At 36.5% G+C, this 72,089-nt stretch overlaps 2 protein-coding genes across 2 annotated transcripts; both read left to right on the top strand.

Annotated features, from left to right (window-relative positions):
* The first annotated feature begins 16,938 nt into the window (after positions 1-16,938).
* LOC140750127 (flexible cuticle protein 12-like) lies at positions 16,939-18,088 on the top strand. Its single transcript, XM_073083510.1, has 3 exons — positions 16,939-17,005; positions 17,281-17,399; positions 17,764-18,088. Exons 1-3 carry the CDS (start codon positions 16,997-16,999, stop codon positions 17,948-17,950), a joined length of 315 nt encoding a protein of 104 aa, XP_072939611.1. The 5' UTR covers positions 16,939-16,996; the 3' UTR covers positions 17,951-18,088.
* Positions 18,089-40,697: 22,609 nt separating this feature from the next.
* LOC140750218 (flexible cuticle protein 12-like) lies at positions 40,698-43,047 on the top strand. The gene is made up of 3 exons (XM_073083636.1): positions 40,698-40,778; positions 42,206-42,321; positions 42,728-43,047. Exons 1-3 carry the CDS (start codon positions 40,770-40,772, stop codon positions 42,915-42,917), a joined length of 315 nt encoding a protein of 104 aa, XP_072939737.1. The 5' UTR covers positions 40,698-40,769; the 3' UTR covers positions 42,918-43,047.
* Positions 43,048-72,089: the final 29,042 nt, after the last annotated feature.

Raw genomic sequence — 72,089 nt, 5'->3', positions numbered from 1 at the left:
TAATCGGTAAAGTGTCGCCCGATTTTAATAATTTCGTAAGACTATTCTGTAGTGATGTCACCACCCTATTGTATACTCGGTTTCCGTATCTTTGTGAAGACTTAGAGGTTAAACTTTTCAGATTATTAAATTTCTGATTAAGTTTGTCGTGGTACTTACGGGACATCCTGTATATACCATACCATCAATTCCTCTTGCATAATATATTATTGTATGACTTTATAGTTTATACGTTGTTTATAAGTTGTTATTATTAAAACATACAGAATAAAAGAGTGCAATATTGTGGCTAAACTTATCTATGCATAATTTTAGTAAGGTTGTATAGGTATACATTGTACAAGTAGGTACTTGAACTGTATTTTTGTATATCTTCGTAAACGTTGTATTTAATCTTTAATACATCTTTATATATTAGAATTTCGAGAGATGTCGTCACAAACCTGTTTATGTCGTTCATTATTCTATGATAGTCGAAATCGATTAATTGATTAAAAATTATAATCGGTAAAGTGTCACACGATTTTAATTATTCACTAATGATGTCACCACCCTATTGTATAATCGGTTTCCGCACCTTTGTGACGAGCTAGAGGTTAACCTTTTCAGATTAATATATTCTAGGATTTCGAGAGATGTCGCCATAAACCTGTTTATCACATGCGTTATTTTATGATCGTAAGTCATGATATTATCATCATTAGTTTTAAATAGATGATGTGCTTGGAAGTAAAGTAAGGCTTAAAAAGTAAAGTAAAGTTAGTTTGGAAATAAAGTAAGTAAGTAAGTAAAGTAAGGCTTGATAAAAGTAAGAGCTTATGTAGTAAAAGGTTCGCGATGATTCCATTTTTATGCTGGTAGGTACCGATGCGCTTAGCTGTTTAACATCAGTATGAAGCGCTGTCTTTTTTTACCAACACCCTTCGGTAAAAGAAAAATACTTAGACGAGATATTGAAAACTAATTTCCAGGGGTAGCATTTATATGACCCTGTAGCTCCGGGACTAGAATAGGGCTACGGTATCCCCTGCCTGTCGTAAGAGGCGACTAATTGGGGGCTCCCGGGTTACGGGCGGCGAGAGTGGGAGATCGAACCGTCTAGCAAGCGAACCCTGGAAGGACGGCAGTATGTGTGATAGCGTCGTAAACACCAGACGGTGTGGCGAGCCCTGAAGCTCACCTGGGCGGAGTCCGAAGGGGCAATGAGTTCAGAGGACTCCAGTTGCGTTCCGTAGGAGATCTCGGAGTCCTCTTAGTAACGCTGAGGACGGCCACCGGGGGGGGGTTTTAGTGCGGTAAGAATCCCACATAACCCTTTGCCGCTCCCACGGCACCGGGTACATTTTGAAGGTTTCCCCCTCGTCAACAAAAAAAAAGGGTTAGCATTTATAACTATATATATGTAATGTTTAAGCGAAGTTTATTATAGAAGGCAGTAAGGTCTTCAGGTGGACTGTATGTACGTTTGTTCCTTTAAAAACATACATACAATAAAAAAGATGCAACCCACATTCCATCCAAATATCATCCTCTCAAATTTATCTACTATAAAATACAGTTGATTAAGACAAGTCTTGGCATATGCCATTGGTTCACCTAGGTAGAACGCATTAATAGAATGTTTTCCGGGTCTCAAATCTAGAAAATTAGACCTTTCCATAAAGATATTAGATGTTGATATTACGTTTATTTTAATCAAATCATTAGGGTGTGATCACACTCAGGTAAGGGAGGAGAACGTGAAAACTCCGTAACGAATACCATACAATGAAGACCTTACGACGCCATTACGTATTAACCTTCCACGATTACACTTTTTCCAGATATAGGGACTCTTGTAGGTGTTTTCTATTTGTTGTAACTACATATTATGATCAATCAACTAATAACCGACCGTGAAAGACCGAATACCCCGAAATACATGCTTAACTGCCTTCTCTTGACATTCATAGGAGCTGATACGATACCAGTTCATTTGACAGCTAAAACTAATTTCACAGTTGTTTTATCGGAAAGTTAAGTAAAACACTCGGACGGATCCCAAACTCCGATGCCGCAAGTCCGGAGTATTCGCGTGTATCACATTGGTGTGCTTAAAGCTTTATATTATCGCGAATAACGTTTAACCAATAAATAATTCTTTTGTAACAAACACCTAACCGAACAATATAATTAAGTTTTATAGCAATTATCGATGATCGGAACTGGGTTGGACGCATTCACGAGAGGTCAATGGTTTCGTCAGGTCAGTCGCAAAAAGTTTGAATAACGTTTTTGTAAGCTTGTGTTTGGAACATATAAAACATTACATTACATATATTTCACATAAAAGTCACATACTTGTTCTTATGTCTTAGACACTTATACGTTTTCTACACTCACAGCAGTAATAGCCTCACACTAGGATTTCCTTAGTGATGGACATCTCAGTACTCAGTACTCAGACCCAGAAACGATATTCAAATTCATCATTCACATGTCTGTACGGTCGGGGATCGAATCCGAAACCATTTGCGCGTCAGACCGGTATGCTGACTACTCCGCCATGCGACCTTCTATTGGTATACTCGTATTTATTCCATGACTGCCTGTGGGCTACTATCGGTTTATGGACTGGTAAATTTAGTGATTGACGCCGTTTTCAATAATCTATGTATCCAATATTTTGCCAACAAAAATCCACATTGACAAATTCTGCTTATTAGAAATTTCTAGAAAGCAGACAAAAACAGGAAGAAGAAAAACGCTCCGTGCGTCCACACTCATACTCATACTACAAAATATCCCGTAAAGCGGTTTCTAAATTTAAAAGATTTCAAGAGGGTCAAAGTGCAGTTGTCAAATTTGACATTTGGTATAAGCATCGCGTGCGGTCTAAGGTAAGCGTTGCAACTATCTTGCATGGGTGTTGGCTCACGACCCACTGTACTTCCAACTAAAGCCGGGCCACACAAAACGCGTATTCTTACGCGCTAGGGAGTTAGCACTAGAAGCAAGTCCTGACGCCGCTGAGTTCTATTATAAAGTCCGCGCCAAACTGCTAGTCCGCTCTGAAGTTGTTGCGAGCAGGTGTAGTCATACAATATGCTATGGCGACGCGATTCATTTCTATATTCAGAGCGGACTAAGTTATAATTAAGCGGTCATACAGAGCGAGTACTCGTACGTGCGTATTCGTGCGCGGGAGTATTTTTTCCCTTATAATGACACTAGTACGCAAATCTGTAAAATACAACGGTGACAAGAACGCCTAGCGACGCAACAGCCGTACGTGCACGCGCTCTGTGTAACCGCTAAGTAGTAACTCAGCGCTTTGACCAGGAGACTACGTTTTGTATTGAAGATGCGTAATTGATTTAATCTTAAAGAGCGTAATGTATGAGGATGTTGCCTTAAACGGCGTGTACACAATGTGTATGGTATTAATTTAATGTTGCATTGCTTTTAACTTAATTCATTTTACGCAATGAATGTGTCAGGTGTACAGTCCACCTGGTGGTAAGTGGTCACTGACGTTTGTTATTAAATTATATGGTGTTCAACGCCCTTAATATCAGTGTTAAGGGCTGCTGTGTTTCGCTTTGAAGAGCAAGGAAGGAGACGCGCTTATTCGAGGCGTTCCACTTAGTTCGTAGGGATAGTAAACGCATCTGTGATCAACCTCGGGTAGGAATGTTATCTTATCTGGGGTCAATTACATATGTCCAGGTGCGGCAGTAGCCACGATCGGACTGTATGCTCATTGGCTGTTTCAAATTGGTAAAAAGTACAAGTTTTATAAGATTTAAGTAACAAGCACGCGGTAGGAAGTGGATCTTATAGGGCGCGGAAGTTTAAAACCAACTCCATGTAAAATAGGTTCTTACAGACACTGATCTCGTTGAGTCACCGCTTCTAAGGACAAGATAGTCGCCTCATATGTAAGTTACTCATATTAACGCTTTCTACACTCACAGCTCCACACTAGGATTCCCTGTATCGATGATGCTATGGACACACACAGAGACAAATACACAAACAGAAACCTAAATTCATCATTTAGATATCTGTCTGGCCGGCGATCGAATCCGGGACCCTCTGCACGTCAGACCGGTACAGTGATCGCTACGCTACGCGCAAAGTTGGTAGAACCCTTTTTGGTTTTACCACCTTTATTTCTACCTAACTACCTATCTGTATTTCTACCTAATAACAGCAGTGTTAGGCGCTGCTGTGTTCCGTTTTGAAGGGTGCGGTAAGGGAGACAGACTTTTCCGAGGCGTTCCAGCTTAGTCCTCAGGGGTAGCGGCGCATCTGTGGCCGACTTCAGGTAGGAATATCTAATCTTATCTGGGGTTGATTACAGATGTCCATGGGCGGTAGTAGCCACTTACCATCAGGTGGACTGCACGCTCGTTTGCTACTCCTATATTATAAAAAAAAATCGCAGTTCGTTGCGGGGCATTTGTATCTGAGATGCTACTAATTTATAGACAAGCCGTATTAATATGTAACTACTCACTCCCAACATTTTCCATTAAGATATCAGGAGTTTAAACGCGGTATTTTCCTTTAAGGTACGAGTATAATGCAGGTGTTCAAAGACAGAAGATTAGTGTCTATTTAATTCAAAGTAGATGTAAGTGTGTAGTATACATTTATATTCCATATTAAATTTTGTGTTTTATTGCGCTAATGCTTATATATACTTAGGCAACGGTATTTATTAAACTTTACATAGGAAGATATTTCTATATTATTATTAAAGAATTTTCGAGGCAAAGGTAGAATTAAAGTCATTTCTACAAATAAAAACTTGCATATCAAAATTATCTTATACAAGTAGTGTTTTTCACTAGTATAAAAAGTTTCATTCATGTGAAGTATTTTGAAAGAAACTTTTCTTTTTTATAGTATAATCGAACGACGGACTACCTGATAGAAAGTAATCACTGATTAATGTATCGCTGGATTTGAAGAAGAGCTATTTTGAAACACTTCTCGGAGAGCCTCATGTTACAGTGCTATGGGAACACCTTAGGAGGAAATCAACCATATAAATGGCAAATACGAGTATATGCGGCCTAATATTCGACCTTTGTATCTAAGATTTAATCTATGGTAATTATCTTAAAGAATAGATTGAATCGATTTTTATGGAGTAGAAGCTGGCCTTTAAATTATATGTACCTTTTATAAATATCTGTTTTAAGTGGTTGCTAGGAATTATATAAAATGTGCGAGAAAAAAAAATGGAATAACAATTTACACGTTAATTTGCACACATTTTTTTTTATGTATTTTCATTAAAATCCTGTTAACATGTGTTACAAAATCGAATGATATTTTTAGAGGCATTTGTTCAGCCGTCATAAAGGCTGCCCACCACTACCGTGGTATTAACTCGCTTAGATTACGTGTACCCTATGCCAGTATGTATCAGGGTTATCAAATGAAATCATTTTTTTTTATTCAAAATAGGTTCTTTACAGAGCACTTTTTGAATGTCAATACAACTACCACTACTTCACGAGGTGTTTCGTTATGGAGAAGAAGCGGCGAAAGAAACTCCATAACACTCATCTTTTGAAAAAAATATCTTTACAATGTTAAACTTAACCTAATGGTACATGTGGAGCTGGAACTGCTTCATTAGTTAATGTAAGTAGATAACATTAAAGAGAATAGTGGTAGACTGAAAACTAATTTATTTATTACAACACGACACACGCATACGACGAAGCTTTCACCTTAACTTCAATTCAAATTTGTTAAGTCTGGCTTTTTGACTGTAAATATAACATTAGAAGTTAATTAATTATAATCATTATTTATATGTTTACTACAGAGGCAAGTTCCGCTAGTAAAATAATATATAATTACGGTCGAACTTACAGTATGTTTGACTATTAAATTCACAAAGACAAAAAATTAACAATAAATCGCATGTAAAATGATACATTTTTATGCTTTATTTACCTTTACAGAAATATTTCTTTTCTTTTTTGTACAAGCTATTTTGATTTTTGTAATTTGTAGCAATAGCATAGTATAAAGTAGCGCATATACCTTATAGCATAGCGCGTATCGTAAGCGTTAGGGAGTTCGGTGGAGCACATGTCTTAAGTTCAAGTAGAGGTCACAGCCTAGGAGCGTGATATTTAAATATGTTAATTCCGCGGCATACCTACAGTTTTATGATATTTAGAATGAAGTTATTACTGATTACGCGTACGAGAATTTGTGTAAATTCATATTAGTTGTAAACACATTAAGGTCAAGTTAGTCTGCGTATTAATGAGCCTTGTGACTTGTCAATAAGCATAAAATATAAAATTTGGGATGATGATTTTAGGCCAAAAATAAAAAGATCCCAAAAATATTATTCAAAGTAATAGTGGTTGGGTCATCGTCTTGAATCCTAGGGAAGCTGATTTTTCACAGTTATATGAGAATTAGAAAATAATTTTCACTATTTTTAACTTGGAAATAATGCATCGTGATTAATACGTGCTAGAGGATATCTATAAACAGAGCTTTTGAATGTGTGTGAAATGTACCAATTCGTATTGATTGTACTGTAAACCTGTTCGACATGTTTTATGAAAAATATCCTTTGACTGTTCCTATTTAAATATCTTTTTATATACCTGGATGTCGAATAATTTTGTTTTTAACTTCAACACTGATTTAAATTCAAATAAATAAGGGTATCTCTTTCTCTTTTATAATTTTCAAGATTTTTTGTAAAATCAAGTATTAAAGTCAATATCTATTACGATCATAATTTATAGAGCTGCAGATATTTTGAAACGTGGTCGACCTTCAGTTCGTAAAGGTTTTACAAAAACTTATAAAAGGTGTTATGCAAAACTGACTCACGTTTATGTGTATAATATATGAATCAGTAGCGGGTGTGGAAACGCCATCTTAGATCACAATGCGGCGTGATTGCATACGTGGGTGTTAAACGAAATGACAATATGTTGCATAATGCTGTCCCATCTCAACCGACAGGGTTTTCCTTGTGTCAACATATTTTTTGAATGTCGATACAAGGAAATGTTAAAAGATTTTTTTTACATAAAATAGGAGTAGCAGACGAGCATACAGTCCACCTGAAGGTACGTGGCTACTGCCATCAATGGGCATTTGTAATCAACCCCAGATAGACTCCCAGAGGACTAGGCTGGAACGCCTCGGAAAAGTCTGTCTCCCTTACCACACCATTCAAACCGAAACACAGCAGCGCCTAACACTGCTGTTATTAGGCAGAAATAGGTGTGGCGGTGGTGCCGCCGGAGTCGACCCACAAAGGGTTCTACCACCTTCAAGATGCGCAACTACACCTGTGGACTAGGTGCGTGCTTCGGGTTTGAACCTCGGACCTCCCCATTGAGACGCCGAGCTTCAAGCACTAGGCAATCATTCTTATTTTAATGCATAATTTTAATAAATGGAACTCAAGTCATAAAAGTTTACGTTAAATATAATAAGCATAACAAAAGAAAAAGTCTTAATATTAGCAGGTGTTAATTTATAGCTTCTATCTACCCGTGACATTAGGTGTGTATTTCCATTAAATTTGATTTCAACGAAAATTGTAGAAACTGGTTTTACAACCTATGACATTTTGCGGCGTCGTCAAACCATTGTCCAAAAATGGCTATTGGTCTAAGATCCCAGTATGGAAACGTTTTTTTATTTTTTTTATATCAGATCAGATACATTTCCAAAAATTTATTGCAAATGGGTTGATTAAAGAATGTCTGAATATGAATAAAAAAAATTCGTTAAAATTTCACTGGTTTGGTTAATAGACAAATTATATATCAATCGAAAGTATGAATCCTATAGATTAGAATATGCAAACGTTAAATTGACTATTTTTTCCCGTCACATTAATAGGCACTATATTAGGTCGTTCAATAAGTCCCGGGACTAACCCAGAGATGGCATGATTCATATCAAATCAACCTTATTTTTTAAAAGTACTAACCTTCAAGTGACATGTGTCAAAATTTCATGTCAATCGAACCATAAACAACAAAGCTACTGTCGTGAGAGTGACGCTCCTTTTGAATTTGTTCAAAAAATGGAAAAAAACGAATATCGTGTGTTAATAAAACATTGCTATTTAATGGGAAAAAATACCGTGCAAGCTCAGCAATGGCTTGAAAAGTGTTATCCAGGCTCTGCTCCATCGAAAACAACGATTTGTCGGTGGTATGCTGATTTCAAACGCGGTCGAACTGATACAAGTGATGCAGAACGCTCGGGGAGGCCAAATGAAGCAGTAACTCCGGGAAATATTAAGCAAGTTTTGAAAATAGTTATGGATGACCGCAAAACGAAAGTTTCTGAGATTGCTGAGATCGTGAACATATCGACTGGAAGTGCGTTTACGATTTTACATGAAAAATTGGGCATGAAAAAGGTATTTTCCAAGTGGGTGCCGCGCTTGCTCACAGTTGAACAAAAGCAACAACGAATAGATTTTTCAGAGACCTGTTTGGCACGGTTTACTCGCAATAAACAGGATTTCTTGCATCGGTATGTGACTATGGACGAAACATGGATCCACCATTACACTCCAGAGTCGAATCGGCAGTCAGCTGAGTGGCGTGCAGCCGGTGAGAGTCGTCCAAGCGTCCGAAAACGCAACAGGCAGCTGGCAAAGTCATGGCGTCCGTTTTTTGGGACGCGAACGGTATAATTTTTATCGACTACGTTGAAAAGGGAAGAACCATCAATAGCGACTATTACATTGAGTTATTGGTGCGTTTGAAGGACGAAATCGTGAAAAAAAGACCCCACATGAAGAAGAAAAAAATCATCTTTCATCAAGACAATGCACCGTGCCACAAATCAATGAAAACAATGGCCAAATTGAACGAGTTGGGCTTCGATTTGCTTCCCCACCCACCGTACTCTCCAGATCTGGCCCCCAGCGACTACTGGCTCTTTGCTGCTCTCAAAAGGATGCTCCAGGGAAGAAGATTTGGCTCGAATGAGGAAGTAATAGCTGAGACTGAAGCTTATTTTGAAGCCAAGGAGAAATCCTTCTACAAGCATGGTATCGAAAAGTTAGAAAAGCGTTGGGATGATTGTATCGCACTTGAAGGTGATTATGTTGATGAATAAAAAAGAATTTTTCGAAAAAAACGTGTATTTCCTAGTTAGTCCCGGGACTTATTGAACGATGTGTTATTTATGAATTTGACATAAAAAAACGTTTTATCCATTAACTAGCTCGGTGAAGGCCATCCTATACTGGGATCCTCTACTATATTGATGATATTAAAGAATTAAAGGCATATAAATTAAACCATATGCGTTTCATAAGAGCGAAGGTTGCCGAATGGTAATGTGACTACCCATATTGTTATTCCCACTGTTGTTTCTTTTATGTAGTATTAATTTACTTTATTATGTCTTCTCGGGTAGATATCTAATCTTGTCTGGGATTGATTACAGATATAGATGGGCAGCTTTAGCCACTTACCGTCAGATTGGTTTTTTTAGATATAGCATATGTGAAACCCCCAAATTAAGACGAATCCAACAAAATCCGTTAAGCCGTTTGGGCTGCAGGGCTTGCAAAAGAATAAGACATACATCTAACTACATTACCCTCTGCAGTCGGTTAAAAAAAGGACTGTAGAACACGTTTACCCGCAGATAGTAATTGCCAAAAAATGTAACACCTACATAATGTCAGAATTTCAGATAGCGTATTTATTGCTTGTTTATTCACGCATGTTATTTATGAGCCGACATTGAACTTGTTAGGAAATACACGAAAAATGCATATTTAAACCTTTTAATCTTCAATGCAAAGCTCACAAAACAGGTTACAAGTAAATAAAACTAAATCGGTATAAATAAGTACCTTGATATGTATGAATAAGGCTTAGTTTCATCTGAAGATTATTTTAATGATGCTACGATTAAGGTGAAGTGTGTACGTGGGATTGGTTTATGCCTTTTGACCCAAAATAAGCAAGTATATTTATTATACATGCTTGTTTTCGTTTTATTGGAAATCGGTTACGCTACCGATATTTGGTTTTTATATCGATACGGAAAACTGTTTTCGTATATCGATGTCAGAAGTGCTTGTAAAGAAAAGTACTCGTATAATATAAGAATAGTAGTTTCAGTTGCAAACGCATTTTTATACATTATAATTGATATCGTGTCTTTAATGCCGCGACAACTGTTGTAAGTCGGCACGAGATGTACTCGTAGTTTATAAAGGATTACAAATGGTTTAAATTTTTGTTAATTTATTTTTGAACGTTAATCGATTAATTGTATTTGTTCTGTTAATTATGTTTAGTGTATCAATATTGCGCGATATATGAATGAAAACCGTGTCTAGTAAATATATGCTACATTGGAATCATGCATATTATTAATACGTCAGTAATGCATTGAGTTTTTATTCGTGTACTCGTAGAGATGTTTGTATCTCAATTAGCGATATCGGTGTCGCTTTGTCACCGAATATTTATTACGTGTTTACCTTAGTAATCACCTACTGGAATTGGTAATTGAATTTACAAGTCTTATGTGTTATGTAATAGGAAGCAGACGGTCATGCAGTTTAACTGATGCAAAAGGGCATTCCTGCCATGAATATTTTTCGAGACGATCGAAGAGGAGTTCTTCCTGTAGTTGTCAATGTGCATTACTAACCTTCAAGGTATTTGCTGATGAAGATCTACAATGTTCATTTTAACAACATTTTTTATAAGGTTGAAGTTTCAAACGAGCATACAGTCCACCTGAATGTAGTAACCATTACTGGACGGACTAGTAGACTACATGCTTAATATCATACAGATATGTAATATTAAGCATGTACATATAAGCAGTCCACCAGATTATTAGATATCTGTAACCGACTCCAAATAGAAAGATTCTACCTTTTTATAATATAGGCGAAGCAGTAACGAGCATGTCCATCTGATGGTAAGTGGCTACTGACGCCCATGAATATCTGTAATTGACCCCAGATAGGATTAAATATTCCTACCTGAGGTCGGCCACACAGCCGCCACTAACCCTGAGGACTAAGCTGGAATGCCTCTGATAAGTATGTCTTCCTTACCACACCCTTCAAACCAGAACACAGCAGCTTAACACTGCTGTTAAGAGGTAGAAATATAATTCTACCTAAAGGGGATCAAATGCGTTGCCATCCTTAAGGACTAATATGGACGCCTTATGTATTAGCCAACTTATTTATTGTACTTGCCTATATCCTTGCATACCATGGAGTTCAGGGTGTACTTAGAACTGAAATAATTGCGTGTCAATGTCACGTGTACAACATTCAACGATGTCTCAGCTCTGTCTAAATGTTATATGAGTAAGCGGTGAAATCATTCCTATACCATAATTTGTTGCATCATGTTAACTGAAGAATACAATTATTATACCGTTATTTAAATTGTGCATGTTTTGTCCACCTGATGGTAAGTGGCTACTGCTACCCATGGATATCTGTGATCAACCCCAGATAAACAAGAGTCTTAGTCCACACCTGAGGACAAGCATAGAGGCGTTGCTACCCATGGGGACTAAGTTCGAACGCCTCTGAGAAATGTCTCCGTTACCCTTTATATCGGAACAGTATCGCTTTACTCTGCTATTATTAAGCTAAAATAGGTGTAGCGGTGGTGCTTCCGGAGTTCAAACACAGAGGCTTCTATCACCTTTGATCTTTCATTTTTTTTGTTATCGAAGCGAAAACCTTCAAAAGGTACTCGGTGCCGTGGGAGTGACAGGCTTACCCTGTGGCTGTCCTGGAGGTTGCGTAGACGTCTCCAGGATCTCTAAAGGAATGCAACTGGAAGCCTCATAGCGTGTTGCCCGGTCGAGCTCCGTCCAGGTGAGCATGACACTCACCATACCGTCTGGGGAGCACGACGGTATGCGACCACACATACCGACGTCCTTCTCGGGGTCGCTGGCAGGGCGGTTCGAGCTCCCACAGGCAGGGGATAACGTATCCCTATTCTGGTCTAACTACAGGAACAATGGAATTTGATCTGTACATAACATTGCAAGTGGTAATGTCGCTCTGAAGGACACAGGTGTGGTTTGATGAGATGGTGTGGCATATAGTACATATGTAAAGGGTCATAGCTTTTACGAGATTTCGTATTACTACGACCGGTAATTAAGGTGTCAAAACCTCGGGCCGCGTTTCGATTTAATCACGTTTATTAGAGATGAGCTGAGATTGCATAGACGCTGTTTAACGAAAGAAAGAAAGAAAAGAACGAAGAAAAAATGAATACGTGTAATAATAGTATTATAATAAAGTGCGAATATAAAAATAAATAAATAATTAAAAACAATAGAAAAGTATATGATTTTTTTTTATAAAAATAAATAAAAAGGAACAAAATTAAAAAAGAACTAAATTAAAATTAACAAGTAATAAATAATTAATGACACAAAAAATATTAAGTTATTTTTTTTATTCACACGGAAACATGTTTAAGGGTGGCTGCCTTCATTTTTTTATCCCAAATATCTACTTGCTTTCAAAATTAGCCTAAAAAAATACCAGATTATACAATTAATGTCTAGTATCGAATAGGTGCATAATAATATGAACTAAGGAAATCGGTGTTTTGAAATTACAGACAAATAATTATTATTTTATTTATATAATCGAGTGTTGAATGGCCTAATGACCTCCGTTCCACATTCATGTGACCCGGGTCCGACGAATGACATTAGCGCCGCTTATTAATAATCAATCTATCCAAGTTTTATCTATGAAAGATCGGAATGTGACAATATTGAGGAGGCAGAAATTGACAATTCTTTTCATATTTTTTGTTTATGTTTTTTTCCATCAATAAAGCGAGTAATCTGAAAATTAAGCAGCTTTTCTTCATCACATAGGTTGTATCGGCAATATCACATAACCTATGTATCGGCTTACTGAGTAAGTAGATTTGAAGGTGGTACGAGGGTGCGTTTTTAAGTTCGCGGAATGAGGGACAAGGAGGGAAAATAAAATGTCAAAATTATTTTTCTTTTTCTACATATTCTCCTGCAAGACGAATACATTTTTAAGATCTTTGTATTAACTTATTTAAACCCTCATAAAAAATGTTTCGTCCTTGTCGGAAAAATTGCGTCCTTAACTTCTTCGTCTGTAGAAAATTTATTTCCACGAAGCTCTTTTTTCATTTTTGGCAAGAGATAATAATCGCTGGGAGCCAGGTCTGGCCTATAGGGTGGGTGATTTAAAATATCAAAGCTCACCTTATGCAGGGCAGCCAGTGCAATACGGCTTTTGTGTACGGGCGCATTGTCGTGCAACAGCAGGACACCTCTGGTTGATTTTCCCCGCCTTTTTTCTTTGATGGCTTCTTTTAACCGCTCCAGGATAGTTGCGTAATATTCTCCGGTTATAGAGACACCTTTATCTTTATAATCTATTAACAAAATTCCTTCTGAATCCCAAAAGACTGTCGCCATGAATTATCCGGCCGATTGTGACACCTTAAACCTTTTAGGAGGTGCTGTACCCTTTTTATGCCACTGCATGAAGTCTTGTTTAGACTCAGGTTCATAATGGTGAACCCAAGTTTCATCTCAAGTAACAATTCGATTCAATACAATATCTTTATCTTCTCCACAGAGGTCCAAAAACGCACGGGAACATTCAACGCGCTGTTGTTTTTGAGGCGGCGTGAGCATTCTCGGCACCCACCGCGCGCTGACCTTAGTCATGCCAAGATGGTCATGCAGAATTTTAAAAATGCTTGTATCCGATACTCCAACCATTTCTGCAAGCTGTTCCTCCTTTAGCCGAGCATCTTCCAGTACTAATTTTTCGACTTTCGCCATCGTTTCCGGAGTGGTCACCTCAACAGACCGTCTGGGTCGTGGGTCGTCTTCAAGTGAATCCCTGCCTAGCTTAAAAAGGTTGTTCCACTTGTAAACCATCGTTTTTCCAGGGCAAGAGTCCCCGTAAACCGATGACATCTCTTCCATTATGATTTGCACAGACTTTCCTTGCTTGGTAAGGAACTTTATAACGGCGCGATGCTCGATTTTCTCCATACTTTAATTTTTTTTCCGGATTGAGTTGTTTAATTGTCGATAGTTTTAAAACTAATGATGCAATTGTGATAAAACTTTATATTTATACTATTTATGAGTCACTTAACACGTACCGCCCTTAACAAGCCCGCTATCATCCCTCCAACCCCGCCATTCCGCGGACTTAAAAACGCGCCCTCGTAGAACCCATTGTGGTTCGACTCCGGCGGCACCACCGCCACACCTATTTCTACCTAATAACAGCAGTGTTAGGCGCTGCTGTGTTCCGGTTTGAAGGGTGTGGTAAGGGAGACATACTTTTCCGAGGCTTTCCAGCTTAGTCCTCAGGGGTAGCAGCGCATCTGTGGCTGACCTCAGGTAGGAATATCTAATCCTATCTGGAGTTGATTACAGATGTCCATGGGCGGCAGTAGCCACTTACCATCAGGTGGACTGCATGCTCGTCTGCTACTCCTATAATATAAAAAAAAAAAAAAAAAAAAAAATAGATTTTAGGTAAATAGAGTAATTTTTTTGCTAGTTTCGCCACAGATGCTTTGCTCTTTAAGTTTCGCTTATCCTTTAAATCTGAACACAGCAGCGCTTAACACTGCTGTGAGACAAAAAAAGGTGTGGCGGTGATGCCGCCGGAGTCGAACCGCATGGGGTTGTGGTGGCACCACCGCCACATCTATTTCTGCTTCATAACAGTGTTAAGCGCTGCTGTGTTCTGGGTTCGGGCTTGAAGAGTGTGGTAATGGAGACATACTTTTTCGAGGTGATCCAGCTTAGTTCTCAGGGATAGCGGCACATCTGTAGCCGATCTCAGGTAGGAATATCTTTTTTTTTTTTTTTATATAATATAAGAGTAGCAGACGAGCATGCAGTCCACCTGATGGTAAGTGGCTACTGCCGCCCATGGACATCTGTAATCAACCCCAGATAGGATTAGATATTCCTACCTGAGGTCGGCCACAGATGCGCCGCTACCCCTGAGGACTAAGCTGGAACGCCTCGGAAAAGTCTGTCTCCCTTACCACACCCTTCAAACCGGAACACAGCAGCGCTTAACACTGCTGTTATTAGGTAGAAATAGGTGTGGCGGTGGTGTCGCCGGAGTCGAACCACAAAGGGTTCTACCACCTTCTATCTAAAAAAAATCTATCTGGGGTTAATTACAGATATGCATGCGTGGCAGAAGCCATTTACTATCAGATGGACTGCATGCTCGTCTGCTTCTCCTATCTAAAAAATCTCAGAAGTGTGTGAACTAATAATTAGCACTTAAAACTTAAAATGGTTACATATCATCTCAACTTCAAATTCCTGCTTAAATTTTACAGGAAACAAAGTATTGATAGGTATTTCCTTGTCCTTACCCTCTTAGATATTTATAATGATATAACGATGTATTTTTAATTCCTTATTAACTATAAAGTCGTTATTATGACGCACTGATTAACATAATTACGTATCGTGTTTTGATGTTAAAGACTTAGCAATCTAGTCTCAATGAATTTTAAATTAAATTATTCAAACATGTTTCAAATTTCTTACTTATTACCCGACTGTAGGGTGTTTTTCGAGCCTATGTATGTATGTTTTTTTCTGAGGGGAAAAATACCCGTTGTTGGGATGTTTTGGACCCCGTATGTCGGACTTGGCCTGGTATTGACCTGTACCGACTAAACAACCGCCTCTCTCGTCTGCCTTCGTTGTTCCCCGTGGGATCACCGTTAAGCATTTCTTCACGGGGGAAGGTCTTAGTTGTATGTATGTATGTACGTACATGTTTCTTTAGCATGCCCTTCAACTCGCTGGACTCGATTTTAACATGAGGTGTCGTTGGATTCGCGTAAAATGTGGGGGTGACAAATGTAATAGTGTAAATGTACAAATGTAATGAAGAAATATATATATTTTTTTATCTATCGGGTTTTTGCTTTTAAAATAATTCTCTAGTTTTACTCACATAACTTGTCAATACAATACATATTTTACGTAAATGGTGTACTTAATAATACTAAATTAATATATTATTGGTTTTACAGATATTTCTTCATCCCTTATAAATATTCCCACTACTGGACACGGGTTTCCAAAAAATCCACAAATTAAAAAAATATCTTAAAGAACACAACTTACTTTCCTCACAATGTTTTCCTTTACCTTTATAACGAGTGATCATTTCTCATACGGATTAACTTCGAAAAGTCAGAGGTGTGGTGCTGGTATTCAAACATGGACCCTCCAGACTGAGCTATAAGAGCTGAGCTGCTAGACTAGCTTGAAAAATAGGCTATCACAGCTTGCTTGCTTTTGAAGGTGATCGAACCCTTTGTGTTAGTCTAGTGACTGAAATTTGACCTCTCAATCGACGTGTCCGAGGTTCGAATCTCAGGCACGCACCTGTTTTTTAAAGTCATATACGTATTAGTAATTATTTATCACTTGCTTTTTTCGCTCGGCAGTTTTCCTGCTATAGACGAATAAAGAAATCACCTTTTCATCTATTCAAACTAAATTTCACGTTAGCAGCCACGTAAAGTTCAAACTAAGTTGCACACGAGCTTCCTAAATTGAAAACGTGTTTATGGAATTTTTGTCTCACGAATAATAAACACCGAATACCTAAGAATAGTAAAAGTGAACATCCAACGTTTTCCTTGCCTTTGTATTGGTCTCGGAACGTACCTTCGAAAGTACTTCCGAAGTAATTAATGACCCAATCGGTGTTAATAAACGATAGTCCTTCGGTAATCAACGCAACCGGACATATCAGAGCCTTTAGTAAGATCGGCTAAAGATCTATGTAAGTTCAAATGTCACAATACGGCCTTGCGCCTCACGACCCGAGGTATAAATAGCCGGCGCATCCAAGGAGGAGCATCAGTCGCTGAATTGTCTTGCAATCGCAAACACAAAAACCAACCTTTCAAAAATGAAATCGGTAGGTATTGGGAAATCGTGTTATTACGCTCGTTATTAATAATCAATCTATTCACTGTTTAAATTTAGTTTGAAGTTTAATTCTAAAATTTTTGTTTACATTTTTGGTTAGCGGTGTCGGTATCACACAAGGCGCATTAACTATAATTTCAGGAGTGCATTACATATTGTAGTTGCTTTAAAGTGCAATTTTATTTCATTGAATAATAACTGATGCCCCGTTATTTGCTAGCATTATATAATGAAATTTGTTATAAAATTGTATTTTTTCCACAGTTCATCGTATTCGCTGTATGCGTGGCTGTAGCCATCGCCGCCCCCGCATCTCCTGATGCCGATGCTCAGATTCTCCGCTACGACAATGACAACATTGGCGTGGACGGTTTCAACTACGCGTAAGAAACTGTTTCAACAATAAATAAACATGTGAAATCCAATAGCTTACGGCATAGTCTTTCCTATGACAAATTCGAAAGATCATGACAATCGACCCTCATACATATCAGTTTCGTATAAATCGAATATTTTAAAATAAGAAGATTCTTTGCGGAAAACACTACTTGGTCTAATATGTTTAACATAATTATTACTTAATTTTACCTGTTTGCCCGAAGTATTTAATTAACAATTTTAGAAACACTCCAAAAATATATTCAATTTGAAAGGAAATAAACGAGCAAGGTGTCAACGGTCTAAATGTTATCAACATATGTATTAGCACATATTCGATTGTATATTTTAAAAAATGTCTTCCCACAGCGTGGAAACCAGCAACGGCATCGCCGCGTCCGAACAAGGCCAGCTGGTGAACCCTGGTACCGATAATGAGGCCGTCGTTGTCCGCGGCGAGTACTCCTACACCGGCCCCGACGGTGTCCTATACAGAGTGACCTACATCGCCGACGAGAAGGGTTTCCAGCCCCAGGGAGCTCACATTCCCGCGTAAATCAATATAATTTAACCCTGTATCTAGTCCAAAAATACTCATCCTTTACCCTCTCTACTCCTTTGTTAAGAATTGTCTAAGCGATTCTGTGATACGATCCTGATTTGTACATTGTTAATAAAACATTATGTTAAATTACTTCATATTTTAATTCATTATTTCCCAATCAATCGTATATTTACGTGATATATATTCGAAATTTGACTTTTAGTGATGACGAACCTATACCAAAAACATAAATTACATAAGCAACTTAATAAATCTTGTAAAAGATCATACTCTCTTATAGAAATAAATTTTCAGTTAAGTTATCATAATAACAGTAAAGTTGTTCACCAAACGTAAGTCTTAAAGGAGACGAGCAATTACAATATTTATTTATTAAATAATCACAAGATGACTATTCAAACAATGATATCTTTACAACCAAACAACATATTTTATGAGTGTAACCAATAAATAGGAAATTATAACCAACTCAAAAAGTGGTAATAAAATAATAATCATTGCTAAATTGGTCATTAATTGAATATTAAAATATTTAAAGATTTCCACAAGCAAAGTGGAATACTAAGATATGTGTCATACTACAAAAGATGAAAGAACGGCTCGATTAGAAAAATATGATTCACACGTCTTGTGGAAAATTAATAAAATTAAGAAGGAATTAGAAGAACAAAAATAATTAGTCGATTTTTAAGGTAGTAAAGGGCACTTTATAAGTAAAAGTGGCTGAAGTGAAGATTAGAATAACTTTATCTTTTGACAGAGGAATAATTGACAAAAGAAATATGATTCTGTTAAGAGAACAAAACATTAAACAAATAAGTCACGGAAAAGATACAGAGAGAAAGATAAAGATAGGAGGATGCTTGCACTGAACACAGAAAAATCCTGTCGCAAAATTTGAAGGTACATCCCTTGTGTTTTGAGTCTGTAGGCACTACAATTACACTTATTTCTGCTTGATAATAAGTGCTTGATTATTATTGCTTGATAATTGATAAATTAGACATACTTATCCGAAGCGTTCTAACTTAGTCCTCAGGGGTCGCAACGCATCTGAGGCCAATCTCAGGTAGGAAAATGATCGCATCTGGGGTTGATTATAGATGTCCACGGGTGTCCGTAGCCACTTGCCATCAGATGGGCTGCATGCTCGTTTGTTACTTCTATATTTAAAAAAAAATAAAAAAGGAGACAATTACAAAACTTCAAAGCTCGCTAAAAACTCCGCCAGTTTTAGATCCCTAAAAGATGATCGTTAACCTCTTAAGGTGTGCCAAGTAGTGGCAGGTGAGTATGGTAATCGCGACCTTCCTAGTGGGTGCGACGCGGGTCGATCAGCAATCTCATTATAATTTTTATGTTTTTATCCTTGAATTCTATATTTTGTCACTCGCCTATTAGAGAAGTCTCATCTATTTGGTTATTACGACTTCGCTATCATCATCTCTATTAATAGACTTATACAATTATACTTACTACAATATAAAATTGAAAATTAGACGAGCTTACCTGTAAGCGAAGTCTGATTATAATTTTGTGAATGGTGATCTGAAATATAATTGAGAATTACAATGTAGTATCCTTCTTCCCACTCGTCGGCACCGCGATTGTTTAGCCTTTTAAAAACAAAAAAGTTTTAAGACCACTGACACTGCGTATGACAGTGACACTATATTGACAGCTACCTCACTTAATTTAGAGTCTATCATTTCCAACTTAGTCTCCTTGATAATATGCATGCTGTCTATATCTAGGAGACTCTTTTGTTCTTATTGTTGCAGTATGGGTTTTGATTTTGGGAGGGTGGGTAATTATATTTCAGATCACCATTCACAAAATTATAATCAGACTTCGCTTACAGGTAAGCTCGTCTAATTTTCAATTTTATTTCATGGTGATCTGAAATATAATTGAGAATTACAATGTAGATGTTTAGAGACAACTGCAACAATGGAACATGTAATTAAATTAAAGATTTATTACCATACATATATATTATTATATGGATTTAATTACATTGCTGAATATTTATTCGTTCTGCATCATATGGATGAGATGTTGTGAAATCCATAGTGCTTAGTGAGATGTATTCTCAATAATAAAATATATATAAAAATACAACATGAAAATATCATATTAATGAGAATTTTTTCTCTTAATTAGGTATAATTATAAAATATACATAATTATTAGGATTGCTAACTGAATATTTACTCTTACTGTATAATATGGATGAAATGTTCTGAAACACATAGTACTAAGTGAGATTCCCTCTGAATTAGATGAAATAATATTCAGTGCAATAATAATGCAATATTTTTCTCTAAATATATTATTACTAATAAAATTGGCCAACAATAATAATAATAGTAATATTGCAATTTAGTCAGTATTAATGATTATTCAATTCAAGCTTTTGCACCTTGCAAAAAATAAATACATACAAGGTCGAAAATATGTTTTCTACCCTCCATAGTATGTCATAATTATGTGTAGAATTAATTACTTGGTCAATTTTATTGACACAAATAATACTATTTCCTTTGCTATGTAGCAATATATGTATAAATATGTTTCATATGTGATGTGCATTATATAATAATGTACTTTTATATAATACTATACTTATATGAACCAGTAGGTACATTGTATGTATTCCAATATTATTAAAATAGGAAGCCATCCCATGTTGAATATTTAGGAATTAATACCATTATTTATTGACAAATTATTATTGGGTATTTGATTTGATCTTGGGATGATGTATGCCCCATGTGAGATAAATTTATATTTTATGTTGTAGGTATACCCGGTATAATATTGGGTGTTATACCTACTTTGTTTCTTTATATTAGTGTGCATGTTCAAGAGGGACATGATCATTCTTAGATCAATGAAACATTTTAGTTTTATATGACTTCCTGTTTTTGTAGGTATGTATCGGATTTGCAAAAGTTACTTATACTTTTTGCTGTACCATGCTTATGCATGCCCTCTGTAAAGTTACATATCTATATGGTTGGTTGGAAAGCTTATGATGCGTTTCCTTTTGAAATCCAATCTGACTTTCGATCGAACATCTTTTCCGAAAAATGTGTGTAACTATCAGTTATGTGTATGTATAAGTTGATATGAGTTTTCATAACAGTATTTATGTATATGATTATTTCAAACCCCATTCATGACTAGACTAGAAAAGCTTATCTTTACTCAAAAGTATTTATGCTGAGCATTTCCAGGATTAATTCAGTTTTAATAAGTCAAATATTTTATAATTTCCATGGGGTTCTGGCTTACTTAGCCTGTAATGATTACTGACACAACAGGTTCTAGTTACAGCTCTGCCAGTGATAAATTATAAAGTTATTACCCACATTTTTCTCCATCTTAATTCTTTAAGAAAAGGAAATTAGATAAATCTTCTATATATAATAATTATTTATATATATAATATAGTTTTCTTTGTTCCAGGTAAGATGTCTGCCATGTGTGTCCTATATAGTAATGTTAGAGTCCTATATAGTAACGTTCATCACACATACCCCTAAGGAATTCCTATTAATTCTAGGGATGCTAGATTTACATTTGAGAATTGATTGGACATGCAGCTTACTTTCTTTGTTTTATGTTTTATAAGAGCATCTAGGTATACACCCTAGGCATAAAAGACCCAAAGAAGATATCATATTAATGGCTGGCCATTCACATGATATAATAATATTGTTATTACTTTTATATCATTAATGTGTCACATATTACCATGGTGGACATTATTAAATTTCCTTATGAAATGATAACAATTTCAGTTTTAGTGTAACTAACATAGATATTATAAAGACTTAAGTGCAATAGCAATTCTCATATTATGCTTGTCTTTATTCCAGGGTTAATGGGCTGCTGTGTTATTTGTTGACCTGATGACTGGTGTATAAATGTATGATGCATGTTTCTATATAAACCCGGTGTTGCTAAAGGAAATGTTTAAGCAACAATATAAATAATATATTATTATTTGATTGCATTTTGTAATGTTGGGAGTACCAGGCTTCTGTTGTAAAACATTACATAGGTACTACCAATCTTTAGTCAATTTTTTCATGATGATCAACCTCATATTTTAAGCAGTTATGTACAGTAAAAGTGAAAAATATGTGCAGATATTTAATAATTAACCATATGTTTGTGGACTGAACTTCCAAACCTTTAATTATTACTGTATTTATTCCTATTGAGTCACTGAAAGATAAGTGTAACGAAATCCAAAATGTTAATTTTGTATAAATTCTCACATTTGTACATAAAGTTCACTCTTGACATTCACATATTTGCATTTATGTCACATATGCCACATAAATAAGTAATACTAAACAAGGTTTTTGAATTATTTACAAGTATGGACATTTATTATTTAGCACAGTTGTATTGTTATAGTATTGCAGGTATTGTTATAGTACCTGGCCTTAGAATAAATCATAAAGGTATTTGTGTCCAAAGACAACTCCAGACTTCTGGATTGATTTTATCACTGTAAACCAGTGTATTAAATAGATAATTTAAAAACTTCAATTCAAGTTACATCTATATATAATAGAGTTATATATATTATGTAAGCTCAATGACTTTAAGTATGTACTCTGTACCAGTAGTTAAGTGGTGCATTATAGTTCTGATTGTACTCCTTGATACAAATCTCCTTAGAGTTATACCTTAATAATACGAGTATTTCCTGAAATCCGCAATATCTTGAGATACACCTAATCTGGATGTTAGGATATTCATATATACCTAGCCCAAAAGATATCAAATCAAACAGCTTTATATAGCTGGTAACTGATTAACTTTTATTATACATAATTTGTATATATGTGAGTAAGAGGTACTACAATATAACCCATGTAATATTGTTTACTTTGAGCCATGTATAGGTACCTGTTATTTGCTTATAAAACAGCTGAAATTGAGTAGGAACTATAGAGTATCCATAACAAATCAATGAACTCTGGTCGATTGTGTTGAGGTATTAACACAGAATGCTACTATCAAAGCTAGGACTTCAGACGCTGGATCCAATATATGGGATACTTATAGTATTCTTTCTTCATGTGACTAAAAATATATTGGACAGATATGTGTCAGTATCAATAAGCCGGAGTCTTATTTGCTTAATCATTGTCCTCCTGAGGTGGTTCTTTTGAGAGAACATGCCTTCTGTTCTATATCAGGTTAACATGAAACAGTTGTCATGTATATACACCAGTGTGTATGTGATAATGTGAAGAGCACATCTATTACCATTTGAGATCGAGCATTGGATTAACTAGTATACAAAAATAATTTTGTCATCAATGTTGTAAGATTTTTATCTTGACGCCATAAATTAAATTTTAATATCATATAACACAATTGATTTGTGTGGAACAACCAATCTCAACCAATTTAAAATTGGCAACGGGGTGCTGCATAAAACATTTATGTCACAAATGTCTATTTTAGACATTGTTTTCTAATAATATAGCTAGTCTTCTATCATTTGTAATGCAGCTAAGTGAGTTTCAATGTCTTCAGTATGATTCCGTTACATGAGCTCATGAGCATTATGCTGTGCAGTGAATCCTGATAAGATTCTTATATGCACGGGGTTATATTTGTTTTGGGTTAGCGCACCAGCCATGTGATGATTCCTATTTCCTGTTCTCCACCATGAATTACATATATTTTTATCGTGTGTATTGTGGTGGAGCATAAATGACCTATTATGACCTTTATAGGTAGCACTAGTTAAAGTGTTATTCTGAGAAGAGCATCAAAATGTACCAGGTTGATTTCCTCAGTTCTCATTGGAATATGTCATTCATCCAGTTGCTTCACACATACCTCCCAATTTTAGAGAACTCTGATGATATTATTGTATTCACTCGTTGTCCCAGTATGTTGACATAATATTTTCCATTTCTGTTAGGACACTGTTTTGTCATATAGTTACAAATATGTTTTGCTTTTTGCAATAACTCCATGAATGATTTCTGAAATTATAGCTGGTTCTGAAAATTATTTTGTCAGAGTTGGTATAACAGGGTAGGCATAACCTTGTGTTGTAGCAGCTCTAGCTTGGTGCTTATAAATCATTCATGCTTTATACTGTGTATTGTTAGTGCAATAGCTAGTGATGGAAGCATTCAAGCCATTTGCCACATATAAATGTTAGCGCAGGTATCTCGTACTCAATGGCGAATGAGTGAAACGTTTAGTGTCAACAAAGTAACACTTGGAGTATCTCGTACTCGACGGTTCTGATGCTTTGTATATTCGACCACTTGCCACATAGAAATGTTAGCGCGAGTATCTCGTACTCAATGGCGAATGAGTGAAACGTTTAGTGTCAACAAAGTAACACTTGGAGTATCTCGTACTCGACGGTTCTGATGCTTTGTATATTCGACCACTTGCCACATAGAAATGTTAGCGCGAGTATCTCGTACTCAATGGCGAATGAGTGAACCGTTTAGTGTCAACAAAGTAAAACTAGGAGTATCTCGTACTCGACGGTTGTGACTCTTTGAATATTCGAACATTTGTCACATATAAATGTTAGGGCCGGCATCTCGTGCTTAATGGTGAACATGGGAACCATTTAGTGTCGACAAAGCGGCGCCACGAGTATCTCGTACTCGGGTGGGTGGTACTCGTGGCTCGGGTGCATTTTATATTTGGACCATTAATTGCTAAATTATATGCATAAAAATGCAAGCATCTTACGGTTAATGGCGAATATGAGCACCGTTTAGTGTCTGTAACGTGCAAGAGCGAGATTGGCGTGCGTTAATAGTTTTGAAGTTGTAGATACGAGAAAGTTTTTCAAACAATATTGTTTCTTTCTAAGCATATGTTAGTTATTTAGGCATTTTTATAGTTGTGCACACATAACTGTAAAAAATGAATACATTATTTTCTTACATACCTGGTAAGTGATTTGTACATAACCTATGAACCGGTGATCCAATCCGAGGAATTGCTTCGTAAATTCTTGCTACTGCGACCACAACTACGCGGACGTGATTCTTCATTCCTAGTTTCCATTTTTTCACTAGTTTTGCTTCACTATACACGTTTAACAAAACTTTGAAAAAATAATATCACGATGCCTTGGAAGCGCGAAAAAGAAGTGAGGTAGCTGTCAATATAGTGTCACTGTCATACGCAGTGTCAGTGGTCTTAAAACTTTTTTGTTTTTAAAAGGCTAAACAATCGCGGTGCCGACGAGTGGGAAGAAGGATACTACATTGTAATTCTCAATTATATTTCAGATCACCATGAAATAAAATATATTTTTGTTAATATTAATATTCTTAAATTTATGAGCAGACGTCGTCAACCCATTACTGTCCCAGTGTGACTAGGGATTTTTTTTTACAAACAACCCAACACCTTAAAAACATTTCTTATGTTATTGCCACCGTTTAGACGAGTTCAACGATACTTCATATTTATGTTAAAATCCATTAAGCCGTTTGAGCTTTAGGCCAGGCCCCAGAATAAGACATACTGTACGCTTGAGAAAGTTTACAATCTAGTGAGGTAAAAATCAAAGGTTGTCGCTGTAGTTCCGGGACCAGAATAGGGCTACGGTATCCCCTGCCTGTCGTAACAGTTGAGTAAAGGGGGCTTTCGGGGTTGCGGGCGGCAAGAGGAGCTCGAACCGCCCGGCCAGCGACCCCGGGATGAATGGCAGTATGTGTGGTCTCATACCGACGTATACACCTGACGGTGTGGTGATGCAATTTCACCTGGGCGGAGTTGACGGGGCAGTGCGCTGCGGGGACTCCAGTTGCATTCCTTTGGAGATCCCGGAGTCCTTGACGCAGCGATGAGAGCGGCCACCGGGGAGGTTTTAGTGCGGTAAAAATCCCACAGCCTCGTGTCGCTCCCACGGCACCGGGTACCTTTTGAAAGTTGCCCGCTCGAGAAGAAGAAAAAGGTAAAAGTCAGAGGTGCTTGGGATTCAAATATCTGACAACCGCCTTTTTGTATACACAAAAATTTTATGTTTGACACTTAGTATTTCCTTATATTCTGCTCTGTCTTCACTGATCTGATAGTTATAGTTATAAAATCCTCTTTAAGTTTGTCTCTTTAAGTTGTCAATAAGTTTAATAGAGAAATAGCCAATTAATGTGACATCCACTCATGCACATCTGTATTCAACTTCAAATGGGATTACTGATTTGCAACCTACGGATCCTAACTTCTAACGCCTTGTATAAGCGTATCTCCCTTATCGCACACTTTAACCCAGCACACAACATTGCTTAACACTGTTATGTGGTGTCATAAGGCAGAAATAGAAATATACTTTTATGTAGATTGTGCAAGTTAGTCAATTTTTTTAGGGTACAGCATTTGCCATCACAATAAAATATCGAATCACATACGATAGACTGGCAGATTATTACACCAACGATGTAAAAAAAATAATGTACCGTCTAAAATACCTCCATATCCACTTGTTACTGGTTTAAATATATACTATAAATTATATTTTTATGGAAAAGATGTGTAAGTACATAATTTTCGAGTCTATTATGCAGCTTCTTTTCCATTATCGGACATTGTGTAAAACCGTGGTAAGTTGTTGACATCCACAAATAATTCTGTAAAAATCTAATTGTAATGAAATATTTTGATTTTTACTTTGAAAGTCTAGGGATTTTGCTCGAAAGACATCTAAGCCTATAGGTTCCTAATATAGTGGATTCCATGCAGAACAAAATTATCTTGACTTATGCTTACGACGTTTATTATACTTTTACTTACTAAGGACACGATCAATAACCGCTTATTTAGGGACAAATTTTGCAAATGATGCTTAACCTTTTTGACATACTGTGGCCTTAACCTTGTTGCGTAACCGTTTCAATCCGTACGTACCATAGGCTGGTATTTCACTACATGCGATAATATGTAAAGAGATACGCGATAGATGGTAATTAATAATTAGACACGCATTCTTATGTTAGTGATCGTGGATATTCCCTATTTTTATGGCGGTTATCCATATAATATTTTTATGAGGAGGATAGAAATCTTTTCGATTTCGTTGTCATTTCAGATGTAGATATTAAAGCTTTCCCTATAGTTCCAATACATCCGATTTTTTAGTTGAGAACTTAAATTGATTGTTATTCGTATTTAATCAATATATCTTAGTATTTATTTTAAGCTTATCTTGAAGTGAACATCTGTCCTTTAAAAAATAAATGGAATCTCGTATCGACACTTTTGCGCTTGCTCGACACAATTCTTATAACGTTTAGCGGCCATCTTAGGCGATTCCTTTTTGGGTATTCTTTAAAAGGCAAAAATGCTGTTAATTAATCTATTGTTTTTAACTATACCCCACACTTTTGCACGCGATTAAAAGTGTAAGCCACCGTCCGATTTCATGGTATTTCGGTAGTACGAGTATAACATCTTATATACACAATTCTCGTGTCACAATGTTAGTTACCGTACTCCTCCGAAACGGCTTTAACGATTTTCACCAAATTTTATATGCATATTCAGTAGGTCTGAGAATCGGCTACTATCTATTTTTCATACCCCTAAATGATAAGGGTTGTTCACTCTTAACCTTTTTTTAATTATATGGCAACACAACGTTTGCAGGGACAGCTAGTATGATATAAATGTAAATGATAGAACATCGTCTATTCTAAAATAGTGAACATAACTTACAAAATCTATGTGTAATAAGTATTGCCAATTTTAGCGGAGGTCAACGAACTACGAAATAAGTATATACATAATTCAAAGGATGAAAATAATTATGAAATTGTACTAAGTTAAGTAACTAACATTCTGTGCAGAGGGCAATTATTTTCTACACTTCAAATTATTAAAATTCATTTATTGCTAAATTATATAGTACAGTAACGCTTCTAAGATTGATCTCATTCTCAAGTAAGTCAGGAGTTATTTTTTAAGTGATTGCAGATGCACGACTAATTTGTTCCCAACGTTCATTGCGAGAGGAGAAATAAAAACAATCAGATCAAATAACTATGTGCTTAAAAATAGTACAAACACGCAACGTACATACAGGATACATGGACAAAATGTCAATTTCGACATGACAATATATCTGCGTTAGGATTGGTCTCACATTGAGCGATAAGTTCGCCACTAATTTTCTCCCCTAAATACCTTCATTTATAAAAAAAATGTGAGCCGTCACGGGACGCCTGGCAGATGTGAAACATCGACATTATTTTGTAAAAGTAATATGCAGAAAAGATCATATTGTGATAGGAACTAAATATGTCATAATGATAAAATAAAATATTACGATTGCGCATGGCGACGCGTCGCCACACCGTACACACTACTGCATATAGACTGTATATATACACTACACTGTCGCCACGGCATGCGTCGCCACGCCAGAAATCGGTTTTACGTGCGGCTATAGATGTTTCACATCAAAAATAATTAACTTGCTGATGACTTGATGGTGTGTCATAGTGTGATTTTTCTTTCTTTGCAGGAGGCTGATCACTTTCACTCTCTAAATTATCACGGTCAGACATTTTATTATTAGAAAAATAATTTGTTTTCAAGCATTGATCTATAACCTGAAGTTACGCCGCAAGCGGGCAAAACTTGAAACATACAAAATACGTCAAGTGGTGTAAAACGAGTTAAAACGACTCCAGTCGCTCTCGCGCGGCGTAGTAATACACACTAATGTCACTGAACACGTTAAACGTCATTATTTTGAATTTTAAGCCTCAAAATGCCTTCTTGTGCAATGCGTAAATGCAAAAATTATGCTCGAAAAAGAAACAACCTTCATGGAATCACCTTTTTTTTTTTTTTTTTTTTTTTCTCGAGGGAGAAACCTTCAAAAGGTACCCGACGACGTGGGAGCGACGCCGGGTTATGTGGGATTTTTACCGCACTAAATCCCCCCCGGTGGCCGTCCTCAACGCTTGTTGGAGAACTCCGGGATCTCCGACGGAACACAACCGGAGCCCTCCAAGCGCGATGCCCCGATCGGGCTCTACCCTGGAGGAGCAGTTTTCACTCCTCCCACACCATGTAGTGTTTACGACGGTATGCGACCACACATACCGCCGTCCTTCCCGGGGTCGCTAGCTGGACGGTTCGAGCTCCCACTCTTGCCGCCCGCAACCCCGGAAGCCCCCTTTTAGTCGCCTCCTACGACAGGCAGGGGATACCGTAGCCCTATTCTAGTCCCGGAACTACAGGGACACCGCGCCAGTGGGCGCTATCGACGCCTACGGCGTCTCCGTCTCCGCGCGGGATCGGCGCGCTCCCTGGCCCGTTCGGCGTCCTCTTTTGCGAGCATAACGCGGTCGCAGAACGCGACCACGCTATCCCACGCTTCGCCAGAACGGACCATCGCAGCAACAACATTCTCCGGGGAGAGGTCCTGCCCTATGTGCTGCACCAGGATCTGCCGCTCAGGTTGCCACGCTGGGCACTCCTCGAGCGTGTGCTGCGCAGAATCCTGGGCATGTCCACAATGGTGGCACCGCGCTGAGGCCTCCCTGCCTATCCTGTGCAGGTACTCACCGAAGCAGCCATGTCCGGTGAGCACCTGTGTCAGTCGGTAAGTGACGCGTGTCTTCCTCTTTAACCAGGCATGGAAGTTGGGCAGGATCGCACTGACCACGCGTTGGCGTGCGCCCCGTGGCTCCTGGAGCCTATCACGCCAGCGTCTTAGGGCGCGCCAGCTGGCTCTCGTCCGGAGCACTTCGACCGTCTCATCGGTAGGAGGGTGGGCACTCTGGCGGAGACCGCGGATCTTGAAAAAGAACTCTGCGGTCATATCCGCCAGTATGTCCAGGGGCGGAAATCGCGCTAGGACTGTGGCCGCCTCATACGATATCGTCCGGTATCCTCGTGCGACTCTGATCGCGATCATACGCTGCGCGGCATTCAGCTTGGCCGCGCGGCGCCGGCAGCCCGACAGTCTATTAGACCATACGGGTGCACCGTAGAGCGCGACAGAGCGCACGACGCTTGCGTAGAGGCGGCGGACTTCCTCCCTCGGTCCCCCTAGATTTGGCAGCAGTTTGTGCAAAGCACCCGCTACCTTGTGAATCCGGGGGACCAGGCGGTCGAAATGCTCGTCGAAGCGCCAGCGGCTGTCCAACACGAGCCCCAAATATCTCATGCACCTGCCCACTTCGATATCCGCGTCACCCACTCGCACTGACATGCAGGGTGGTTCCACGCCCCGCCGTAGGCCGTGGAACCATAGCGCTTCGGTCTTATTGCCGGCAACGCTAAGGCCTATTTCACGTATCTTCGCGACAACGCGTGCCACCCCTTGTTCGGCCAATCTCGCCGTCCTCTCGAAAGACTCACCCTCGACCAGTACGAGAGTGTCGTCAGCATAGCAAATAACGCTTACACCAGGAGGGAGCTCCGTCCGCAGTACGACATCGTATGCGAGATTCCACAGGAGTGGCCCCAAGACCGACCCCTGCGGAACCCCGCACACGACACGCCTCTCCCCGACACTCCCTTACGGGAGTACGGCCCGGATAGCTTATACTCCGGTTCGACAGATAGGCCGTCATCACATCACGCAAATAGGGAGGCACCCGATGGTATACGAGGGCCTCCCTTATCGCTTTCCAGGGCAGAGTGTTAAAAGCGTTAACAATGTCCAGGCTTATAGCCAGAACCACTCTGCCACTGGATACGGCCTGCTCTGTCACTGCGCGAACACGGAGTATAGCATCGACAGTCGAGCGTTCCTTTCGGAAGCCGTACTGACTGTCGGATAGATCCGGACCGCTGCACGCCAAATGTCTGCTGATACGGGCGGAAATAATCCGCTCGAAAAGCTTTCCCAACTCGTTCAGCAGACATATCGGCCTGTAAGCCGAGGGTGAGTCTGAAGGTCTGCCCGGTTTGTGGAGGAGTACCACCTTCGCCTGCCTCCATTCCATTGGGAAGCGACCGGCACGTAGGCTCCTAGGACGGTCAGGGCCAACACCCAGGCCCGACCCGGGATTCCGTCAGGGCCTGGTGCGGTGTTTCGCGCGGCTAACCGTTTCACAGCCCATCCTAGTTCTGTTTCACTGACTGTCAACTCCTCCGTCCACTCGGGCAGTACCGACGGCCCTGTCGCGGCATCGGGGCTATCCGGAGTGAAAGGAAACAGGTTTCCCATAACGACCATGACAAAGTCGGGATCCATAGTCTCCGTTAACGGTGGGAACCATGGACTTTCCAAGCACCAACCTATAAGGGCGCCCCCATGGGTCCCTATCCAGCTCGTCCAGGAGTCCCGACCAGCTTCGAGACTTGCTATCAGAGATTCATGGAATCACCTATCACACGTAAATAAAGAGAAATTATTAAATTTTGTTTATTTTTCGTGTTCGATCCGCCATGATTACGTGAGTAACCAGAAAGAGACAAAGTATGTTTTTGTCAATGAAAGTGATAAAGACGCAAAATGCATGGTCATAGATCAACAGAACAGAAGTGACATTTTATTGAAGCTCACGATGTTCATATGTCGTATGTTATAGTTTAAGATCCCACTGCTTAATTTTTATATTAGTGTGTTTTTAGTCAAAATATAACTTTTTATAGTTTATTTTAATAAAATAAAAGCGATATATGGGAAATTCTGTATCCTAATCTCTAAATTTTCTTCGATACCTGTGGTAAATAATAAAAAATATTACCATAAAATTTATATAGGATAGTATACGGTATTTTAAAATTTCTTTAATTGAATAAATTAACCTAAACATAATTTAATAAACAATCTTTGTATAGCCAGAAATTAATCCTCAAAAAGACCACGGTAAGATTCGAATCTTATATATAAAATTCGCATGTCACGATGTTAGTTACTTTACTCCTGCGAAACGGCTTTACTGATTTTCATCAAAATTTATATGCATATTCAGTAAGTCTGAGAATTGGCTACTATCTATTTTTCATATCTCTTAAGTGATAAGGGTTGTTCACCCTTAACATTTTTTTTATTTATATGGCAACACAATGTTTGCTGGGTCAGCTAGTACATAACATTTATAAAATGTACACAACTTTGCAATTAATGGTCATGTGTAAAATAAAACTGAAAATAATAAACATAAATTAGTAAAGATACTTCGCCGCCTTGAAATTGAATGAAGCCACAAACGGCTTATTAGTAAGTTTTTTTTTTTAATTCTTGACAAATAAAAACATTTTTAGAGAAAATTTACAAATAAATAACTAATACTGCGTAATTTACATAATAAATAAATAATTATTTCAAATATTTTAGGGACATTTTAGCACGGAGACGTGGCAAAACTTTTTTACGCAACTATTTCAATTCTCAAAACTGGGTACATTTTCTTGTTAGGAGTGAGTAATCTTTACTAATCTATGATAATAAATATAAACAATTTTTAAATCGTATATTTTAAACCAGTCGATACATCTGTATAGATACATTCTTTCAAATTATATATTTATATAATAATAATTTATTTAGTTAAACTGTACTATAACATTTCTACGTAAACGATGTACTAAAACTATTATCGACAGTTTTGGACATTTTTTACCTTCTGTTCCATTATTTCATTGTCTTTGACAAGCATGCGTATCAATGGAAAAACCACCATACGTCCCGTTTTTAACGGGACAGTCCCTTTTTTCGATGCTTCGTGCCGTTGTCTCCGAAATGAACCGTTGCCATTGTCAATTAAGTAACAGTAAATATTATAATTATGAAAAAAACATGGGGTGCTGCATTTATCAGTTTTCATAAAGCTCCCCACATTTTTTGCACAATTATACTATTTACTTTTCCTTAAATGATTCCTAGATTGAAAATTATTTTCTACTTTTTAGTTAATTTTATCATAAAATCGTGTTTTTTATTATTTTTAACTATATTTTTTCAAGTAAAAAGTATTTGACATAAAAAAATCGATGTCCCGTTTTGACTGAAGTAATCATTGGTCACTATATTCCATTGTCAATATTTACGTTTGCGTACACTTGAAACGCAAGGTCAAACACTAGTTGTCTTTTTTTATCACATTGTTCTAATAGCTCTGTCCCTTATAGAACATTTGTCTATCATGTAGTTCTATGTAGTTAAATCATCTATGTAGTTAAAGGTAAGCGTCGCCACGCCAGAAATCTTTTTTACGTGCGGCTATAGATGTTTCACATCAAAAAATATCAAGTTAAGATTAAAACTACTTCGCAACAATCCGCTACAAATATGTATGATGGCATATATTTTTTAAACCATGCAGTATGTACGACCTTCCCTCCCACAAAGGCTGCGTACGGGTGCAAAAAATTAAAAATATACACCAGCATACATACCACCACCAACACGTGTTTCGCTCCAAAACGGAGCATCATCAGGGTAAGTTGACCCTACGACGTTTTAGCACATCATTCAAACCAGAACACAACAGCGCTTAACACAACAGTTATCAGGCAAAAAAGATGTGGATGTGGGGTCTACTCAATAAGCTTGTTCTCCCCGTCTCCAGTGCTGCAAGTTCCTAATGATCATATTTGGTACAATGTGTATGGCTATTCGTGTCAAACTAATAAATCAAAGCCAGTCATCTATTATGTATTAAAAGAGCTTATTATTATGCTTACATAACTCTTACATCAATATATCTGATGTAAAGTGCACTTTAACCTATGGAAGCAAGGTTTATACTAATAGCATTTCTTTAGAAATGCAAATTTAAATGTTTGAGGTTGTTTTGATTTTAGTAATTCGAAATTAAGTCTAGCCCCTAATCTTTGAAGGGGAAATTTGACAAATATAAAAAAATCTTTTTTACTTTATATTGTATGATAAAAAAACATTGCCCCATTCTTTGGCACATCTTATAGCCCAAGCAGTTTTACGATTTTAACATATATTTTTTTATTTCGACCTAATAACAGCAGTGTTAGGCGCTGCTGTGTTCCGGTTTGAAGGGTGTGGTAAGGGAGACAGACTTTTTCGAGGCGTTCCAGCTTAGTCCTCAGGGGTAGCGGCGCATCTGTAGCCGACCTCAGGTAGGAATATCTTATCCTATCTGGGGTTTATTACAGAAGTCCATGGGCGGCAGTAGTCACATACCATCAGGTGGATTGCATGCTCGTCTGCTACTTCTATATTATAAAAAAAACAGTATCGTTTGATTGGTTTAAAATGTGGGGTGACATATGAGTGGATCACCAAGCTAATAAAAAGTCATTCCAAAAATAAATAAACTTTAAGTTATAATTTCAAGTATTCAAAAAGTATAAAATACACCTACAATTCCTCTACTGTTGAAGGGTTAATGTAGCTCGTAGTCGTTTGCATCTTTTTCAAGGGCGTGCTTGAAGAGTCTTAGGTTAATAGGCGCTATATACTCTTAAGTTTGGAAAACCTTTTCTATTTATATTTTTTAACACATTAATAATATTATTATACTTATATTAAAATCTTAATAGGTCTTGTTTATAAAAGTAAAACTCATATTTACTTACTAAAGATAAAATTAAGAACATAAGATTACATATTGTTATTTGGTTATACTTTACCTAATGCATAGTTATGCTCGCAATTTATTTTCACAATTGGTACCTAACCTGACCTATTAAACTGTTTACTCAGAAAGAAGTGAAAGTAACATCTTGTTACTTTAATAACATCCTATTGATAACATTGCGTTTATAAATGGTGACGTAAAGTATTGACATTTCCATTGTCTTCACCGTATCAATTCATTGCAGTTTCAATGGATAATGCAACAGTGTCATAATACTGTTAACGTAATAAAATGTCAATATTGGAAGCCATACACGCTATGGTCTACCGGACAGTTTAGCTGTGCAGTATCCTTACCATGAGTTTTTATGTTTTGAAAAATATGACTGTTCTGATAGTTGTAGCCCATACAATTTCCAATCAGCTCCCCTTGCGGATTGTATCAGAACTATAGTGTCTGTAACGTAACTTTAAATGTCTAAATTGACAAAATGGCGCTTTATGTTTTGTCTCTCTTTTTTGCGAACATGTGAGACAGACAAAAAGACTTGAGCACTTACTTATTGTTACGTTTACTCAGTCTACTAAAGCAAACGGAACAGAATAATGGATTGAGTAAACATAACGTAAAATTGTGCGATGTTTTGAAAACTCATGGTAAGGGTACAGGTCTATTCCTACAAACAATCCGGTGTACCTGGGCAAGCATACCTGAACAGGTAGACCTCTCCGTACCTCTCCACACCGTAGTGTGTAGGGCAGGCATAACATTTTTATTTGAACAAGCTTTTGTTTAACTCATGTTCTAAAATGAATGGTGATGGTAATAACAAGCTGAAACATGAGGATGGCTTGCTTCGGGCGTTGCTTATGACCAGCATTCGAGTCTATCATTAGACCCGCCCAATAATAGTTTTATTCCATTGTCATTAACGTTATATCTGATACACATATCATGCACAAATATAAATCGGTCCGTCCACCATATTGGACTTAGAATATCTTCATTAAAGTAATCATTTAAATCCTTATAAAACGTGTATAAAAATTTTTCGTTGATTTTAGATGATGTCCATGACTGGTAGTGGCTAATTTAAGTTCCAATAATAATACCATTGAATTGTTTATTATCATCAACTTCAAAATAAACCTTGATGGTAATATATGCCTACATAACAAATGGATTGCAAACATCTTTGTTGCCTCAGTAATATAATATATTTTTTGCTATAAAGAATGACGAATGTAGTTACAAATGAATTTTAAAATATTTAATGTTAGTCAGTTAACTGAAGCAGATTCTGTCTATAAATACGGTTATTGCATACATAACTAGACAATAGTACAAGTTTATATCAATAAATAACTCAAAATCTAGATTCGATGACCTAATTGCCTTCCTTTTAGAGCTAGATTTATTATCGTCCTTGATTTTAGTTTGTATAACATACTTCCCATCCCAGATCAATAAAAAGGAAGACAACGCCTCGTGGAAGTTTGCATTAATTGCAACTGGCCGCGTACAAATGTCCGTGGGCGGCAGCAGATCCGTACCGACAGGTGGTGCGAATCCTCTGTGGTTTGACTCCGGCAGCACTATCACCTTATCTACTTTTTCCCAATGTTCAGTGTTGCTGTGTTTTGATTTGAAGGGAGACATACTTATCTCCAGGCATTCCAGCTTATTCTTCTATGCGCAGCTAGCGCATCTGTGGGCGACATCAGGTAGAAATCCAATCCTATTTTGGGTTAAGTATAAATGTTCATTGATGGCAGTAGCCATTTACCATTAGGTGGACTGAATGCTCTGTCTGCAATGTCTGCTTTGTAATTGTAATAGTTGTATTTTTGGGTAAATTGGAATAATTATGGTATGTTTTTTTATGGAATGTTATAATTATGAGTAATAAATTCGCAAAGCTTGAAAGTCTGAGATTAAATCTACGGGATTTTTTTTGAATTGGAAACTAATGAGCAAACACAGCCTTACGGATGTTCACAACCCCTAACAGCCTATGTGGCGCAATAGTCACAAAATGTCCCATAGAGTGCGTTCCCCGTTCGAATCCAGTAAGGCAAAGATTAAGTAATGAATTAGTTTGTATTCTGTTTGTCCATGATTTTTTATCGTTTATGTTCCGTAGTCCACGCAGCTTAATTTTTAAATTTTCAGATACAAAATAGAAATGCAATAGTTGATTTATATTACATACACGATAAGATGCCATAAATCGGCTGTTAAACAGAACTAGGGGAAGTGCCCCTTACATATTAAAAAAAGCAATATTCTTTTTTTCAATCTCTGACATTTATGAGATGGGAACTCTAAGTAAAAGAATTCCAGCGTATACTAGGTCTGGATACAAATATGTGAATTCTTATCGCGTCTTAGTCACGAGTGGTCTAATGTCAAGGTCGGCTGCATCATAAATTAGTGTTACAATAACGTAGTTTTATAAGAATACCATCACACTCTGAACTGATGCATCGAATCCATACTGAAGCTTTAGGAATTTTTCTTACTACCCCAGATCAGGATTGAGAAGAAAGCTTTATGAATAAAATATCTTGTGAATGTACTTAGAGTATTCTCTCACTCTATTTTTTTATAATATGGAATGTTATCTGCCCAAGGATGCTACAAACAATCCCAGATAAGATAAGAATAGTATCTGAGGTTGGCCACAGGCGAGTGTGGCGCTAATGACTAAATCAAAAAATCATTTTTTTTACTCAAAATAGGTTCTTTACAGAGCACTAACTTGGAAATTCTCGGAAAAATTTGACTTCCCTACCGCATCCTTCAAACTAACGTTTTCATAAATTGCATTCAACCCAAATAACCTTTATAAATAACTTACTAAGGAGGTATCACAAAAATGAGTTAAGTAAACCTTAATTCATATTCAAGTGATTTTATATATAACCTCTATGCCATATCCATGAGTAACTACATACAATTACACCTTTGTTTGAGTATGGTAATAAATAATCAAAAAACACTTCATCTGAAATCATTTAGCGTCCGTTATTAATTATCAATCTATCCAATGATTTGCTTACCAAGCATCGACATTTAAAAATACTTACATATTATAAACTGTCAAACATTCTATTTTTGGTAGGCCACATTTATATAGATTAAGTTTTAATAACGGGTATAAAACTTTAACGACAGATTGATTTTTTTATCTGGAAAATTTGAATAAACTAAAATTAAGTAACAATATCTTATTATTTATGACTAAGATAGTTCTCATATTATTAATTTTACACTTTTAGACGAACAGTTGCTATGCCAAAGCATTTAAGCCGGTTGACAAATAATGGACACTGAGGGTCGATACACATTGTATTAATACTAAAAGGCGAACTTCAATGTTGTCAAGTACCTATTTTCTAAAAAACATATTAATCGATTTCTTATATCCAATGCATGTTTGTCGAAGGAGTGCACTACTTATTTTTTTTATTTTATAGGAGTAGCAGACGAGCATGCATTCCACTTTATAGTAAGTGGCTACTGTCGCCCATGGACGTCTGTAATCAACCCCAGATAGGATTAAATATTCCTACCTGAGGTCGGCCACAGATGCGCCGCTACCCTTGTGAACTAAGTTAGAACGCTTCGGAAAAGTATGTCTCCCTTACCACACCCTTCAAAGCAAAACACGGCAGCGCTTAACACTATTATATGATAGGTAGAAATAGGTGAAGCGATGGCGCCGCCGGAGTCGAACCGCAAAGGGCTCTACAGCCTTCAACATTTTGTTTATTTTGCGTGGAGTATTTTTTAATCGTAAATAACTCAGTTTTATTACAGTACAGGACTTATTAATTACAGTCAGCTTACTGGTCATTCAAGAAAAAATAATTGTATATTTTCAAAGATAGTTTTATTACTATTTCGTTTGATAATAGATATGTCGATTACGCTATGATTAATTCTACACTTACCCGTTACTAGGATAACAACTGTCTTCTACACTAACAGTAACGGTCAATTAAAAATAATCCATTAATCCTTATCCTTACTAGTCCTTATCCTTACTAATATTATAAATCCGAAAATAACTCTGTCTGTCTGTCTGGTTGTCTCATCTTCACGCCTAAACAACTGAACCGATTTTAATGAAATTTTATACAAAGATAGTTTGAGACCCGAGAAAGGACATAGGATAGTTTTTATCCCGGAAATCTCACGGGAACTAGGGTTGGCGATCTAAGAACCCTAATCCTAATCGGAGAATCTATTTTTTCTACCCAAACCATCGATTATTTTAATCGATATTAGTAAGGATTCAATCGTAAACTATGCTTTGATCAAGTTCCTTCTGATCTTTAACAAAGTTGAAGGTACGAATTTCCAGTTTTATGTATGTTAGTATGTTATATTATTTTCTTTTAAACGCGGGTGAAGCCGCGGGTAAAAACTAGTTTAAAATAAAGCGTGGATCTGAGTGCATTGCTCCACGATAGTGTGGACGGTCCCCAGACGTAGCTTCTACGCCATTAACGAAAGCTAATGTCAAGGTCAGCCACGTAAGAAGTGAACGCCAATCATGTATAACTAAGCGTGTTACATAATTTATACTTTACGATAACATTTAATGTTATAAGACAGGAATGCGTTTTTTTAATATAGGAGTAGCAGAAGAACATGCAGTCCCCTGATGGCAAGCTACTGACGTCCATGGATATGTATTATCAACTCCAGGTTAGGATTAGATTCACACAGCAACACAACAACGCTTAATACAGCTGTACCCTTACCATGAGTTTTTACGTTTTTACAAATATGACTATTTTGGTATTTGTTTACGTATTTGCCCATACAATTTCCAATCAGCGTACCTAGCGGATTGTATCAGAATTATAGTGACAGTAAAGTAACATTAAATGTCTAAATTGACAAAATGGCGCTTGATGTTTTGATTTGTGTTTTGAAAACTCATGGTAATGGTCCCGTTATTAAGCAGAAACAGGCGTGGCGGCGGTGCCTCTGAAGTTGACCCACAAAGGGTTTTCCCCCCTTACTCATTCGTGACACTCATTGTCTGGTAGAGTATATGTCGGTTTATTGCTTCAATATCACACAAAATGCTTAAATACATTTCCGAAAGTATTATTAAAGATTGATGCTTAACCATTATGTTATAGTATTTGACGCTTGCCAATAGGCAATTAAAAAGTGATTACTTCGAAAAAAAGACTTATGTTAATAGGCCTTGAACTATCGTTGTTTAATAGACGACCCCTATGGCGGTGCGGCCACCATACCGGTCTGACGCGCAAAGGGTTACGGGTTCGATCTCCGGCCAGACAAATATCTAAATGATGAATTTAGATTTCTGTTTCTGGGTCTGGGTGTTTGTGTATTTGTCTATGTGTGTGTCCATGGCACCCACAACACAGAGAATCCTAGTGTGGGGCTGTGAGTGTAGAAAGCGTTAAGAGTGTAGAAAGTAGGTACTGTAATATAGCGCTACTTTTTTGTTTAATTTAATATTTACATAATTATACTGAAAAATATTTTACAGGCGAAGATAATTTAGCGTAAATATGTGACATAATGGGCTCTTTTTTTACATTACCTTCAAATATCTTAATTATTATTTAGTAATGAATTAATTATGCAGGCTATATAATTGATAGTGCATACAAGTGGTTTTTCCGCCTCCTCCTTATAATCTACCTCAAGAGTTGTACCTGAAGTCGTATAGATGATGCTGTAGACAAAAGACTTTTATAAATAAATAATTAATCTATCCAATTGTTTGCACACTAAATCGCAACTTTCGATCTTTGGTAGGAATTAATAACTGGTTAAGTTTGTACACATCATATTAGTAACTATTTTTTTAACACATATAAATTTATTTTAACCACAAACTGTTTATAATCGTACCACTATTTTAACAGGGACGTCTGTAGTGATGAAGCTGTTGTCGAACCAGAAATTTGTACCACTTTTGAAATATATTTGTATCTTTATATTTCAAGGCATTCATATTTTACAACTTTGACCAGTCGTTCCCACAATCAAATGTCTCAAACAACTTATTATTTAATGAGCTGGCGATCTAATTTTTATTCCATATAGCTGGAACAGGCTCGACGTATTGAAATTTTAAAAGTAGGTATAGCTGAACATTCAAATATATGCAAAATAGACCACAACGCAACGTATATAAATGTCCGAAATCTATATTCTAATCACAGTTGTCAGTACATCCTCGTAGGTCACACCACCCAACACCCAACGCCAAAATGAAATCCGTGAGTATTAGCAAATAAGCTCAAATAGTCATTGCAACGCAGTGAGTTATTACTGTGGTTCGTTGGCCTCTGGTATTTGCTAATAGGTGGTCGCTTACCATCAGGTGACCCGGCCGCCTTATGGCAAAGGCTGTTTTAATATCCCATAAAACTTTTTAATCTTCGTTAAATAATAGAAATAATATCGTAATATTTTTGTATTTTTATCAACACTTGAACATTTATTTTATTATTTGTATATTTGTATGTATATAATTAATATTAATATTTTTGTAATATGTAACAAACTCAAATGTAACTCTAACCTCAGCCTAAATCTAAACTTAGTCCTTTAATATATTGATAATAATACCTTTTGAATTATTTAGCTATGATTTATAAGAACCATAAATTACTTTTTGCAAAAAAAATTGGAATTAAAAAAAGACCATTTTTGTTCGATAAAATTAAGTATTATTTGTTTTCTTTTCATTATTTTTTTAAATTCTTGCCAAGGACAATGTCTTTAGTAGGTACAAGAAAAAAGAAGTAAAAAGTGTGATTAAGAATTTTCTTTTGCTTATGCCAAAATAAAGATTATGGTAAAGGATGACGAAGTCAATGTGATCATCGATAAAATCTGACAAAATTCGGCAAATTGCTTTATATATCAACCTCATTAATATTAAAGACTGCGCTCTAAAATATTTGTAACCCGGTGGCATTCTTTAAATTATTTTGCATAAGATGTTGGAACATCAAATAAGTAATTTGGATCTTTTCCTGTTTGCGTGTGTGCTAAACATTAGTTTAGTAGTTTATTTAAAAAATATTATTGCGCTACCTGTTTACTGAGTGTTTTAGTTATGGTATATTATAAATTCACCATCGGTGTGTGAAAACATTTAACTTTAATTAACAATTTTGTAGTTTTATCACAAATTCATTGGACAATGTGATTTTAATTTAACTGTGTGCGTTTTTCACCATAAAATGCTATGAGGTTTTCCTTAAATATAAATTAAATAGATTGATTACTTCACTTCAGTCAGTACTAGGTATTCATATGGTTTTAATTCATAGATACTAGGTTTTTTCCGTGTTACAAAACACAAAGCAATAGTAGAATTCACATTCACTCATCGTTTAAGATGAAACGCTGTCGTAAATCTTTCCCAATCGGTCATCACTTTACGATTGCTGTTTTAATAGACAAGTCTTAACAATGAATAGGTATATGATTTGTTTAAAATATTGGTATCTTGTTATTACTTTCATTTATTATAATAATATATGTATAAGTATTCAGTTTTTTATTTAAATAACCCTCAGTGGTTGACCTGATGAAGACTTATTTGGGCTTGACTGTAGATGTCGACAGCAGTAGCCACTTATCATCAAACTTTAATGGAATAAATGTAATTTGAATTTAATGTTTTTCTTTTCAGTTCATTGTTCTCGCCCTCTTCGTCGCCGTGGCTGTTGCCGTCCCCGTGGACCCCAAGACAGCAGTCATCGAGCAATACGAGAACAACAACATCGGAGTTGAAGGCTACAACTACGCGTTAGTGTCTTTTTAGTATCCGTCATGAATTACTCCTCTACCACCACCATACTCTTTTGTGGTGTGAAGTAGGCAACGATATTAGTCCCTGGCTTAAAGAAGAACATGTCCTATAATGACTTTGTTACTAATATCTATGGACGGCAGTGATAACTTACGATCACTGCACACATGCTGCACTGCAAGCACGTTTGTTGCTCAAAAAATAGTACAGCATTGTCTTAACTAACGTGGGCCCTATGAAAGTTACGTCAAATACATACAGTTCAAATATGCGGGTACAAAGCAGGTCCAAACATATTTCTATCCAGATACCTAATATGTTTCTTAATATATTGACCGTATCAAACCCTTTTTTTATTTGTTAAATTTTGACAAATTCTTTAATAAGTAAATTTTATTTCAGTGTCAAGACCAGCGACGGCAAAGTAGTCTCCGAGCAGGGTGTACTCAAGAACGTCGGCACTGAGAACGAAGCTATGGAAGTCCGCGGCTCCTTCTCCTACGTCGACAACGACGGCAAGGTCTACACTGTTGACTACGTCGCCAACGAGAACGGTTTCCAGGCCTCTGGCGCTCACCTCCCCACTGTTTAAACGACCACCAGGCAACAATAATTCTAGTCTAAATCGACCATCACGTGATTATGTTATTGTTGAACACCTCGTTGGACTGATGCTCGATAATAGATAGTGTAGTGAATATATGTTTTTTTGATTCCACAAATTTTCCTTTTCTTTAAACACCTTTTTTGCCACTAAAAATTTGTTGCCCTAATGTTTAATCAAGATTTTTTTTTTATACACGGAAAGACTAACTTAATTTAAATTGTTTAAGGTACCAAAAATATACTATTTAATTTATTCCTTAATTTGGCTTAATATGAAAGAAAGATACTGATTATCTTCTTGTTGTATCATTTCGATAAAAATGGAACTATGTGTGAAATTGATGGTTACTAAATCAGTTTTAGTGAATCAAAATATTATTCCTTTCTATATAACCATCCCATACAGTATAAGGGATGAAAATAAAAAGGGTACGTAACGGAATACAGACGCAGATAAGACAAAACCCATTCAGGTAAAGGCTTTCAGGGTAGCTCGCAACAATCCATTAGTGCACCTCGGAGGTACTCGCTAGATCAAAGTTAATCAAAGACCACAAAGGACCGAAAAAGGAGTCCATTGTGGTAAATAGTCCCGTAGAGAATAATGTAGAGTATGCTCTACTTTGACAAAATATTTTTATTTAGCACAAACAAAGAAAGATTTAGACAAACAAAAAAGACTTTAAGGAACTTGAGGCATAATCTATTAAATATATTATTATTGAGCAGAAAGTCCGATAATTTAATATGGGATTCAATTAATATAATCAGCAGTAGATATTAAATACGACACCAGAGCTCATTTGCTAAAAGGTCATCGGTACATATTATTACCTTAATCAAAGATTACACAGAAATGTCAATATTTTTAAACGAGACGTTAATTTGTCTAGTTGAATCTTTGCATGTAAATTAAAAATTAATTTATTATTAATTTACATGCAAAGATTATAAAAAAATATTAAGATTACGAAATGTCAGCATAACTACCTAGTCTGTCAATCGTTTAATTATTATAGACAAAAATTTGCTGCATTGTTTGCGTAGAAGCTGAAATATAATTAAAATTAAAATATGTATGAAGAAAAAAGAATAAAGCATGATATTTTATTTTTTGCTTACAAAACAGTTTTTGTGAATATAACGAATATTTACAACTAGTATATCTTATAGCTGTTATAGTGTCTACCGTTATACATACTTTCTAAAATTTTCAAGTGTCTATCTATCTATTACGGTTTAAGAGATAGAGCCTTGTGGCAGATAGATAAACAGCGGAGGCTTAGTAATAGGGTTCTGTTAGATGTTGCGTACGAAACAAAGTAGAGCAAACATCCATTCAAGCAAGATAAGCGTTGTGTACGAGCGAGATTACATCAGCGACTTCAAAGACGCTCTCATCCGCGCCGAGGTGTTAATGCACTCCCTTATTACTTACGACATACGAATCTATAGGATGATACGATAGCATAGGTGTATTGCTTTTCAGTTTTTGTTTAGTGAAGTACTGATGGGCTACAGCTCACCTGATGTTAGTGATTAATCAAGGATGCGGCGCTTTTCCTGTTGATGGTAACTTACACCTTAGAGAAGAATCAATTCCTTCTTGAGGTCGGCCACAGATCAGTTGTAATTCTCGAGGACTAAGGAACCCTACAAATCGGAACACAACAGCGTCGACAACTGGGTATTAGGCAGAAAACGGTGTGTGTGTTGGTGTGTGTGATGGTGGTGCGTCTGGAGACGAACTATAGAGAGCTATTTACATTGCATACTTCTTTACTAATATAAATGTTTCTTACGTCAAGCAGTGATAGCCTAGTGGTTAAGAAACTAGGCCTTTTGATGGAGTGGATTAATTAACACATACTCCAACATCGTGAGGAAACCTGGATACATGAGAAATCTTAAAAAGATAAGTTTTCAAAGATATGTGAAGTCTTCCAATTCGAATTTAGCCAGCGTGGTGAACTATGGCCTAATCCTTCTCATGCTGAGAGGAGACCCGTGCCCAGCAGCGGGACATACGTTTATTTTACGAGTAGTAAGATTAATTACATGTTGCATAAACACATGAGCTTACGAGTATTATGGAATATTCGCGCAAGACTCGCACTTGACCGATTTTTTCATATAAGGTTCCCGGTTTAAAAAGGCAGCAACGTTCGGAAGGGTGGCGTGACGCCATATGCGCGTGATAGTACGCGTTAATATTACAGGTGCGCTTGATCTATTGCCTGTACGTGGTCCGCGCTGGTTTAAGTGTGAAGCTACTAGCGATATACTCAGTTTGTATCTTCCACTGTTGAGCACGGGAGCGATAAACGGAACCGATGTGAGCAGGAAGGAGTGCACTATTAATGTAATGGTGCATCACAGCTATTTCTGCTAAAATATATGTACAATAAGTAAAATACCATAGATGACCTTGACTCATGTGCTACTTCCGTTAATTTTGAAGACACCTCCTTTTGTGTGGTTGTCTTCACTACTGACTATGATATTATAATATCTGTACTGAAGCTGTGTAGTACAATACGTTATAGATTGCGTTATGGACATCCTTAAGAAGTACCCCTAGATATATTTTTACTTAGATTTTCGCTATTCTTGTAATTTCTATGTTATGCTATGTATAAATGGCACAGGAAATAAAAAGTAATATGTTAATTTCTTAGGTTGAAACCACAAATCTCTATTTGTTACAGTTCTGCGGTTTAAACTATCATGTTTAGTCAATAAATATAAAAAAACATCTCGTAGCAAATAATCCCGACTTTATTTACTTGGACCAAACGCCGTAGAACAGGCGTGTTAAGAAGAACAGGCGAAATATTTGTTAAAACAAGTCGTTCTCCGCACGTTATATTGGCACCAACGCCGGTGTTGCCTGTGTGATTTATGAATTTCAATAACAGTTCCAACTATACACGGAAAAGGTGTGTATCTGTACATACTTATTTATATAAATAAGCGTTTAACACTACTGTAATTATGCAGAAATAAGTGTGACGGTATTGCCTCCGGATTCGAACCAATAAGGACTCTACCACTTGCAACGTTTAATAAACGCGCGTTTAATAAACAGGCATGCCCGAGCATGCCTGTTTATTTTAGTGTGTATAGACAAAATATAGACAATACGAACAAACAGTTGATTAAATATCGACCAATTTAAAGTTTTGTAACTCTAAATAGTTAACGTGATTTAGCTTTTGGAAGGCGGTAAGTGGTAAATACTACATTTTTTATTTTGACAGCAGCACTATCCCTACAGTACGCAATAGGGCATTCTAATATAGCCTTTAAGGCCAGCCTCACATCTCTGATGATATTGAGGTCGGTCATTGATACATTGGTAGATTGTCAATAGGTATGGCCAATGGCCATACATGTAATTTGTATTAGCTTAAATCATTATTGTTCATATGCGTGTGGTATCTAAGATACCTAACACTAATCTCAGAGAATGGAAAAGTCCACATCCTTTCGAAAGTTCCCTCTTTATCTCTTCTGTTAATTTAAAAATATACATTTTAGACGTAAGTTTCCTAACTATTCATAAAGCATCTTACCTTATCTTTCTAACACCGTAATAAAAAGTTCGAAGGCACCTCGACATTATCCTCGCGTTATCTCTGAACGCATTTTTACGATACTTGGCAAGTTTTTGCTGAATGGCTCAAACTTTCAATTTTCCTGTCATTAAACGCCTCTTAACGCCGTGTGGCGTAAAAAAGAAAGGAAAGAGATGCACGAACAATCAAAAATACGTTTCGTTTGATCGAGGGGAGTTTCCACTTGACGAATGCTCGGAATGTTTTTTTGGCGCGAATCCGCTGGGTTATTGCGCGGGGATTTATAATCTGTGCCCGATTTGGTTTTTTAATGTCTATGTGTCATTTTGTGAGTGTTACTAGAAATAAACTGGTCATGATTATTAATTAATTTCCTGTTAAATTTTGTAGGAAATATTTTTATAATTAATTATTTTAAACTTACTTCTTAATAGAATAAAACAAATATTAAAAATGGTAACTGACAGTTTTTTCTACTAGTTTCATTTTACAACTGTTTAAATAGCAAATATTTGATACACCTACATAATTAAAGTGCCACGAATTGCCAATATAAATTTATTCAATTACTAAGGGTAACATGACTTAGCAGGTACTCAATAAAAATGTTTAAATACAATTGTATTATATTGGCTAACATTGGAAACCGATAAAAAGATCGGTAATGATAATAAAATGTCCCAAATCCGAAAATAAACCGACTCAGAACTATGTCGAGCAAATTGAATAAGAAAATTTTATTTTTACCTTTTCGAAGGAAAAGCGGAAAAATAGAGAGAGGTCCCTTTTATTATACCTCTATTAGGATAGGAATGGGCATCGAATTGGCTAATAACCGTTCTATCAGGTGAAAGGAATTCACTTTCGTTCGCTTCCTTGCGAGCGTAGGGATGGGAACAGATTTTTATCGAATCGATAATGTTGCACCGTGAAACGTGAAATAGACAAAGTAAAAATGTTTATATAAAATGTTACGCATACATATTAATAGAATATAAGATTCATTGAAACGTACTTTTTAAAAGAAACAATCTACTTAGTAATTGAAAGTGCCAAAAAATAATGATTCTTGATTTTCTTAATATATAATAATTGTTCTTGATTTTAACAAGGGCCATTTTATAGTCGACCTAAAACTATTATCCGATGTGATTACTTGTTTACGGGTCAATTTTGTTAGAAAAAAATATTCTAGACTGCATGGATTATTTCACAAAAGAAACTTGTATATAAGTAAATGTGTGAAAAACATAAAAATAATAATGAAATGAATACCGATTAAAAACTATCGATATCGCTCCACCCTACTGTTATCGTTTTGCTCCAAAACTTTGTCCACCTTGATGGCAGTTTTAGTGCTTTTCCACTTGTTCCCGGCAGTTGTGACCATTAGCACGCTTCTAAGAGTTTTGTTAGGAATTTGTATTCTATCGAAGGTCTTTGATGAGTACTTCGGCATAATTAAATACGTTGCAAAGGGAGTGTGAATAAACGTGTCGTAACATCATTTTTAATGTGTTATTACAACTTTCCTGTAAGCAACGACTTTCATAAGATATAAGTGGATCGGAATTGGGACAAACCTTTCTAACTATACATAATAAAATATAGTTTTGTAACCTATACGTTCGTATTTTCGTGGCTAGTCTATTTTAGTAAATGTATTTAATTTTTCCTATAATAATTGAAGTTTTGTTATTTACACGACATGACATGACACCTGTATATTTTAGTATCGATATTTCTTTATAAATAAAATGAATACGATATTGCAAGCCCTTCCCTCAAAACCTAGGGGTTGTCGGTAACACCTGTATGCCTATTTGCATACCAATTCGCCTGTACGCTCCGTCACTTTGCCGCCTATTTGTGCCTGTAATGCCTTCATTAACTTTGTAGAGCCGGAGAAAATACCTGGTATTGTTACTTGTAACCACTGTATTTGATTGAATCTTATGGATTTGTTATATTCTTGACCTGTATTTCTATTTTTATAGATGTTCCAGTACATAAGCATAATAATATTGAAAATCATTGACAGCATTCACCACGGTTGTGTGGAATATACTAATGATTGTAAAACTTATATTATTATCATTAACAATAATTATCATTAACTCCTGTTTTAATTTTGTTTAGTACTGGTCTTCTTTCAGAATTACTCGTAGAACGGTGGTGGTTGATCACGGTCAAGTGTCATCAATTAAAATTAAATTTCAATGGAAGCTTGATAAATAACGTTTTGCAATTAAGATGTTTTATAAACATAATCTTAAATCAGGATTGTTTACTAGATATGAAACACGCTTAACGACAATATGGGTGACCGGAACAATAAAACATGTTCAAACCCGGTCTGTAAGTTATCGCACAAGCAGGGTAAGAATTCATAAATTCTAGCAGCGAGTATTTTGAGAGGAGAATCTTAGTCAATACTTAACTATTCATTAAAATTTTATATCTAATATCTATTACCTTTACTCCTTCTATGCTATAAAAATCTAATGTATAGTCTAGCGCGCTGGTCAATTGCATATATTAAAATTAGATCTCAATGGAATATTGATAAAAACGTTTTGAAATTAAGGATTTCATCTAAAAAATACCATATTGTCCTTAAACACGGGTGACCAGTAGTACCCTTAGTATGAGTTTTTACGTTTTGACAAAAAATACTGTTTTTGTTTTTGTTTACCTATTTCCCATATAGTTCCAATCAGTTCTGATACAATCCGCTAGGGGCGCTGGAAATGTATGTGCAAATACGTGAACAAATACCAAAACGGTCATTTTTGTAAAAACGTAAAAACTCATACTAAGGGTACAGGACAATAAAACATTTTCAAACCCAGCCTATAGTTGTACAACTATAAGCAAAAATTCAAATGCTTCGCGAATATTTTTTCCCCAACTAAGCGCTCAGGTGAACGTAAATCACTCGTCTAGACGAGTTTTATGGGTTTGCTGATGTACGCACCATAACATAATATAAGCACTTTATTGTATTGGATTTTTCCTCGGCTGTATTGGATTGGTTGGTATCTCCTTTTTGATCTCGTTTATTGTTTAGATCTCCGGTCTCAATCAGCTTGTTAATGTGATTGGAAATTTTATTTCCGTGTTTTGCGGAGTGCTCCGGATTTTAAATTGGTTATTTTATTTATTATGATTGTAAATTATTTTAGTTACGTGTATAAATTCTGGGAAATAGCTTATATTCAATCATATTTAAGTAAATTGCAATTTAAATTTGATTGGTTTTGGTTCTGTTAATGAATTCATGCATGGTATTAAAAATGTAACATGAAATGCATGCAATAACAGTTTTCTCATAACACGACTCCTTGTCACATAACGCAACAATATATCTTTTCCTTTTTTGAAACTCTTTTATATAAAAATTGAACTTTTACCAAATGACGGTTATAAAAAAACTTTATTTATTGATTTACATTCCAATTCTATTCAGACAATTTAAATTACTCTTTTGCTCCTTCTATTATAAAAAAATCTAAAATACCACAAAGCTGTCCTTCAAATGGCTGGATGTTGGTTGTTCATGTTCCTAGAGATTCCTTCTTATATAAAAAATGTAGTGCATATCAAAGTTTTTCCACAGTTCGCCTGATGCGCGAATGGAATACCCTTCAATTAATATGAAACTTAGATGTAGTACATAAAAGAGCATTTGAAAAAAACTACATAAAGTTGTTGTTATTGCAAAACAAAGCAAAATTTCGAAATGCAATAACGCCCATTCAAATTTATTTAAATCAACCCGCAGGCGTCCGAACGTGAAGTCATAGATTACAAACCTTCTTCCATTCTCAAATTCTGGCCACACGGCGTCCATAAACAAGGGACGTCACAAGGTGTGTTATAAAAAATAAAGTGCGATTTATTAAAGGGCTCACTCGCCAGTCGGGTCACGTGCGCTGCCCAGATTTGAGCCCACGGAGGTATGTCCTTTGATATAAACTTTCCTATACCCTCTTTCTATATTGAAATCGGAGGGAAACTATTGGAGTGGCCCGGACGTGCTCCCATTTGTAGTGGTCTGTGGTTACCAGGTGCGGGTTTTGGTCTTTATTTCATCTGAATCAGAATTAGTGAGTTTGGATTATTGTGATGATTTTAAATGCTCTACATTGATATAGGTACATATTACCCTTATGAAGCACACTCGATTCGATGTGTTTGGACAGTCAGAGGTGAAATCTCTCACATTCTGATTCGTTTTTTTCGTTATTAAAATATTACTTAAAAAAAATATTTTTTCACATTGTAATACCTATGGACACATTTTGTTAAATTATTTAACTTTAAACAAATTATTTATTGTCGAATTTACGAGTACTAAATGATATACATACATTATGTCATAAGCTTCGAATGTGTATCTAAAAACAAGGACTCAAAGACTTCGTCAGGTTTCAGATATATGGCCTATTAATATACACAAGTTTGATTGTAGACATCTAGGGATTTCAACTTAACTCTTAGTCCATCTGCTGACTCATTTATATAAACCTGTCATTGAAATCTTTAAAATTAAGATTAGAATAATACCCGTACAAACTTCCATTTCTTGGAATAACATTCAACCGAAACCCTTTCTTATTTATATTGAGGCACTTTAAAAGTAGTTTTATAGATTGGCAGCAGATTTTATTACGCACCGAAACCCGAACGTAAAAAGAAATTGATTCCGCCGATCTAATTCTACACTATCTGTCAACAACATTATCTTAACCTTATGCGGACGGGACGAATGATCCCCGTACCTGATGCGCGATCACGTCCCACACTTTGAATGGCAAATCACGAAGGTAGACCTTCGGGGCCTCTGAGACCCCGTATGAAAATAAAATGATTGCGAAGGGTTCGAGGCACTGTATTAAAATATTCCCAAAGGTTGGGGATATCTGCGAGCACCTGATGTTTGCGTGAAATAGTTTGTCGGCTTTTATTCCTATTTTGTGTGATAAATGATGCTGTTAGGGTTTTTATGGCCATGGGTTATATTGTGCTGGACTGTGATTTGAATGTTTAACTGGAGTTTTCTTGTATTAGAGTATATTAACCCTTCGATATTCCCTTATATTTATAATAAAAAAGCATTCACTTTAGTATAATTTTCTTTTCTTTAAATTCCACCATATAAAACTTAGACATGTTAAAAATAGGAGGTGAAGGGTTAAATTAATGAATGGAAGTCGGTATTGTTTGGCGTGAATTAAGACTATCTGCTTCAGATTAATGAAGATATCCGGTAAGCTATACAAAGATATACAGGATGATGGTTTGATTAAAATATTTTAAGGAATAAAATATATTTGATTGAAAAACGATAACTTTAGACATCTCCCCCTTAAGGTATGTATGTCTAAAGCAAATATAAGTGATGATTAAAAAACAGATTTGCAATGAATGAGAAAATTATTCATAGCGTTCGAGTACGAGTACGTGTACGAGTATTTCAATATTCCACGAGGTGTTTTCGTTCTTTCGGTCTGAGCGTGACATAAACTCAATTACAATAACGTTGTCGATTAAAAGAATATTAATTGTCTTCTGATTCAATAAACATTTACATATTTTGCTAGTACCATTCATTATTATCAGCATTATGTTGTACAGAAACACTTAAAATAAACCACCCTGTATTTTACCTTGAACAAGGTACGCTCCCGGGGCTAGTTGAATAAATTACGCCGAATAATTCCTGAATTAACATTTTTAATCTGCGCGGAGATGTTACGCGAATAAATTAGAACTCCCCGTAGTCGCGATGGTAGACAAATGATAAGTGTATCTTTATCTGAGGTAGGGTTATATTAAGCGATGAAAGGGATAGGAAGAGATTTTGAACGATTAGGAGCTACAATGTAATTTCCTTGTTATTTATTACGCTTAATTTGCTTCAAATTGTTATTATTTGAAATTAATTTAAGATGTGTCAGCGATAATGCTATACTGCTTACATATAGCATTATTTTTATTATGTCCTTTTCTTTCATGTAATAGATGAACATTGTTACATAGTGTTGCCAGTCGGTCTTGAACATCTACGACTGATCGATAGACTCGTGACAGTTACCAGTGTTATCGTCTGCTTTACGGAAAACTATAATACAAATCGTAACAGACGAAGACGCTCAAATAACACTTGCTACACAACATCATTCCCGTATTTCACCAGGTCATTTGTCCCTAGAGTACATGAATATAACGATATTTAGTGTATCAACCTAAATCATCAGTCAACGCTCGCAACAAACATTAATTCAGTTCAGAATAAATTACCACTAATAGACACAAAATGCAGCGGCCAGCTGGGAAACGGTGGGAAAGCAACACAAAATGTTGGAAACCGACCGCGACACCCGCGGCCATTACCGTACGTCACCCGGTCATTTGTCCCGTGCATCACTCACCTGCCCGCGTGATATATCGCCCGCTTTATTGCAACATCCCGTTATTCTACTAGGATAATAGTCCAGCGACGGGCACGCACTAAACATAGTGGCTATAAAAACCCTGAATTGTTTTAGAAAACAATCTAAACATGATCATATCACCGAAATATGCATCGATTACCATACGTCACCCGGTCATTTGTCCCGTGCATCACTCACCTGCCCGCGTGATATATCGCCCGCTTTATTACAACATTCCGTCATTCTACTAGGATAATAGTCCTGCAACGGACACGCACTAAACATAGTGGCTATAAAAACGCAGAATTGTTTTAGAAAACAATCTAAATGTGATCATATCACCTAAATATGCATCGATTATCATACGTCACGCGGTCATTTGTCCTATGTATCACTCACCTGCTAGCGTGATATATCGCCCGCTTTATTGCAAAATTCTCTGATTCTGCGAGGATTATATTTATACGCACTTTTAATGTTTATATACAATATTTGAAGACTTACTAAATGTATTCAGATTGATACTTGCCGTATGTCATCCTGTCACTTGTCCTGTGCTTCATTCACTTGCCCATGAGGTATATCGTACTGCTTTGTGACATTTTACTGTCATACCAGTTATCAAAATATGTTACTAAACTTTCTCAATGCATAAATAAATTGATTATCTTTTCAACATTACAACCCGCGTGGCGGATCGGCCACCATACCGGTCTGACGCGCAAAGGGTTCGATTCCCGGCCAGACAGATGTCTAAATGATGAATTTAGATTTCTATTTCTGGGTCTGGGTATTTGTGTATTTGTCTATGTGTGTGTCCATAGCACCCACAACACAGGGATCCTAGTGTGGGGCTGTGAGTGTAGAAAGCGTTTATTATTTATTATTATTATCGTTATTTTACATATATTATTTACATATATTTGTTTCTTAACATTTTAAGTGCTAAATTGGTAATATTTCGTGAAATTCGAGTAAATATAAATTATGTGCTTTAGAAATAATAGCAGGTTGAGTACCCACGTTAACAGGTTTAAAAATATAAACAAACAGCATATCCAGATCCTTCCCTTAGATTGCCATTCTCGTGGCTCCACCTCGATAGAGATTAGCCGCTAGGTAGAGACACGGTGCAGCAGATCTACATCAGTTCACCATTAACGGGCGAGCTGAGCCAACTCTGATTAGGATCTGATTTGTGCGACGTCTGCGAGGTGTAATGTCTTTGATGTACGTTTATTTACTCTACACGAATTTTTTAAGCCGACGACTTAGTATGATCGTTTTCAAGAATGGAAATAAAAAAAATGTGCAAATGATTTAAAATTATTTATATCTTCCTCATCTTGCTAAGAATAAAATGTTATTTAAAAGAATAAATGATATTATTATCAATATACGTATGTATTATCATAAATAAAAATTTTGGGATTTTGAAAAAAAAATACTTTATTAAACTCGTATTTTATATGATATTATTTTATATGATAACGATCTTCAAAAACCCGATCTTATTATTTTTATAATAGATCAATTCAGAAAATACGGATGAAACTTTTTCCATCAATAGCAAAAATATCAGGACATTAATATAATAACAATTGCATTATCAATCCATAATCAGCGTATTAAGTGAGTACACATTAAGGTGCAGTAACACCGGTGCGATATGGTCGAACGATCGGCTCTACGTTACGGCATAGTGCTCGGAACGCGTAGATATCGCCCGGTGTGGGATTATGCCCTGCGTTACACTGGGTAACGATAAAGAAAAAGCTATAAAAGAAATCTGTGCAGGGATTCACAACATCAAGTGTCCGAAATACGTTACCACTAGTTCTGGTTGTGTTTCCATTTTATAACCAAAGCGGTAGAAAAGACGTTCCAATTAGTTCAGTCTCATACAACCTAAAAGAAATAGATGTTTACAAGTCTGTCGCTGTTAGCACTATTAATATTTTTTAATGAGAATAAATACCCGTTAATTGTAGGAATATTATAAGAACAATAGTGTAGTTAAAAAACAAAAACAAAAAATGTATTCATTTGACTGTTTAATTTCAAATACGTACATAAAAAATCAATTAGAATGTGTTTGTTACAAATGTAGTCTAATCTTATTTGCTTTAATTGTCCATCGCCCTTCTCTCCGCATTTGTCCAAAGGACCGCATTTTTATGATTGTGTTTATAAATCGAATATACGAGTACCTACTGTCTCTGTGTCCGCAATTTCTTTCGCTACCTTATTTTATGGGGATTATACGATCAGCCTCCACCTTGTCAACGTTCTTACACATACCCAGGTCGGACATTGCGAAAGCCACTTACATAAAAAGGCACTTACGCACTACCTTATGTTCATCGCCACAAAGTTGAAGTTTCCTTGACTGGGCTGGAAAGAAACTGTGTATGTAGGGTAGAGTGGGGAAAATTGACTTACCCTAGATAAGGATAGTAATGGGCAGTGTTTTTTCTTCCGAAATTACGTTTAGACGTTAACTGCATCCTTGTTTACCTTTATTTTGGATACACGGAGCTTATCTTGGCTGTATAGAGAAAACTGTTTCATTTCTTGGATTTGTATGTTTTTGGAATTAGTTAATCAGTGAGTACTACATTTAATGTCGAGTTACCGTTGCCATCCGTGGCCATCTGTAAGTTAACTTATTTTTTTTTTATATAAACTCAGTATAGCAAATGAACTTGCAGTAAACCTGAATAAATGTAAGTGGTTACTCCGTTCAACGACTACAGATGCGTGGCCATTCCAGGGGGTAATTCACTAATGTAACCATTTATTGGCTGTCCTCGACGTCGAGCCAGTCTTCAATACTTCGTCATTACTTTTCATGTGAATACCGTTTTTATATATAAACTGTCAAATAATGTTAAACTTTGCCAACCATGAGTAGTTCAACTGAAATCGTAAATTCTTGTGGCGCTTGTGGTGCATAATCGAAATTAGTGAATACGAAAACGTTACTGGTCGCTGGCGTGGCGTCGACCTCGACGCTGTTTTCCTTACTGAATCGCCTAGATGAGGAACTGGTCACATCATACATACGTAAGTCACTCTTACAAGTTAACAAACATAAATGGATCAGATCTGTACACTTGTTTTTATTGTGATCAATATATACCTTGATGGATATAATTTGGCAACTACGTTTATGCCCCAGTGCAACGATCCAACGAACCTCCATACTCTATACGACATCACGCCTCATTGATTCTTCAATAGTGTCACCATGGCTTTCGTAGTAAAAGTAGGACAATTTTCGTTAACAATAAATAGATTTCAAAACAAAGGTTACAATTTTAGCGTCTCGATAAATGTACAAATTTTATTAAGGTACATTTAATTTGTAGACAAGATACCTGTTAAAAAGTTTTTAAATAGTAGTAAATTGTAATAATTTTGCGATTTGTGTAAGAAAGCAATAGGTAGAAATTCTTTTTACAGGTTATATGTATAATAACATGTGTATATGTTTATGTGTATGTGTAAGTCTTGGTTTTAGTATGTTGGTTTTAAGATGTGTGGTGCGGAAATCTTTTATAATAAACATAATGGTGCTTCATACATTCGTAATTTTGTATGCCCTAGAATGGCCACATAACCTACGGATTAATATAGGTATAATATATACTTAATTATTATATGGAAAACTAGCTGCTTCTTAAACTATCCTTCCACAAGCGTCAACACAGTGAACCTATCCTCTATAAATACTTTTATCCATATCCTTACCTTTGGGTGTCCGGCGACAAATTTATTACTATCGAGTCCACGGTTCACCGCGTTCACCTAACCGTCAGGTATGATTTAGCTCCAGGACTTGGACACTAAATTAAACCTAATTCACTGTGCCCGCTTCTGAGAAAGATTTCCACACGGGGAAAATGTCTGCGGTTGAAATGGTCTCGTCTTTTAATCTTTTATCACGAGGTGATATAACAAGAAGGGTTAGAACTTATATCTGGCGTAAGGCAATTCTTGGATTTTGTTCGAAGGGTGTAGACCAATGTTCCGCAAACCTTTTGTGTTCAAGGTACATCTAGAAAAACTAACATTTTTGGAGGTACACCACAAATTAAAAGTTAGTTTTTAGTAATATTAATCGACATTTCGCTCTGAATCAATACACAAATCAACGCTCGTGCGCTCGCGTGATTTGTGTAGGTATTTTACTTACCCTTACTTACTTCTTAAAATAATTTTATAAGATAACTTTATTTTTCCGCGGCCGACCGACTAATGACCACGGTACACCAGTGTGCCGCGGTACACACTTTGCCGAACACTGGTGTAGACGACTGCTGAGGTACAGCTTGAGGCGACTATCTAAGTCCTCAGGAGCGACGCATTTGTGATCAAGTTGAGGCCAGTTACGGTTAGTCAAAATTAATTTCCAGTAAAAGCCAGAATAAAGGGTACGACTGTAAATATACCACAGTTCTTTTGGCTTTTGTCCTCTTACAATTTCTAACCAATAAGACATAGAAAGAATAGTTTAGAAAAAGGTAGAAATCGCAAACAATCACGTCCATTTTAACCGACTACAAAAAAGGAGGAGGTTACTCAATTCGACCGTATATATGTTTTTTTTATGCATCAAAACAAACAAAAGCTTAACTTCGACGATAAAGTCACAGACAAGTAAATCTTCTCAGGGCGTCCAAAGACAAATTTATAATCATTGAATTCTCGCTTGACTAGGCCCGTCGTCGGCCAGGTATGATTCAGGGCACAGACGGGGGCACTAAATTAAAACCTAACTCACTGTGAACTGTTGCAGAAACTTTCGTTATTAGGATCCGTTGGGATGGAAACCTTAAGATTTTAGAATTTGTGCATGGTTTCTTTTTTTACGAAAATATTCCTAAAAATAATTTTGTACACACTAGCCAAGTACTTATTTGTAGATTTCAACGTAAAGGTTCCTTTCCAGTACATATAATTATATGAATTCAAAAAATCAGAACTCATTGATTAGAATTCGAGCCCATATGTTTAAACTAAAACTTTATGAATACGTTACCACTGCATACATTAAATATTATGTAATTTAATCGTTCGAATTACTAACCCATACACTGTTCTAAAAAGAAAAAGAACAATTTTTAAGAGTAAATAAATAAAACAAACATTTATATCAAGTATGTCTAATTTGCAACTATTTCTTATTTTACAAACGAAAACAACAGTATCTTGCAACCACGTACACACCCTGTACTCAGAACATTTAATTTCGCCCACGCAAATAGAATAGATAGCTGTAGCCAAGTTGGGCCAATAGCCGCAGCCAATAAAAGTTTTTCGATTAGCACCTGCCGCGCCTGCAACCACTACCCGGTTCGTTTACAACTAACTTTTAGATGCTACCGGTAATGTATGGAATACGGTATTTAGAGTAATGTCTAGGTAATATTTTAAGGTAGTATTTTTGGTAGTAAGTATTTTTTGGTAATATGCTAATGCTATAAAAAATGTGATGCCAATTATTTAAAAAAAAAAACTTCTGAAACTGTTTTAATAACCCTTAGTTTAAAGCCCAAAATTTGATTCGGCTGCAAATAAAATCGATGAAAAAAGCATCTTGTTTCTATGCAATAAGACTATTTCTGTATATCTCATAAATCTTTTGTTATATGACGTCATAATTTGTAAATTTTATTCACAGTTCTCGTCCAACTATCGATTATTGAAACGCCGTCTAAAAAGTTTCATTACGAAACCAGCCAAAATGTACGTTTCTTTACCAGATTTTGTTTCAAGTACTTTAAATGTAAAATGCATTGAAGGTACTTCCAGGTGCATTAACATGCAGGGGAGAGACCTGTATTACGAGCAGTTCGTCTGGACTGCTAAGGAGGGTCTAATTTGTTTCCGAGCAAATAAGGACGTTTTTATTACTGCAAGACGATATTAAAAGCTCGGGGGCTTAATATGCGAACGGTAAGGTTCCGATGTGTATGTACCGTATTGTATAATTTGTATAATGTTTTCGTATATTAGGCTAGTGCATTGTGGCCGTAAGACGGTGTACAGTAGTGTGACTTGTAATTTAACTGAATACCATTATTAGATGATGAAGGTGGAAAAACCCTTTGTGGTTCGACTCCGGCGGCACCACCGCCACACCTATTTCTGCTTAATAACAGCAGTGTTAGGCGCTGCTGTATTCTGGTTTGAAAGGTGTGTTAAGGGAGACATACTTTTCCGAGGCATTCCAGCTTAGTCCTTAGGGGTAACGGCGCATCTGTGGCCGACCTCAGGTAGGAATATCTAATCCTATCCGGGGTTGATTACTGATGTTCATGGGTGGCAGTAGCCACTTACTATCAGGTAGACTGCATGCTCGTCTGCTTCTCCTATATTATATAAAAAAATATACCAGTATTTCGTTGTTAACACAACCGTTACATATATAATTTTACATTTTTCTGTAGCACTAGTGTAATTAGCAAAGTATGTCAAAGTAAAGATATAAGTGTCTTTACTTAAACATCCTATAATTACATTATTATCATTATATAGCGTTTTTGAGATATGATTGATGTGTCGAGTTTCATAAATAACTGCCACATTAACTGGTAAACATAATTACTATTGGGTTGATATTATTTTGATTGGAATTTACGAGGATTTTAGCCATTAACGTTAGTATTTCAGTTAGTGTAAGTTTATACACTGATTAAATGCACCACATTGATTAAGTGCGGATGTAAGGACTTTATAGATCTCTAAGAACATTTTTAAAGAACCCTCAGATGTGTGGTTTTCTTCACGACATCTTACGTCATATGGACTGTGGATAGTAACACTAGAAATTTTCACCACCAAATACTAACGGTAAAATCCAATTTATGTTCCATTGCCTGTCGATTTAAACAAATGAGCAAATAGTTTGCTCTATCTATCATGGCGTTCAAATCACAGGGCGGGAAATCCAATACACCGAGCCACTATCATTAACTAGCAGACGCTTAACCCGCCGCGGAGTCAATAGTTCAATATTTACGAGTGCGGGGTCGGATCCACCCCTAGTGTTGTGCAACTATCGATTTCACGTTTTAATTGCACTAAAATGGCAATCCGTGGACCACAATAAGTTATATGTTTTTTTTAGGTGAGTTTTTACGGTACATATAAAAAGTTTTGAGAACGACAGCTGCTAATTTCAAATGAGTTTCATAATGTTGATAGTATTCTAAATAAGTCTGGTAAAATGTCGTTTTCATTTTAGAGAAATTGTCGTGCGCATTAACGTTATCTAGATTAGATAAGAAGAAGTAAATGAAAAATATATGAAAAAACAATCAATAGGATAATATTGTATTGAACAAGCATACATGCTAATTGTTTTGACATTCTTGTTTGTTAATTAACTTGAAGTAGGTAATTAGGTATGTACAGCCTTCATTGCCTATGATATAATGGATATTAATAGGTATGTAAGTTATTGATGGAGTCATTAATAAAACCATGCGTGTAATAATTTGAAAATAGAAATTAGAGTTATTACCATATTCTCCTTTTTATTTATAATGTATATTAGTGTGGTTTTAATTAATTAAAATTTTGCAGATTTTTATTTTATCAATGAGGAACAATTTAAGATTTTTAAAGGTAGCCTTGATTTTCCAGTGGAGACATTAAAATATTTATCCAGTGACTACAATAATGTTCCAGCGTATATTGCAATTCAATTAGAGACTAATAAATAACGTAATTAAATTATTCGTGACTGATTAATTAATATTGATGAGCTGTCACGTTAGCCTAAACGGATAATTAAATACTATCAATATTAATGTTAGCAGGTTCCATAAATTCGACACCACGAACGATTAGGAGGGCGCATCACTAGCGACCTCTGGCTCTTGAAGATTTATGCTTTAGACAAGTGCCCTCGGTCAGGTGCGTTGATTTACGGCAACATCTGATCATGTGGGGTCGTAGGGACCTGACACGGTATTTACTGGGTTATACTTGTATTTATGGAACTGAACATTAAGAGAAAAGATTTTTATAGTATTGTAAATATTACTCTATTCAGTCACATTAAAATGTTGATAAAAACACCGATTTACGCAATTAAAAGAATGGGGACGATTTGATAAATTAAGAGGCGTTGAAATATACATGAATCTCTACATAGTAATTTTGTAATAGTATTACGATATAACTTGCACGGTCGTCCCGTGCAAGTTATATATTTACAATTGCACACACTATACGGCATAAATTCTGATTTTAAGGGGAGCGGTACAATAATATGTGGTAAGTAGATTTTTATAATCTCCAAATTCAAATACGACTCTACTCCAAATATATTAGGGGTTTGGCAAGTCTAGAGGTGAACAAATACGTGGGATCCTGCGAATTTCCCACTTCCACAACATTTTAAACATTCATAATAACTCTATAACAACTGCAAGTCAATAAAGACGAAGTTACCTGTCAACTGAAGTTATTCCAAGCGTCAAACCCCGTGGGTCGGTCTAAAAATATAATATCTGTTCATCTTTATTCAAATTCAAGTCCTCGTTTACAACGTTTACGTCGAGTCGATTAACTTTGCGCTCGTTCCCCTTTTTCTATCCAGTTACGTCGTAATTTTTATTTTCCACAATTCGTCACGTCTTGCCGTCTCGGCGTCACGTCGCGTGACAGGTGACGCTTGTCGCGTGCCTGCAAATTAATAAATTGCGTTTTCCCGGTTACGACACTTTGGTGCTCAGGAAGTCAAGGTAAACGGTTTTAAATTTTTAATTTTTACTTGATATTTTGCTTAAAGAAGCACGGTAGATTGTTTGTTAAATAAAATATCTTAATAATATGTTGTTTTACTGTAATATTACTTAAAATGTTAAAGTATGATGTACTTATTTTACTATATACCCCAACTTAATTACTAACAAATTTGCTGAGAACGAAAAGAAAGTAATATTTAATTAACCACGACATAAGTAGTCCTCCTATTGCAGAAAATTAACCATCAAAGTAAAGTGGGAAAAGTGTATAAGTTCCGTTATTTAATAAATAGGTTTTGGCTGTTTCCTCAGTTCCCTTACAACAAAGGCTCCACAGCGAACCGTTGACAATATTATGCAGGTGTTAGCAATTGCCTCACGTTTTCGTCGGCGATAATTAGATGAACCTCATCAGAGCGCCCTCCTTGTGGACTAATACGGTTATTGCGGCACTCTTTTGCATGAATACCCATACGTATTCTTATACGTATTCTATAAGGTTCCTGGGTTAATTAGGGTGTCTTCGAGGAAATCGAATTGTCAGTGACAATCGTTTTCGATTCGGCTTGCTTTTTTCATTTTGTGTTCTGTTTCGATAGTTAAAATGTCTACTAAATACGTATTACAGTATTGGTTGTATTCAAAAATTGTTATCTTAAATTAGAGAAAATATGTGAAAGTGAAATGTTTACGTTAATATAAAGAAGACATTACAATTTTAGGGATTAATAACAATTTTCCTAAGCTAAATAAATTGATTTAAAAATGCTACGATTTTTGTTGTAAGTAAATAAGTAAGTCCAAAATCTTTTTTCTTCAACAAGATTTCACAGTAGTCCACTTTTATCTACCTTAAATTAACCTTACTCGCATCTAATTTTTAATTCCAAACTATTCGCGCAGAACAAAAACGAAAAACAATTAGGCAGCGCTAACAAAACCGCCGTCACGTCCCCCGACACGTGTCGTGTCACGTCACGTGCGACAGGTAACGCGGCAATTTTTCACAGGGCAACATTTAAATTAAATTCCGCCGCCGCTCGCGCTTGCCGCCGCTTAATTTGGGCAATTTGAGATAAAACGCTTATCTTACTTACGTCGTTTTGGTAAACGCTTTTGAATGCAGTTAGTATTCTTGGCAACGATGTTTAGGTGTATTGTTTTGTTGTCAAAGAAACGATGATTTTGATTATCCATCGTCGAGACTTGAGATCATATTAGTCAGTGCCTGCCTTAAGAGAATTGAAGAGACGTATCGAAGGTGGTAGAGCCATGTGAAGTTTATGCCGAAAAATTTGTGTTAAACGCAGTTGTTAAGCGAATTCTAGTTTGACGGGTAAGAGATGGTAAGGGAGACACTTATCCGACGCTTTTCGACGAAAGTCATCCGGGATAGCATTACGTCTTTGGCCTACCTCAGAGACTATTCAAATCTTGTGGTTGATTACAGATGTCTAATGGATGGCAGTGGCCATTTACCATCACGTGGACTGGATGCTTATTTGCTACTTTAATATTATAAAAAATATTCCAATTCAATTTAGATTATAGATTTTATTGGGCAGCAGTAGACGTCATGATTGAACTTAAAACATTAACTATTTTAATTTCCCAAAAGAAACGTTTTAAGTAAAATTAATTCGAAAACATTTACAAAATCCAGTACAAGAAGTATTTCTCTAACGATCTAATCTAATAATGCCGACATAAATATATCAGTAAGACATGCTCGTCGGCTGTTTGTTATAAACTTTTCTGATGGATACGCACTATTGTTTGTGTAAATATTGTTTTATTCGAGGTGATGTTTACTGGGCTAAGTAATGAGTACTGGTGGAGTTTGTTTGTTAATATTGTATTGTACAGTTACCTCCAAAAGTAGATAAACATGTTAAGGTTCCAAAAAATACGTATACATTGGGTGTATACGTATTAATAAGTAGCTGAACACAAATAACACCTTAATTAGATGAAGTAAAGTTTCAAAAGTAGATGAACACTATAGTGTCAAAAGTATCTGAACAGTGACATATCATATAGTGACGTTTGCTGTTATTGTACATCGCTGTTCAGTTACCTTTGACGCTTTACGATGTTCATCTAATGTTATGATACTAGAAGTGTTCAGCTATTTATGAACGATTGGTTGTATGGGTAGTTTTGAAACCTGAATCTTCTCATCTACTTTCGAGGCTGACTGTACATTAGGTAAAGTTTCAGCTGATGAAGTTATTTCTTATTTTTTGCTCAGTGCCTTTTCAAGAAAAACAAAATATTCACTAATGTGATTGTTGGGATACATATATTATGTATTATTTGGAGTTAGCCTGTAAAATCTTGAATATGTAATGACTTTTCCGTATTTCGGTTACAGTAGCGTTACAAAGGTGAAATGTGGTACGACCCCTCATGGTTTTATCGTAGCGGCACCAAGGTCACACCTATTTTTTCTTTGTAACAATACGTTGTAACGCGCGTTTTAAGAGTGTGGTAATATAGTTACATACAGGAATATTTAGGCGAGACTATCTACTTTATATTTCAAGGCAAGAATGCAATTAATCAGGGCTTATAATATTTGTGAATAATAGAGAGTTAGCTATATCGGGCGCAGTTCATACTCGTTTGTCACAAAAAATAAGATGAAGTTATATAATAATCACTTAACAGGCAATAACTTTCATAACTTCCATAATACGTTTTTTTTTATAGAGAGGACTAAGCTGGAACGCCTCGGAAAAATATGTCTCCCTTACCACACCTTTCAAAACGGAACACAACAGCGTCTAACAATGCTATTATTAGGCAGAAATAGGTGAGGCGGGGGTGCCGCCGGAGTCGAACCATAAGGGTTTTTTTTTTTTTTTTTTTAATATTTAACCTAACGATAAGGCAGACGGGCTACCAGATGGAAAGCAGTCACCGTCGCCTATGGACATTTGCAACACCAGAGGAGTCGCCAATGCATCGTCGGCTTTGAAGGAGAGCTCTTTTTACACCCCTCTTGAAGAGCCCCATGTCATAGTCCTGAGGGAATACCTCAGGAGGAAGTTCATTCCACATTTTGCACGTACGCGGTAAAAATGACCGTGCAAACCGAACCGTGGAGGACCGCCACGGGTCAAGCTGATGTGGATGGAACATCATCCTTCGGCGGGTGGTGCGATGAAGGAAGGGTCATGTAGGCACCAGATCGAACAGTTCCTCAGAACACATACCATTGTAAAGCCGGTAGAACACACAGAGGGAACCTATGTCCCTCCGCAGGCTTAAGGGTTCTAACCGATCAGAGATCACTGGGACATTGACGATTCGCACCGCGCGTTACTGTACGGAGTCAAGTGGGTTAAGCTGATATTGAGGCGCCCCTGCCCAGAGATGCGAGCAGTACTCCATGTGGGGCCTCACTTGTACTTTATAAAGCAAAAGGAGTTGCCCCGCAGTGAAGTACCCCTTGGCTCTGTTCAGGACGCCCAGTTTCTTTGATGCCAACTTGGCTTTAACTTACAAATGACTCCGATACTGCACGTCACACGAGATGTCAACTCCCAGGATCCCTACACTTTTACTAATGGTGAGCTGGGTCCTTTGGAACTTAGGCGGTATGACGAATGGGGTTTTTTTAGCGGTAAACGCGCAGACTTGTGTCTTCGTGGGGTTGAACTCAACAAGGTTAAGACGACCCCATTCCGAGACCCGCTCCAGAGAGTTCTCGATTTCAGACACAAGTCGGATTCTACCATCTTCAAAAATTACGTGTTTAAATATGTATTTGTGGGCCCAATAACATTTCCGTGACTATTTTAAGATACTGTGTATTTGACTGAAAATGTCTCATTGAGGCATCTTATTGGCTACCGTATCATTGTTTTAACTATTTGAGGCAAGATAAGGTTTCCCCGTATCTGTGTCCGCATTGCGAAGTACACCTCGTATGCATATCATTGCAGGTCGCCCTGGCACCGTTTCCACGCCTGATAGGTGCTACAGCGATATCTTCAGTAAAATTTCGCGTGAAATAAACAAATCGCTCTTAGATTTTGTATTGTGGAACTAGAGTCATCTAACAGGGATCTTTTGAATTTTGCATATGGTTTTTGGACTTCATACTACAAATTTTAGAGGTAAAAAGGCGGAACTAAATTGACTTTCATCATCATCATCAACCCAATATTGTCCCACTGCTGGGCACGGGTCTCCTCTCATAATGACCCTAAGTGCGTATTGGTAGACTTCACATACATTTGAGATTGTTTTTTTTATAAATCTCTCAGGTATGCAGGTTTCCTCACGATGTTTTCCTTCACAGTTTAGCAAGTGTTATACGCACATAACTTTGAAAAATCAGAGGTGCGTGCCTGGGATTTGAACCTCACACCCCTCGATCGAAAGGCCGAGTTCCTAACAACTAGGCTATCACTGCTGCTTGACTTTAGTATTATGTAATTGTTTTTTTGTTAAATTATAACACCCTTAGTAGTACCTAAGTAGTATTGAACTTAGCATTATTTTTCTTAAATTTTACATCTTTGTGAAATAGACGGATTTTTCGTTAGTCAGAGAGAAAAATAGACAAGAAACGGAAGATTAGTTACATAGTACATAGTTCGCTGGATCACGATGTACTCTGTGTCAAATACTAGTGGTGGCTTGAGAGTTATGTAGTGTTTGACCAGAATTAATGTAAATTTTATTTTAATTTTAGTAATAAGTATTGATGTCAGTTCGTTTTTATACTTTTTATTATTTTCTCTCCATTCATGGGCAAATAATGCGTACTGCAATAACTTTTAAGAGGCGCACAGAATTTTCTGGAGCGTCTCTTTATTATCGTAACTCGCTCCAAAACTTCACAATACATTCCATTAAATTCTATACACTAAACGTAATTTGGCAAGTCACAAAGTATTCGCCATTATTCGTACAGTACCTGTTGTAGAGCGCTAGGTCCTGCCAAATGGCGGGACCTTGCCAAATTAGATCATAAAGGTTAATACGCCGGTAGGGACGTGCGGTTAACGGGGTCTTTGTAATGGATTACTATGGTGCTCGTTAGTTTTTATGCAACGTCACTTATTAATAATCAATCCATACTGCCTATCAAAGACCGAAATTCGACAATGTCTAGTATAAAATTGTCCCAATAGAGCCCGTAAGTTTAAAAAAAAAAGATTTAAAATTTTGAAAATAGTAAAACGTTTCGTGGTCTGACTTGGCAGCATAAAAAATAGAACCCGAAGAGTCAAACTATCCTCTACTATAACATGATTCAAGCTTTTAAGGATGGTAGAAAGTACTACAGTTACATGAAGCTACTGACATTACATTATAATAGAAGAAGTCGGTTAAAAAGCGAGCCCGGAACCACAGAAAGTACCTTCCAAGTTGGCGCCACACTGTTCCTGAACCGAATTTTCTATCACGGAGGAAAATAATAGAAAGGGTAGTGCAGGGGGTGGGCGCAGTGACAGGTCACTTTGGCGGCGTTCCTAGCAGATAGGTGCGTTCCGACGCGAGTGGATGTTGGCCTGCCGCCTGAACCGTTGTACTTCGGCTTGGGTGCGTTTATATATATGCTGATATTCGGCTCCGTTATCTACTACGCAATGTCTTCAGAGAGGGGCTTTTTAAGTGCTTGCTAATGACTGGAGGCTCCGCATGTATTAGCATTGGATATACACTTGAGCTTGAGGTTCACTTTCTACTAATATATTGAATATTATTTTAAAGTAATAGTAATTCTTTATAAAGGATACTGATAAATGATTCGTTCGGAGTCTCTGATCGTGAATGATTTTAATAATTACTTATAAAGTAGTATTGCAATAAAAGTAGAGCAAATCATTTCCCGAGTGGACTATTCGTAAGTAATAAATAATATAATAAATAGGTTACCCGCACAAATAAGTTTCACACATCGGCATTAGTATAAACGCACCTGCAGAATCGTTGAAATTATTTACTATTGAAATAGTACGGTGCGTCTTTTATTTCGGCTTTATTTATGTGCTGTGCTTTTGTGAGAGGCTTTTAAATTGCAAAGGAAATATGTTTAGTGCTTTGTGTTCCGTTGTAGTAGCGCTTTGTGCTTAGTGGTTTGATATCTTTATGCTGTGGACGATCTCATATTTTCCTTATTCCCACTGCTGGGCGTGGGGCTGTTAGAGTGATAGGCTTAACGACCGTGTTGACCAAGTACGGGTTGATACTTAAAATATGTATAGAAAACTTTAATGTTTAGGTTTTCTGATTAGCTCGTAAAATCATAAAACCTTTTCGAATGATACGCGTTAAAATAGAGTCGATTTATTTATTATTCTTTAGCTACACGTATGCAATATTAACGTAACATTTTCGAAATCTATACCGTTATGTAGCGAATTATGGAACACATCTCTTTCATTTTTTATAATTAGACATAAGACATTGAGATAAGACTGAGGGAGGATTGCAGCATACGTCTCAAGTAGGTGCGTGGATGGTATTCAGGAGGGATGGTACGGATAGGCCCTAACCCGTAACTACGGCATCCTGGTGGATGGATAGTACCTAGTTTGATATCATCTTGACGTTCACTTACTGTAGACCAAAACATATGAAATGAAGCATGTATTAACTTAATATAGGACCGTCAAACCAATTCCCATTGGACCAACACGGAAAAGTTATAAAAGCCGTCAAATATCAAAAGTCAAAGTTAAAATCAGTTATAAAGCCACATCGGAACATCCTGCACTCGTTCAAAAGGTGTCGCGGGAACAAATATTCGCTCCTGTCCTATGCAAATGACTCCATATGCTCCATAACAACATTTCCACGAGAAAAACAACTTTAAATCTACGTACTAAAATTCGCTTTTCTATTTCAGGTGTACTTACGATCTCTTCTACCGTATAAGTTGCCAGTTTATCTGTGTTTTTATTCTGAGTCCTGATACCTTGGTGCAAGGTTTGATTTTGTTCTTTGGTGTGTTAGTCTCACGTGGGACTCGCAAGTGATGACCCTAATATGGTGGCGTGTGAGTTATAGGGTTGTCACGGCGCTACGGTCCGTTTACGTTTATATTATGCTGGGTTCTGTGGTCTGAGTACGCTGAATAAAATGTTTTGAGGTTTTATTGAATTTAAAAAAGTTTACATTTTATTTTGTTGATATCTTTCGTTTAATAGATAATGGTTGAACTACCTTATTCTGTTTTTGTGGGGGAAACCTTCGAAAGTTATGTGGTGCCGTGGGAGCGACGGGAGATTATGTAGGATTTTTAAGGCACGAAAACCTCCCCTTATTAGTTAGCCAGAATTTGTAACCTTTAATTAACCTTTTACTTAACAGTAAAAGGTTAATTAGTATAACCTACAGACTTAAATATTAATTTTGAGAAATAATACTACATAGGTATATTTTTAGGTCAATACGGTCGGTAGCAGTATCCTTAATTTCTCTAGAAAGTATGAAGAAATGTACTATCGTATGAAGATAATATAGTCAGAAAGTATCAAAATCCTCGCGAACCCAAGCCCATAACTCACAGGCGCGGGTCATCGCTTCACGAGTCCCGACACCTTGCCTCTGCGATCTTGTCGGGATTTTAATATCACGAAACTCGTATGGAATGGAAATTTGATTAGGTTGCTATTCTAATAGATATTCTTTCCAATTTCTGTATTGTTAAGCATGTTATAGCTAATTTATTGGTACTGTTATTGAAACAAACAATTTCAAATTAATTAGAAATAATCCCTGTGATTAAAGAAATATTTCTTTTTCCAAATGAAATTGGATGAACGATAGGGAATTCATTTCGAATAAGGATTAGTATACATTAAAAGTTATCTTAATGCAGCTATTTTATGTCTTTTCATATTGATTTGACTGTTTTTTTAAGTATTACATTGCGTATTTTTCAATATTGTTTATTTACATAGCTCGAGGCGATTTAACTTAGTACCATGACAGTCTAGTATCTACGCAGTTGTAAACACATCAAAATGAACTAGAGTTAGGTCTATGAGCGGTAGTGACCTTAAATTCAAGAATAGCATTATAACTTGCAGCTTTCCTTCTGATTTAAGTAATTACCTGTACTACATAATACCACTAACGTCTATATTACTACCACATTTGCAGATATGAATAGGATGAAAAGAATCTCGAAATCCGTTGATATGTTGCTAATAAAACGTAAACGACTACGCAAAACAAAAACTTTACGATCATGCGTAGAACATTAATGGCGGTATGGAATAATGCGTTGTAAGGATTCCGTGTATCGTATTGTTCCTGTATCTTAGCACAAAGCCGTTATGGTTATGTTATTTTCCTGTTTGTCTGTTATTTCAAGAGTGTAGCACGTGTTTTGTGGAGTGTTGTAAGTTTTATCGTTATATCGAAAGTATGTCTAAGTGTGTGGTTATGTGTTTTAGTAGGTGAGCGAGGTAGGTTTGGTTTGAAGAGTCTGATAAGGATGACGTAATATTATATGAGTTTCTGCTGTATATCTGTGCTCAAACTCAAAAACGATTGGAGTTCAAATCCGAAGCAAGTGCGGATTGGTTTTCTCAGCACATTATCAGATTTTTCTTCAAGAACTCGTGAGACTTGCCAGATTTATTCTTTTCACAATTTTTTCGTAGACCGTTATAGTTAATAACCGTACCGTTATAGTAAATAAATTAATTTCCAACACTAACTAACTTAAAAATTCAGAGCTGGCATAGATTTTAACCTCGGACTTCACGATTGAGAGGCTGAATTTCAATGACTATACTAAAACTACATTTTTAACCTACCTTAATGTAATGTTGACAATCGAGTTTAGAATTGCTTATTAAGCAAGTATATCCCTAGTGTTTAGTCAGCAACTACAACAAACACCAAACAAAACATAAAGGAGCGACCTAATCAGCTCTGGTTAATTCAGCAGGTTAACGAGTGCCAACCACTGGGCATTAAGTGCCGCAATCTCATTTATTAAACATTTTGTCGGTCTGTGTGGCTGTCTGTCCCTCTTTTTGTTTGTTCCGGGTAATCTCCAAAATTGATTTTTACAGGACTTCTTATGTATAAGAACACCTTCCTTCTTATATACAACATCTTGTAACTTAGGCTACTTTTATTTTTGAATAATAATTCGGTTTTGCCCCATCTAATTAAAATCCATGAAACCTCCAGGGTATTTTTACTTTAAAACGCGGGTGAAACCGTGGGGCACAGCTCGTATTAGGTATATATTTTCCTTTTGTCTTTCATCTTGTATGACCCTAACATAAGAGCATTTTAGATGAAAACTTCAAATAATATTTGCCATCGCTCGGACAACGGTTGTAACGCAAACACCGGAATGTTTGTGTACCTACTCTTGATGTAAGGAGTGTTTTCAGATCTGGTTACTAGAAGCTCTCTTAAAATACTTCCTTCAAAAATGTAAGGAGATATTCATTTCTTTGTTAAAAAAAATATCAAGGTTTTTAGAGTTAAATTTAAATCCCAGACCTTTCTAAAGTTCAGCTTCTTTTTCTTATTTACTAAGTTGGATTATAATTGTGTCACTATTCTTGACGACTAAGTTAGATCCCTTATATTGTAAGTAGTTACCATAAAATTCAATAACAATCTGTTACTGATATACAAAGTTCCTTATAAAACCAAAAAACATATTCAAAATCTCAAGATTCTCACACTAAATAGAACAGAAATGCAGCGGCGTCGGCGTCGAAGCAAACAGTGGCGACAGCTAATTCCGTGTGCGCCGAGCCGCGATCGTTCTTGGCACGGAGCGCGCTAAGTTCTGCGTAAGTTAACCTGAGGTGAATTGGAAACTTGGCCAGTCCTGCCTTCGTTTTAGTTCACGTCATTTATTTATAAAGTTTGTCTTAAATTAAATACTGTTATCGGTTTTTTTTCTATATATCAGTTCCTGGAATTTGGTAACGCACTCCGTTGTGCTTTTTGTTATTTATGATATTGAACTACCAAACGAGCACTCATTCCTCCTGATGATAAAAAGCTACTGTTACCCATGGATATCTGTAATAAATCCCAGATAAGATAACATTCCTACCTGAGGTCGGCTACATGTGCCGTTACTCCGGAGGACTAAGCTGAAACTCCTCAGATCAGTGTTTTTAGTGCCTGAGGAGTCTTGTGTTCGCAATAGTGTTCAATACTCCCTAAATAGAAATAGGTGTGGCGATGGCGCTACTGGAATGGCATCATAATGTCTATCACCGTAAAAGTAATGTTCGTGAAGGGCAGAGACTACTTTTATCAGGTGACACATGCTTTGCTATTTCAATTCCTAAAAAGTCATAACGCAGATTATATTTCAAGAAAGCTTGATCAAGTAGAAAGCACTCACATATGTAGTATGTCCTGAGTG

Source organism: Epargyreus clarus, unplaced genomic scaffold, assembly GCF_041222505.1.
Source record: "Epargyreus clarus isolate Ecla_fem2 unplaced genomic scaffold, WU_Ecla_fem_2.2 ptg000019l, whole genome shotgun sequence".
Classification (NCBI taxonomy): domain Eukaryota; kingdom Metazoa; phylum Arthropoda; class Insecta; order Lepidoptera; family Hesperiidae; genus Epargyreus; species Epargyreus clarus.
This window is presented reverse-complemented; position numbering and strand designations above follow the sequence as displayed.

Bases quoted from the DNA above. Each gene is read 5' to 3' on its own strand.
- LOC140750127 (XM_073083510.1), top strand. The intron at 17,400-17,763 runs GTAAGAAACTGT...GTCTTCCCACAG, and splicing joins GTGGACGGTTTCAACTACGC to CGTGGAAACCAGCAACGGCA.
- LOC140750218 (XM_073083636.1), top strand. The intron at 42,322-42,727 runs GTTAGTGTCTTT...ATTTTATTTCAG, and splicing joins GTTGAAGGCTACAACTACGC to TGTCAAGACCAGCGACGGCA.